Raw genomic sequence first — 72089 nt, forward strand, 5'->3', positions numbered from 1 at the left:
GGTCGGTCTTTCTTTCTTTCTTTCTTTTTTAAAAGTTACCTAGGTGATTTCATGTATAACCAAGTTTGAGAACCATGCCATTTTTCTCTTGAAGAAGAGGAGTAAAGATGATATTGAGTTAACAGTGGAGGAATTAATAAAAGTTTGCCACATGGGAAAGCAGAAAATGGGGCTCTGGGTTGAAAGAGGAGCATGAGCAAAGTCATGGGAAGTTAATACAAAGGGTATATAATGTGTCTAAACCAAAAGCTAGATTTGAAGGACCTTGAATTCTCTAAGAAGTTCATTATGCAATAGAGAGCTTTTAAATATATTTAAATATGAGAGTAAAAAGAATTTGATCTATCTTAGAATAAAGGCTCAGTGCACCCCAGGGGTGCAGTCAGTTGAGCCTCAGACCCTTGGTTTCCGTTCAGGTCATGATCTTGGGATCGTGAGACTGACTGAGCCCCATGTCAGGCTCTGTGCTCAGCAGGGCATCTGCTTAAGGATTCTCTCCCTCTGCCCTCCCCTTGCTCATGTTCTTTCTCCTAAAATAAATAAATAAATCTTTTTTAAAAATTAAAAAAAAAAAAGAACAAGGGCTCTCTGGGGGAAGAGATACCATAAAGATCCATTAAGTAGTTTAGGATTAATTAAAATAATCTTAAATTTTACATTGGTCAGTGGTTTATTTGGTGGCATTCTACTAGAAAGTAGATCATAGTGTTGGGTATTTATAATTTAATTAAAAGTTAACTCTCACTCTTCACAGCACTCACCATAGCACATACCCTCCCCAATGTCCATAACCCCCCTCCCCCTCTCCCAACCCCACCTTCCCCCAGCAACTTCCAGTTTGTTTTGTGAGATTAAGAGTCACTTATAGTTTGTCTCCCTCCCAATCCCATCTTGTTTCATTTATTCTTCTCCTATTCACAGACCTGTACCCCTGGGTATCAGACCTGTACCCCTGGGGATAAAAATACATTATATGTTTATTAAAAAAAATACATTATATGTTTACAGAAAAAAAGTAAGAAATAAAAATTCAAACTCAAAAAAAAAAGTTAACTCTCTATGGTACTTTTACACCACAGCTATTATCCCAAAGCACATTAACTTGAGATATTTAAAATAAATGTAACAATCATTTAGGTAGAGGCTCCTGGGTGGCTCAGTTGGTTAAGTGTCTCCCTTCGGCTTCAGTCATGATCTCAGGATCCTGGGATTGAGTTCTGCTTTGGGCTCCCTATTCAGTGGGGACCCTGCTTCTCCCTCTCCCTTTGCCCCTCCTCCCAACTTGATCTCTCTTTCTCTCTCTCTCTCTCTCTCAAGTAAGTAAGTAAAATCTTTTAAACAAAACAAAACAAAAACCAGTCATTTAGGTGTTGATAGAACTAAAGTAATTCTCTAATCTTTGATGTCAGGAAGATTTTGCCCCACAAAGAGTGGAAGACAGGAAAAGGTAGCATTAGGAGAGAAAACTCACATTTTTTTAAAAAAGATTTTATTTTTATTTATTTGACAGAGAGAAAGAGATCACAAGTAGGCAGAGAGGCAGGCAGAGACAGCAGGGGAAGCAGGCACTCCGCTGAGCAAAGAGCCTGTTGTGGGGCTTGATCCCAGGACCCTGGGATCATGACCTGAGCCAAAGGCAGAGGCTTAACCCACTGAGCCACCCAGGTGCCCCAAAACTCACATTTTTAAATTACACTTAAATCTTTTTCTTCAATCAAGAAAACTGTCCTTGAGTCATGGAAACAAATGACATTTCTAAAACCATGACTTATTGAGAAAATCTGGTCCTTTTTACTGAACTGTTGCATATTTTCAGTCACTCTACCATTTAGAGATGGGATATAAAAGGCACTGGAAGACCAAAATGAATTACAGTAAATGGCCTTCTCTTCTCTTTTCTTCCTTTTCTTGTAACCCATCTTAAGAAGCTTGGTTTCAGGGCACTTGGGTGCCTCACTAAGTGCCTGCTTTTGACTCAGGTCATGATTCCAGGGTCCTGGGATCGAGCCCTGAAGGCTCCCTGCTCAGCGGGAAGCTTGCTTCTCCCTTTCCCACTCCCCCTGTTTGTGTTCCCTCTCTCACTGTGTCTGTCTCTGTCAAATAAGTAAATAAAATCTCAAAGAAAAAAGAAAAAAGGAAAAAGCTAGGTTTCTTTTTTCTTTGGAACTGGAGTCAGCTGAATGGTCCCCCTGATGAATGACATGTGGAAAAGTGTTTAGCAGCCCTTCTCATGTGAGGTTCCAAGAGAGAATTAAGCCTTAATGTTAGCCTAAGTTAACCCACTGTATATAATGAATTAACTTATTTCCTGTGTAGTTAGGATCGTACTAATGTTTACCATCTTTGGGAAAATCGAGAAAGTAGGCACTCAAATAATTTTCTGCATGGCTGAATTCTCTCATAGAATCCAAGTGTTAAATCAAAGGGCTGGAAGAATCATGGGTTGTTCAAAGAAGGAGAAAGAGTATCAAATCCCCTTTTACTTTAAAGATAATCTACCCTAAATTCATATAAACATTGAGATTGGAATTTGGGGACATGTACATATCAAGACTAATTTCCTTCTCTTATTATCCTATGTTTCCTAACAACAGTCAGCCTGGACGAGAAAACCTGGAAATACGCTAATTAGTCATAGGCTTATAATTGGTAACAAAATATCAGGCTATGGGGAAAGACGTTCTAAAAACAGGAAATTTGTGAATCAGTCTAAATAACATTATCTGTTTTTAAACCTTTAAGTAGCCATTTGAATAATACTCTGTTCTTTGAAAGGAAGTCTTTAATTTCTGAAGTTAAACAATATGACTTGAAAGCACAAATTCTTCTCTCTTCTGAGACCCCACTAACATGACAGTAAAGAAATTTTATAAGGGGAATTCTGTTCATGGAAGTGTGACATACTAGATACCCCAAATGACCTTCATAATTAAATGCTGACACAATATTTTTTTAATTAATGCATTTACAGAACAGGTACAAAGTAAGAAATCCACAGAGGTCAAATGAAGGAGTAAGAGGAAAAACAAGCACAAAAGCTGGCTTTTTCTTAAGTTTCTATGGAGAGGTTAATCTTTTTTAATGGCTACCCATGTCGTAGAAGAGACAGAAAAATTTACAAGTCTATCTAAGAGAGACAGCCAGGATCTCTAAGAGCTATATCATAAGTGCAGTAGTGAACAAAAGTAAATCTGCCTTCCAAAATGGCATGATACAAAAATCAAACTGTCTTGGCCCTGGTGCTTGGTAAGGGAAAAAAGATATCCTCCCTAAGAATTCATAACTAAAACGACCACTCATGCTATCAGTGTGGTCTAATAAACCTCAGGCAGATAATTTAACATAAAGTTGTTGGCTATGCTCCATGCAGAAGTAACAAATCCTTTCTAAAGGAGTTCAACTTCAATCCTGGATTCAAAGAATTCCCACAGAAAAAGTTCAAATAACATGAGCTCATAGTCAAAAATCCCAAAATACACAAGAATACAAAAAGCAATCACTGAGAGACATCAAAAGCAACAGACAGCAGATCAGATCTTCAAATATTCCAGATAATACTTAGGCACAGAATATTAAAAAAAGAAAAAAAACTACATCAGACATGTTGAAAGAAATAAAATAAAAGCTTCAAAATGTGAGTGGGAAACCAAAAGATTTAGAAAGAGCCAGAGACTAAAGACTATACTTTCAGGAACCATTTCTATAGTTTGTTACTAGAAATAGCCAGAGACTAGGGAACGAACCAAAGAATCCTTCTAGATATCAAAAATATCTTCCACCTAAGATGTAGAAAATAAGCAGAAAAAGTAGTTCTTATCCTAACAATGAGAACAATCCAGGTAGCCTTTAAAAATCATAATGTTTGAGCCCCTCAGAGAACCGAGGTCACAAGGTAACCTACTGAACTAAAATCCAAAAAAGAAGGAAATGCCCCCTGAGGAGAAATAGATCCCACGATTGTTTTGTCTTTGGCAGAGCAGTAGAAATAGGAGTAGAAATGTGAGGTAGTCATCACAGAAATGGACAAGAAGAAAACATCTGAGATTTTCATAAAATGTTAAGAGACAAGTTTGAACTGATGAGAATGCATAGGAACCCAGAAACAAGAGAAGTCTGTGCCCATCCACAAATTCAGTCTCCACTGAATATTTGTGAAAATATTAGTAGCAAGAGAGAACAGCTGAAAGAGACTACTTCCATGTTAAGATGTGCAAGGCCTCCTAAGTGTGAGAGTAGAGAGAAGAATGAGAGCAAGCCTCCCTAGCTCCAGGACCCAGATCTCACATGAGGGAGAGGCATGTACTGGGAGAAGGCAAGAAGCCTGCTGTGCTCATCTGAGCAGAGACCCCAACTCTCAATTTGATCCAAGGTCACTGCTCTTTTTAAGTTGTAAGAAAACTGCTTTGATCTGAAGTTTTTAATCACTTTTACCAGACCTTCAAATACAAGGAAAAGAAAAGATAGTCTCTAATAGTTTCAAGGTTACTTTGTAGGAACATGTGCAGGATAATTCTATGAAACATAAAAATAGTTCATTGGTTCTTACAATTGAATCAAGTTACTTGGCTCCATAAAATTCTTTGGGCAAAACTGTGACTCTTTTTTCTAGGGTAAGCATTAACAGAGAAATGTGGTTAAACAAGAGCCATCTCACCCAGAGGTAGACCAGGAAGCTCTTCCTTATGCCACAATCATGGTCCTTCTCTACCTACCAACACCAAGAAAACACTGAAGCCAACTTTCAAAAGGCTTTTAGACATCTGGACCTAATCCAACTCCCTTAATTAAATAAATGAGAAAGAAATTTAGAATGCAAAATGCCTGTGTGAGATATAATTATATTAAGAGGATTTTATTCTTAGATGTGTGTGAGTGATTATCAGAGTAGGTTATAACTATAACTATATATGGAGGGAGACAGAGAAGTGGGTGTCTAAAGAGGGAGGGGAGGATAATTTAATTTTATAACCTAAGAAATTTGTTACAAATTATGTCCAAAAAGTAACCATGAAAAGTGGACTTTTCTGCTTCTGCTTTGGTAAAAACTAATAATCAATATATGCCTTCACTGACATTCACATTTCTTAAGTCACTTTAACTTCATTCAATAAATATTTATTGAGCTACTACTATATACCACACCATGTTCTGCCACTTAGGATACATAACAGAACAAAGAACCATGTCCTCATGGAGCTCAATACTGGTAAAGGAAGACAGACAATAAAGAGTGAACATGATAAATGAGTCAATTATTTAATATAATAGGAGATAAGTACTATGGCCAAAAGAAAGGGTAAGGGGGATAGGAGATCAAAAATGTAGAGGGTTAAAGTTACTATTTAAATAAGATGGTCAGCATGAACATCATTGATAAGGCCAGATATGAGGAAAGATAGGAACGAAGGAAGCCATGTGGCTGGCTTACCTGTATGAAGAACCTTCCTGCAGAGGAAACAGCTGGTATACCAGATGTTTTCAAGGAGAAGAAAGGAAGTCAAGATGGCTGTAATGGAGCAAGTAAGAAGTGATGTTGTAGGAAAGAATGTCATCTCTTCATTCTTATTCATTTTGACTTCTACATCCAAACAATTAAATCTCAATGAAAAAAATCACACAAATAGTCAAGACTTCATTTAGAGATAAATTATCCAATTTCAGCTTCTTTAATCTAGTCCTAGTTATTTTCCCCCATACCTAAATATTTCCCATAGTAGAACTCCCAAGGATCCTATTCTTGGAAGTGGTAGTAAGCCTGCCCTTGCACCCTTGAATCTCCATAAATGCCTTGACTCCCACTGAGAGGACAGAGGAGAGTGCCTATACTCACTTCCATGAAATTCTGCTCCTTCACATTTGGCTCAAAAGGAGAATGCCGCCTGCTACTCAAGGCCAGTCTTTGTACCTGGTAAGGGCACTTGACCCTTTGATGGTCCCTCTCTTAGCAAATCGCTCTGAATCTCCTCTGGCATCTCCTTCTTGAACAGGCATCTCCTCTCAATCTATGCTCTCACTGATCAGTTTCATTCATGCCAATGCCTTAAATTTCCACCCATATTTTGGTGATTTTCTAATCTCTATTTCTAGTTCTAAGTCATTCCTGAGGTCTAAGCAGAAATTTCCAACCTTGTCCTAGACATGGATGTTCTAACGATACATCAAATGTAATGGGGCAAAACTCAAGAATAACTCTACCACCAAATATATTCTTCCTCTGACTCCTATCTCAACTAATGACATCATTATCACAGTCACCTGTACATCACAGTTACCTCACTTTTCTTTATCTATCATTTATTCTCAGTTAAATTCTATAAATTCTTTGAGAGTCATTACAAGAAGGCCCCTCCCAACACCCTACACCAAATACCTACCTTCACAACTCTCACCAGCCATATTCATTCAAAGAAGAAAATAAAAATCATGACTATCTTCTATGCTGAGACTAGGTTAAGTAACATTTGCCATGTCCATCCTTTTTGATAAATGAATTTTGGATTTTATGTTGTTGTTTTGTTCTTGTTTTTCATTGATTTGTACCTAGTAAGGAAAGTGCTTAATTCCACTGAATCGCTCATGTGAACAAGAGACAACTAACTGGCTTCTATGTAAATTAAATTAATCTTAAAACCATACCATAAGAGAAAATTTTACAAGAAGCACTTGAACTGAGACTGGGGCGGGGGGGAGTGAGGAAAGGAAGGTAAGAATTTGAAAGGCAAATAAGAGAGTTGGGAGGTAATTTCAAAGATAGAGAGAACATCACTGGAGAACACAGAATTTTCAAAGCTTGGTATTTAAGGTGCCATGGGAAGGAGAGTGAAATGTAAGCTAAAAAAGTAAGAAAGAGCCAAATTCTATATCTACCAAAAAGCCACTGAGGAGTTTTCAGTGAGGGAATGACCCAAGAAACATAAATGTTAAGAAGAACCCACTGTATGTTGGTGGAAGGACTTAGCTTAAGTCACTTTTTTTATTCCCCACAGAATTCAGTACAATTCTTTCAGAGAACGTGTTAAAGACAGAAATGAATTATATTAGATTGAAGTAAATGATAGATACTCTGTGGAGAGCAACAAATAGCTGTGTTGTGTGCGAAGCACAATTCTGAGCTATCTAATTTGAAAGGGGACATGTCAGGCTGTTGTGAAGATGAGACCAGCCATGTGAGCCCTGTCTCCCCATTTGAAGGCTGGTGGTTGCTATGGTTACAATAGCATGGCTAGGCTTATTTATAGCTATATACTATCTTTAGTGAATTCCACAACAGATGAGAGAAAAATTCAACTGTGAAGCCATCTAAGTGTATTGAAAGCACTTAGGAAGAGCAATAGAATTAAATATACACCAGAGAATCTCAAAAACACTATGGAGAGCCCCATTTTAAACAACTGCTTTATGAACAGTGCTCTGAGTTAGTTGGAAAACAAAACCCAGGCTTCTGCATGCCCTCTGCTAGCTCTGCCTTTATAATTTAGAAGCCTAAGTTCCAAGACAGGTTTTGAAAATATGTAAATGCATTAATTAGTTAATTAATTAGTTATTTTTACCACCTATCATAGGCAAGACATGCATAGCCATTCGAAGTCCTACAATAACAACAGGAGGTAGTTACTATTTTTATCTTCATTTTGCACATTAGGAAACTGAGGTGCAACAAGGCTGGGTTCTTTTATGCCACGTAGTTGGTAAAGACCAGAGCTGGGCAAGAGCCCAGGCAGTCCCCTTCCAGGGATCTTAGCTACTATGACAAAATCAGTTGTTTTAATATGTCCAATATAAATGTCTGGGGACCAAAATTCACTGGGAGGCGAATAAGCCATGTTTATTTCAATTTAAAGTGAATTTAAAATTTAAGATGATTATTTGCTAACTGAAATCAACTAGGAATTTGTGTTGCAAAACCAGCCATACCCAAACTTGAAATCTCAAAACAAACTAGGAGCACCCTGCCCCCATTTCAAAAAGAATGAAAGCAAGATTCTTTTAAAAGGAAAAATTCCGTTTCATAACAATTTAAATACAGTTCGCAGAAAATTGATTGTGTACACACATGCAAATTTTTGGAACATATCCTTTACGTACCCCAAAGAAAAATGGTAGGTTTCCTTTAAAAAGGAACAGATCTTGACAGCTATTGAGTGTTTTCTTTCATTTACCTGGATAAGTCAATGAGGCAAGTATTATTCACCCCTGGTTAGCAGATGAAAAACCTGAGACTTACCCTGGATAAAAACTTTCTGAACCACACATGTCTCATAGGTAAAACTGGACCTGAAACCTAAGTCCTTCTAATGCCACAGAATGGAGATTTCCCCTATATCTTTCTGTATGATCTTGACTTAAAGGGAACCAAAATTTAACTAGCTTCTGACAGAGGCTCTCTCCAAGACCAAAGAAACTGTCTTTGAGCAACCATAACTTGTTGTAGGGGTGGAATTTGCCTGAACAAGTACTAATTCTATGCAATAACTGCTCACTTCTTGGACAAATATGTATTATAATACCAGGACTTGTGTGGGAATAAAACAGTGATGGGTAGAAATACACATATATCTTTTATAATGTCCTTCACCAAAAGAGGTTTTGAACAAAAATAATATGGTAAGGCTTTGGGAGTCATAGCGTTGTCAACAATCATATAATCTAAGAATTCTATACTATTTGTTCGTGCTTTTATCAAATAACCATTTACTAAGTACTTATACCGTGCCTCTCATTATGGTAGGTTTCGGGGTTATACTGGTAAATTAGACAAGCATTGATTATAATTTTGAATGCTAGTGAAAATGTGATTTTAGATTCACAAGACATTCAGGATATTCATTCATTCAACAAGCTTTATCAAGTACTATTATGAACCACACAACATAGCTAGTATCGGTGACTTTAGAGATCAATCATCTGACAATACCAAGATCATAAACAATTGCCCAGGATCATACAACAAAATTGGAGTTAAAACCAAGGACTGATAACCATATCCTTGACCCTCATAAATCTCCTAAGGACTCAAAATACTGCAAAGCCTCCTGCCATCTCTGACACTCCATGGGTGTAATATAATTGCTATATGCGGTCTTTTTTCCTAAACTGGGGGAGATGCTAGAAAAGGGTAAGATCACATCTGCCATAAAATTGTTGGATCCACCACCCCAACAACAAAGACTTATCTGACCCAAAAGGTCCAGAATGCCCAGGTGAGAAACCCTGTTCTAGCCTCTCTTTTTTCATAAAAAGGGCTATGAAATACATATCATAAAATAGTGTTGTCTCTGCCTGACATAAAATAGGAGATTTTACAAGGAACTAGGAAGTCATTTGACATCAATCAGGAAAAAATAGATTATTTTCAAATACTATTATCTCTATAATATCATCTTCAAATGGCAAGAGAATCTTGGAAGGTATATCACTAATACCAGCTTAGAAGAAAGGTTCATGTCCAACGGGACCATGACTATGGATTTAGATAGGCCACGACCTGCACATCCAACTCATTTCTTAGTCTGTATACTTACCTAGTAATTCTTGGTTCTCTCTTTGGTTTCATATATAAATTATTTTCAAGGAGAAAAAAACTTCACTTACTGAGAACCAAAAACCATGAGATAAGCAGGCTCTTTGGCTTTTAGGTAAAAAGTAGTCCCATTTAGCCTTAAACAAAACAGCCCACGTCAGTCAGTTCCTAGGACCGTAGAATATCACAGCTCAGATACATAACTACACTGTACACCAGCCCTCACCTGCTTCCTACTGCAGCTCCTGCCAACTTCTCACCTCACCACTACTGTCTCCTAGTTTAAATAGCTAAATAGCTAAACTAAAATGTCCTGGCTTTGGAGATTTAGAAGATTTTTTTTTTTTAAGTAGCCTCCATGCTCAGCATGGAGCCCAATGTAGGGCCGGAATTCACAACCCTGAGTTCAAGAGCTGAGCTGAGATCAAGAGTCAGATGCTTAATCAACTGAGCCACCCAGGTGCCTTGAGATTTAGATTTTTAATAATGATGTGAACTGAATTAATTCCCTAGAAGTATCCAAAATTAGACATGAACACAGTAAGTAGCTCTTTCTAGTAGTAACAAAGTATTCAATTAGAGCAAATGATTAATTATTAAATTGACTCTCTGCCTCAAAGATCCTTCTATTAAAAAATAACAAAAACAAAGGATTAAAAGCAAGCAAATTGGCATAGCTCAAAACATCTTTCAGGCAATTCCAGAAAGTAAAGAAGAAAAGGGGGAAAGAATATAGTAATAGCATAAGATAAAAATAAAATTTGAAGCCCTAAAGGGGAAACAATGGCATTTTTATGTTGATAAAATGTTCAAGCTATGTTAAACACTTACGTGTTAAGTAACATAGCGTGAAAAAAAATATTGATTGACTGTTTACTGCTTTCACTTTAGCCTTTACAACAACTCAATGAAGTAAGCATTGTTAAAGGGTGAGAGCACACTTCAATACCTGAAATTTAAAAAGCACAAATCTGATTTTATGGCTGACCTAAATAGGAACAGCTAGGCTGGTCAGGCACAACCTCTTCAAGTTACTGATAGAAGGAGAAGATTATATATCCATAGTAAAAATTTATATGCCAAATAATGCTGCCACAAAATGTTTTTAAAGAAAACTCTTTTGGAAATATACGGAGAAAAAGACAAAAAGACACTAGTGAAAGATTTCTACAGAACATGCAGACAAAAAAGGAAGCAAATATGTAGAGGAGCTGAATTTTATAATTAATAGCATTTATATAGATGCCTTGGCACATTTTATCTAAAGTCTGCACTTCCTTTATTTAGCATATGGTCCTTATTCTCCCTTAGCAGGCCCAGTCACTCCCCAGTTGAGTGCTGAGATTTGGTCCTAACTGTGAGTCTGGTGACCAGGAGAGGAATGGAGGGTATGTCTGTATAAAGACCTATACTGACTTGCCAGAAAGAAGCCCCCACCTCATCTTTAAGTAAGACAAATCACTAGCATTAACAGTAAGGAGTAAGTCATTTACGCAGACCCAGAAGATGCAGTGAGATCTGAGGTTCTAAATTTATAGAGTGCAGTGATCCAGATGTCCTCCTTCCAAATCTCAGAATCCCACACGTTTCCCATCAGGTCCCTGACTTTGGCACAACCAACTTACTACAGCAGACAATTCAAATTTCTCTGGAGTTCTGCTACTTTTGTAATTAAATCTCAGCTCTGATTCTCAAATTTTTCTGCCCCTCTGACTCTCAAACCTTACCCAAATTTTTCTGCTACAAGAGGTTTTCTTTACATTTGCCATGAAGGCCATCCCATTTTCTTATTTTGCCTTAATCAACCTTCAGTCTTTCATTATCCTCTCCAATGCATCAGTATTACCCAACAACAGGTATCTGATTCATAATTTTTAAAACAACTACTTCTCTTATAACTCTCAAATGCCTGTTACATTACACCAGCCAATACATTTCCTTCCAATGTTACCCTGTTCCACATCACCACTAGTGAAAATTTTAACCAGTACAGAATTCTAGCATGCCCAAGGCTGTCGGTACTCCATACACCACAGGTGATGAGGTCATCCAACTCCAAAATTACATTATAGAGTAGGCCTCTCTAAAACCATTTTTTGTACCATCACAGGTTTGGTTACCCAGAAACACACTCTTGAGTAAGGATTTTCTTGTGGAAGGTTTATTAGCTAGAGATCCCATGAATGCCACCTCTGCTGACTGGGCAGAGGGAGAAGCTGCCCTGTGATGCATGGTGCAGATGTAGCAGAAGCTCCTGCTAATCCTACAGGAAACTCTGGAGAGAGGGTGGCCCTTCAGAATTTGAAATTGAGGCCAGGGGCAGGTCTGGTAACTCCACAATGACCCTGTATTAAATGTCGGCTGCTGGGGGCATAACCTCAGGAAAGACATCTCCCTTTGACTGAAAGCAACTTCTGTGGAGGGACAGCTATGAGCCATCAACACACTACATTCCCAGTAGCTGAGAGAACATGCACTGGGGGAGATCTGGGTAGTTGGTACTCCACAAACAGGAAATGAACCTTCTTTTCCATGTAACATTGTGTTCTCTATATAATATTTTAGCTTATAAACAGAAAGAAACTTTAATATCCCTAGTAGTATGAGTCTCTTTTGATCATATTTTCTAGAATGTTCTGACTCCCTGAACTTTGAAACCAGCTAAGTACTTGTTTTAAATTGGTATAGAATTGCTTCAGATTACCCTTTAACATTTCCACCCCACTCATTTACTTCATATAAAACGATGTTTTTCCCAAAATATTTTAAACCTATCCTACAGACAAAGATGTCCAACTTATTTTTTTATAAATTTATTTATTTTTTTTCAGCATAACAGTATTCATTGTTTTTGCACAACACCCAGTGCTCCATGCATACGTGCCCTCCCTATTACCCACCACCTGGTTCCCCCAACCTCCAACCCCCGCCCCTTCAAAACCCTCAGGTTGTTTTTCAGAGTCCATAGTCTCTTATGGTTCACCTCCCCTTCCAATTTTTTTTTTATAAACATATAATGTATTTTTATCCCCAGGGGTACAGGTCTGTGAATCACCAGGTTTACATACTTCACAGCACTCACGATAGCACATACCCTCCCCAATGTCCATAACCCCCTCCCCCTCTCTCAACCCCACCTCCCCCCAGCAACCCCCAGTTTGTTTTGTGAGATTAAGAGTCATTTATGGTTTGTCTCCCTCCCAATCCCATCTAGTTTCGTTTATTCTTCTCCTATCCCCCTGACTCCCCATGTTGCATCTCCATGTCCTCATATCAGGGAGATCATATGATAGTTGTCTTTCTCTGATTGACTTATTTCACTAAGCATAATACCCTCTAGTTCCATCCACGTCGTCGCAAATGGGAAGATTTCATTTCTTTTGATGGCTGCATAGTATTCCATTGTGTATATAAACCACATCTTCTTTATCCATTCATCTGTTGATGGACATCTAGGTTCTTTCCATAGTTTGGCTATTGTAGACATTGCTGCTATAAACATTCGGGTACACGTGCCCCTTCGGATCACTGCGTTTGTATCTTTAGGGTAAATACCCAGTAGTGCAATTGCTGGGTCATAGGGTAGTTCTATTTTCAACTTTTTGAGGAACCTCCATGCTGTTTTCCAGAGTGGTTGCACCAGCTTGCATTCCCAACAACAGTGTAGGAGGGTTCCCCTTTCTCCGCATCCTCGCCAGCATCTCTCATTTCCTGACTTGTTCATTTTAGCCATTCTGACTGGTGTGAGGGAATATCTCATTGTGGTTTTGATTTGTATTTCCCTGATGCCGAGTGATGTGGAGCACTTTTTCATGTGTCTGTTGGCCATCTGGATGTCTTCTTTGCAGAAATGTCTGTTCATGTCCTCTGCCCATTTCTTGGTTGGATTGTTTGTTCTTTGGGTGTTGAGTTTGCTAAGTTCCTTATAGATTTTGGATACTAGCCCTTTATCTGACATGTCGTTTGCAAATATCTTCTCCCATTCCGTCAGTTGTCTTTTGGTTTTGTTAACTGTTTCCTTTGCTGTGCAAAAGCTTTTGATCTTGATGAAATCCCAATAGTTCATTTTTGCCCTTGCTTCCCTTGCCTTTGCCGATGTTCCTAGGAAGAAGTTGCTATGGCTGAGGTCGAAGAGGTTGCTGCCTGCGTTCTCCTCAAGGATTTTGATGGATTCCTTTCTCACATTGAGGTCCTTCATCCATTTTGAGTCTATTTTCGTGTGTTGTGTGAGGAAGTGATCCAATTTCATTTTTCTGCATGTGGCTGTCCAATTTTCCCAGCACCATTTATTGAAGAGGCTGTCTTTTTTCCATTGGACATTCTTTCCTGCTTTGTCGAAGATTAGTTGACCATAGAGTTGAGGGTCTATTTCTTGGCTCTCTATTCTTTTTTTTTTTTTAATTTTTATTTCTTTGACAGAGAGAAATCACAACTAGGCAGAGAGGCAGGCAGAGAGAGAGGAGGAAGCAGGCTCCCTGCCAAGCAGGGCTCTCTATTCTGTTCCTTTGATCTGTGTGTCTGTTTTTGTGCCAGTGCCATGCTGTCTTGATGATGACAGCTTTGTAATAGAGCTTGAAGTCTGGAATTGTGATGCCACCAACTTTGGCTTTCTTTTTCAATATTCCTTTGGCTATTCGAGGTCTTTTCTGGTTCCATATAAATTTTAGGATTATTTGTTCCATTTCTTTGAAAAAAATGGATGGGATTTTGATAGGGATTGCATTAAATGTGTAGATTGCTTTAGGTAACGTAGACATTTTCACAATATTTCTTCTTCCAATCCAGGAGCATGGAACATTTTTCCATTTCTTTGTGTCTTCCTCAATTTCTTTCATGAGTACTTTATAGTTTTCTGCATATAGATTCTTAGCCTCTTTGGTTAGGTTTATTCCTAGGTATCTTATAGTTTTGGGTGCAATTGTAAATGGGATTGACTCCTTAATTTCTCTTTCTTCTGTCTTGTTGTTGGTGTACAGAAATGCAACTGATTTCTGTGCATTGACTTTATATCCTGACACTTTACTGAATTCCTGTACAAGTTCTAGCAGTTTTGGAGTGGAGTCTTTTGGGTTTTCCACATATAGTATCATATCATCTGTGAAGAGTGATAGTTTGACTTCTTCTTTGCCGATTTGGATGCCTGTAATTTCTTTTTTTTGTTTGATTGCTGAGGCTAGGACTTCTAGTACTATGTTGAATAGCAGTGGTGATAATGGACATCCCTGCCATGTTCCTGACCTTAACGGAAAAGCTTTCAGTTTTTTTCCATTGAGAATGATATTTGCGGTGGGTTTTTTATAGGTGGCTTTGATAATATTGAGGTATGTGCCCGCTATCCCTAAGGATGTCCAACTTATTTGAAGTTTCCCTACAAAACTATTCTTGATTGACTTTTGCTGAGTATTCACTTATGGTTAAGAAATGAAGAATCATTAATAATATACTGGAAGTTTCAATAATAGTCTCAGTGCTTCTACAAAAAAATAAATTGTAATGTAACTGGTGATATGGCTAAGGGTTCTGATTTTCCAGTTACCTTCTAATGCAAAGAGATGAAGCTAGGGAACACATATCATTTACAACAGCCAAAAAAAAAAAAACCAAACAAACAAACAATAACAACCTTACTGTGTTAACTCATTTATGTTTATAATTTTTTTTTCCTAATTTTTTTTCTCATTTTATTTATTTTTTCAGCGTAACAGTATTCGTTCTTTTTGCACAACATCCAGTGCTCCATGCAAAACGTGCCCTCTCCATTACCCACCACCTGTTCCCCCAACCTCCCACCCCTGACCCTTCAAAACCCTCAGGTTGCCCCAACCTCCCACCCCTGACCCTTCCATGGAGGTTCCTCAAAATGTTGAAAATAGAACTACCCTATGACCCAGCAATTGCACTACTGGGTATTTACCCTAAAGATACAAACATAGTGATCCGAAGGGGCACGTGTACCCGAATGTTTATAGCAGCAATGTCTACAATAGCCAGACTATGGAAAGAACCTAGATGTCCATCAACAGATGAATGGATAAAGAAGATGTGGTATATATACACAATGGAATACTATGCAGCCATCAAAAGAAATGAAATCTTGCCATTTGCGACGACGTGGATGGAACTAGAGCGTATCATGCTTAGTGAAATAAGTCAATTGGAGAAAGACAACTATCATATGATCTCCCTGATATGAGGACATGGAGAAGCAACATGGTGGGGTAGGAGATAGGAGAAGAATAAATGAAACAAGATGGGATTGGGAGGGAGACAAACCATAAATGACTCTTAATCTCACAAAACAAACTGGGGGTTGCTGCGGGGAGGTGGGATTGGGGGAGGGGGAGCGGGCTATGGACATTGGGGAGGGGAAGCGAACCATAAGAGATTATGTTTATAATTTAGTAGGATTTATAAATGACTTACACCTTTTTTTTTCCCCAAAAATGAAGCCTACATGTTATAGTTCAGCAACATATCTTTGATGGTAGGGCATTTCTCACTCTTTAGTCACTCCTTGCAATGGTACTCACCTTTAAGGCAGCAGCTCAGACATGCATGACTAGTTCCTAGAACACTAAAGACCAATGACCTGACATCTGAAAAAAAGACAAGTTCAGCAAGAGGTCTGGTTCTTCCCTCCACTTTAACCCTTCAGTACAAAGAAATAAATAATAGCCTCACTATTTGTGGTCAATGCTGCAATGATGCTGAATGACATTTTGAAAATATTATAAATTCTTAGTCCACTTAATATAAATAAAATCAAAATGAATAAATGAATCATAAGAAAACATCAATTGCATTTATCACCCTACATATCCTAACCTGGATACACTATATTCATGGATACTGAACTGCATAATCAGCTAATTTCAGTAATCTTTGATGAGTCACAGAAGTGAAAAGGAAGCCAGAACATAGGAGATGGAACAGATTTAACCCCAGTATTCAGTTAAGAACACCACAATGTAAAACTGATCATTGTGATCACTAGGGACAAACACCAGATCTCTGGGGAAAAAGAAAGTCATCCTAAATAGTTAGTACAAGGAGTAGATTAGGAAAATATCGGGCATGGTCTATCTGGACATAGGCAGAATATCTGATAAAGCCTCTCATAGTAACCCTGAGAATAAGAGAAATATTAGTTGGTTTCCAGCTAAACGGGATGCATTCATTGTTAGTTGAATTATCACACTGCCAAGGAATACCTACAAAGCCTCTTGAAAAAAGAGGGCAGAAAGGGCTGTAGCACATGTGGACACAACACAGATTGTAAAAACAGCTGATATGAAGTCCTAGTGCCAACAGCATACTGGCTGGCTCTCTGGTCAAGTCCGTCTCTTTTCGGAAGGCCTGCAGCACTTTCCAATAGGGAGCCCTATCACATTTGTTCTGATAATCCCTGGCATTGGCTTTCAACACCACTTGTTAATTAAACTGTCCTTTCCCATTCTGCCTGTGCCCCTATGGAGTATCTGCAGAACTAATATTTCCTGATCGTAAAACTTGGTTTGTGATACAAACTTTCCCTTCCTCCACGGTCCCTTCATTTCTTATTAGCTCATGATGCCTCCTCTCTAAACCTTGAGGTTAGTCTACATTTTGCTCCTTGAACTCTCTGCCTTTGACTAGCCTTAGAATAGCCTTTAGACAAAAACAAAGCAAAACAAAACAAACAAAAAAAACCCCCACCAAAACAAAAAAACAAACAAAAAAAACCCTAATACTGTAAGGTTTTTAATAAATTTCAAAGTCTCCTATCTACCAATAAGGACAGTGGTAGTGGCATGCCACAAGGCATTGAAAAGAATGAAAAGAATGGAACCGGAGAGGGAGTTCTGCTATTAGACCTAAGGTTGATGATGGAGCTGAAAATAAACAACAGGTCAAAAGGCAGTGGCTGAGCAGCACATTAAAAAGATTATCCAGGGGCGCCTGGGTGGCTCAGTGGTTAAAGCCTCTGCCTTCGGCTCAGGTCATGATCCCGGGGTCCTGGGATCAAGCCCCACATCCGGCTCTCTGCTCAATGGGGAGCCTGCCTCCTCCTCTCTCTCTGCCTGCCTCTCTGCCTACCTGTGATCTGTCAAATAAACAAATAAAAAAAATCTTAAAAAAAATAAATAAATAAAAAATAAAAAGATTATCCACCATGACCAGGTGGGATTCATCCCTGGGTTACAAGGTTGGTTCAACATTCACAAATCAATCAATGTGATAGAACAAATCAATAAGAGAAGAGAGAAGAACCACATGATCCTCTCAATTGATGCAGAAAAAGCATTTGACAAAATTCAGCACCCGTACCTGATTAAAACGCTTCAAAGTATAGGGATAGAGGGAACATTCCTGAACTTCATAAAATCTATCTATGAAAGACCCACAGCAAATACCATCCTCAATGGGAAAAAGCTTGCAGCCTTCCCGTTGAGATCAGGAACATGACAAGGTTGCCCACTCTCACCACTCTTGTTCAACATAGTATTAGAGGTCCTAGCAATGGCAATCAGACAACAAAGAGAAATAAAATGGATCCAAATTGGCAAGGAAGAAGTCAAACTCTCTCTCTTCACAGATGACATGATTCTTTATATGGAAAACCCCAAAGACTCCACCCCCAAACTACTAGAACTCATACAGCAGTTCAGTAATGTGGCAGGATACAAAGTCAATGTACAGAAATCAGTGGCTTTCTTATACACTAACAATGAAAATACAGAAAGGGAAATTAGAGAATCGATTCCATTTACTATAGTACCAATAACCATAAGATACCTGGGAATAAACCTAACCAAAGAGGTAAAGGACCTGTACCGAGGAACTACAGAACACTCATGAAAGAAACTGAAGAAGACACAAAAAGATGGAAGACCGTTCCATGCTCTTGGATTGGAAGAATAAACATTGTTAAAATCTCTATACTGCATAGAGCAATCTATACTTTTAACGCCATTCCAATCAAAATTCCACCAGTATTTTTCAAAGAGCTGGAGCAAATAATCCTAAAATTTGTATGGAATCAGAAGAGACCCCAAATTGCTAAGGAAATGTTGAAAAACAAAAACAAAACTGGCGGCATCACATTACCCGATTTCAAGCTTTACTACAAAGCTGTGACCACCAAGACAGCGTGGTACTGGCATAAAAACAGACACATAGACCAGTGGAACAGAGTGGAGAGCCCAGATATGGACCCTCAACTCTATGGTCAAATAATCTTCGACAAAACAGGAAAAAATATACAATGGAAAAAAGACAGTCTCTTCAATAAATGGTGCTGGGAAAACTGGACAGCGATATGTAGAAGAATGAAACTCGACCATTCTCTTACACCGTACACAAAGATAAACTCAAAATGGATAAAAGACCTCAACGTGAGACAGGAATCCATCAGAATACTAGAGGAGAACATAGGCAGTAACCACTTCAATATCAGCCACAGCAACTTCTTTCAAGATATGTCTCCAAAGGCCAAGGAAACAAAAGCGAAAATGAACTTTTGGGACTTCATCAAGATCAAAAGCTTCTGCACAGCAAAGGAAACAGTCAACAAAACAAAAAGGCAACCCACGGAATGGGAGAAGATATTTGCAAATGACAGTACAGACAAAAGGTTGAGATCCAGGATCTATAAAGAACTCCTCAAACTCAACACACACAAAACAGATAATCAGATCAAAAATGGGCAGAAGATATGAACAGACACTTCTCCAATGAAGACATACAAATGGCTCTCAGACACATGAAAAAATGTTCATCATCACTAGCCATCAGGGAGATTCAAATTAAAACTACATTGAGATACCACCTGACACCAGTTAGAATGGCCAAAATTAGCAAGACAGGAAACAACGTGTGTTGGAGAGGATGTGGAGAAAGGGGAACCCTCTTCCACTGTTGGTGAGAATGCAAGTTAGTGCAGCCACTTTGGAGAACAGTGTGGAGATTCCTCAAGAAATTAAGAATAGAGCTTCCCTACGACCCTGCAATTGCACTGCTGGGTATTTACCCCAAAGATACAGATGTAGTGAAAAGAAGAGCCATCTGTACCCCAATGCTTATTGCAGCAATGGCCACGGTCGCCAAACTGTGGAAAGAACCAAGATGCCCTTCAACGGATGAATGGATAAGGAAGATGTGGTCCATATACACAATGGAGTATTATGCCTCCATCAGAAAGGATGAATACCCAACTTTTGTAGCAACATGGATGGGACTGGAAGAGATTATGCTGAGTGAAGTAAGTCAAGCAGAGAGTCAAGTATCATATGGTCTCACTTATTTGTGGAGCATAACAAAGAACACGGAGGACATGGGGAGATGGAGAGGAGAGGGAGTTGAGGGAAACTAGAAGGGGAGATGAACCATGAGAGACTATGGACTCTGAAAAGCAACCAGAGGGTTTTGAAGGGGCGGGGATTGGGAGGTTGAGGAACGAGGTGGTGGGTAATAGGGAGGGCACGTACTGCATGGAGCACTGGGTGTGGTGCAAAAACAATGAACACTGTTATGCTGAAAATAAACAAATAAAAAAAACTTATCTAAACAACAACAAAAAAAAAGGCAGTGGCTGGATTAGCTCATAAATGGAGGAGCTGGAAAGGAGCAGAGGTAGGAATGAAGGAGTCATTCCAGAACATTCCTCATATAAGGAAATGGAGGGCTCTGAGGGGGTGTGTTTTGTATAGTTTTGTAAGTGTTCTATATATGTATTTGATGATAGTCTAGGGTCAAAGTGGAAAGGATGCTGTTGTCAGTCTTTGGAGGTACTTAATAAAATCGTCATGTGGTGACGATTTTATTAAGTACCTCCAAAGACTGACAACAGCATCCTTTCCACTTTGACCCTAGACTATCATCAAATAGGGCGCCTGGGTGGCTCAGTGGGTTAAAGCCTCTGCCTTCAGCTCGGGTCATGATCCCAGAGTCCTGGGATCGAGCCCCACGTGGGGCTCTCTGCTCCGTGGGGAGCCTGCTTCCTTCTCTCTCTCTGCCTGCCTCTCTGCCTAGTTGTGATTTCTCTCTGTCAAATAAATAAAATATTAAAAAAAAATCGTCATGTGGTGATCCCATGGAATGCTGCCTGAGGAAAAATATGACGCATCTTCTGGAAGACAGCCTTGCTTTATGAATTCACCTATTATTTGGGATACCAAATTTTACATACTATCAACTTCATCTCACTGTAGATCCAGGATAATTTGGGGGAGGGCATCATTCAAAAGCAATAGAAAGAAATGCAGAAGCTCATAGAGGTATGATTTTTTAAGATGGATAATTATAAAGAAATTATACAAGACAGAATTCTATGGCCATGTGCTCTGAAACTCTATTTTCTCTAATAAACTGTGTATTTTAGGGGAGTGAACATTATTCCATTCCAATTCAGTAACTTAAATCATAGAATGATATGAATTTCTTTTCCAATGAGCCCTAGTTCTAGATGCTGTTGATTTCTGAAATAAGATCTTATATTGAAAATCTCTCAAGGTTTTATGATTGCCATTTGAAAGAAGGATGACACAGAATAAAGCTGAAATGGCTCCTACAATCACATCAGAATTCATATTTCAAGCATAATTAGCATGACATTTTATGAATTTGATTTGAAGAATGATGCAAAACAATTCTTTATTCTGCAAAAGAATTCCTTGTTTCACAGAGATTCAAAGTAAATTAGACATTTAGGTTATCATCAGTTATCTTTGCTCACACTTTATTATTAAAGTGAATCCTAATTACAGCCACCAAGAATTCCTTTCTTATTTCAAAAAATAATCTTTGTTTTCATGAGCTTAATAACTGAAAGACCATGGAAGTCAAATAAAATAAGTTACATTTATTAGCTAGTTTCATTGGTTTTGTTTTTTTTTTAAGATTTTATTTATTTATTTGACAGAGAGAGATCACAAGTAGATAGAGAGGCAGGCAGAGAGAGAGAGAGAGAGAGAGAGAGAGAGGGAAGCAGGCTCCCTGCTGAGCAGAGAGCCCGATGCGGGACTCGATCCCAGGACCCCGAGATCATGACCTGAGCCGAAGGCAGCGGCTTAACCCACTGAGCCACCCAGGCGCCCTCATTGGTCTTGTTTTATTTCATACTTACAAACACCTGGAATATTTTACCAAAATAAATCAGATTATTTTTAAGAGCATGAAATGAGGGGCCCCTGGGTGACTCAGTGGGTTAAGCCTCTGCTTTCGGCTCATTTCATGATCTCAGGGTCCTGGGATCAAGCCCCGCATTGGGCTCCCTGCTCAGTAGGGAGCCTGCTTCCCCCTCTCTCTCTGCCTCTCTGCCTACTTGTGATCTCTCTCTGTCAAATAAATAAATAAAATCTTTAAAAAAAAAAAGAGCATGAAATGACACAGAAGAACTAATGAGGATTTTATTTATATATTCATCCAGAAGTCAACAAATATTTTTTGAAATCTATGGAACACCCAGCCGTAAGCTAATATTACCAAAGTTAATTATTCTGTATTTTTAGTCATGTGTGTACAAAAGTGAATGATAATTTATTTTAGTATTTGCTGGTATATATGAATTCATAAAAATACTTGAACCTCTCATCTAACACTTCTCAACAGCAACCAAAGTTCAATCACTAATTTCTTAAGTTAGAAGTTATAGCTAAGCATAAACTTCCTAAACTAACAAAAGATAAGATTTATAACAAATTTATAAATGATATTTGAGCAGGATCTCATCAATGTCACTCATGAACTTTAGCTACAATTTGGTCTTAACAAAACACACACACACAGACCAACACAATGAACATCAGTTTATTAATCTGTTATCAGAAACCCTTTTTCATTTCAGAAGCACTTCTTCCCTACTCTCAGACTATGTGGTTTGAGTAGGGTGGCCTCTACCTTGTCTTTTCAGAGGTGAGCACACGACTGAGCCTGGTCAGTCATCCTTTCTGTTACATTGATTGGCTCAGAGATGATCAGATGGCCTAAGTCAGACTAATCAGAGCTCTCCATGCAACTTCTGGAACCACTGGGAAAGGAGTGCTTCTTCTAGGATTATAGAGGCGAAAAACCCTTAAGCTGATGTGGTTAAGGACAGCTGGTGTATATCTGAAGAGAAACTTGCAGCGAATGAATTCAAAAGAGAAATGTAGACTTGGAAGATGGAGAAAAAGAAAGCTTTTTAATGACATCAGCCTAACTTCACAACCTGTAGACTCCTTGAAAATCTGTTACATCAGTCAGTTGATTCCAGTTTATGTTTCAGACTTAAATTGAATTTCTGACTTTTGCAACTGAGAGAGTACAGCCAATATACATATATACCCCAAGATTTATTAGTTTCTATTTTTGAAATTTTTTTCTTATACTTTATGTATTGCATACACACATGCATACACACACACACACACACACACACACACACACAGAGTGCTATAGAAGCCTAGTATTTGCCTTGTAGATAATGACAAGAATCTCTGACAATATGGTTTTCAACTCCATGGCCAGCAGAATTTTGCAGAAACTCAGACATTTTTTATCAGATTAATGTGCAAAAACATGTTCTGACTACTTGCAAAAACTTTTTTAGCCATTGACATAAATGTGACAATACTTCAAATTGTGCATCAGCTCTCCATCTGTGTAGTATCATTTCTTCCCCAGCTCTGAGACTCAGAAAACTTACATTTATCACAGAGTTGGAGTCACATGAATCACCCAACTTCCAAAATGTTGGTCTGAAAATGAGGTAGACACCTGTAGGTCCTTACTCATGACTACAAAGGCATCTGGTTTTGGCTGGAGCTATATTCCTTATCAATGCCAATTTAAGACTAGCTTAATTGTGCAATTTCTAAATCTCTGGCAGATAGCATATTGTCAGTTTGCTCAGCTCATAATTGTTTTCAGCTGCAAAAAAATGCAAGGCTGACTCCATAGAGGTACGTGTCTTTTGTTCCTTTGATCAACAGCTTTGGTCTGTCCCATCAAGATGCCATCAGTGCATGGCATCTCAATGTTGGCCACATACAGCATATAATGTATACTACTGGGTTATTCGACATGCATGCTAGTTGTGAAATTTTCTTTCTTCACAAGAGGGTTGAATTGGAACCACCAAGCTACCAAGTGGGCCCATGCTGAGTTTGGAATTTCAAGAACCAAAACTAAGGCAGGAGAAAAGCCACAGTATGAATCTAAGTCAGCATAAAAGCCTAATAAACTTCCTGAGTTCAAATCCCAGTCTTTTAAGCAAGTTACCTTATTCCCCCCCCAAGTCTCAGTTTCTTCATCTATAAAATGGAAAAACAGAAAAGTAATATCTAATCAGAGGTTTGTAACAACTAAATTATATGATTCACTGAGGTGCCAATAAACATTAACTATTAACATTAATAGCTAATTAATAATAAATGTCAGTAGATATTAGTTAATAAATAAACATTAAGAATTAATGATCCGGGGCACCTGGGTGGCTCAGTGGGTTAAGCCTCTGCCTTCAGCTCAGGTCGTGATCCCAGGGTCCTGGGACGGAGCCCCACATCGGGCTCTCTGCTCAGCAGGGAGCCTGCTTCCCTTCTCTCTCTGCCTGCCTCTCTGCCTATTTGTGATCTCTCTCTCTGTCAAATAAATAAATAAAAATCTTCTAATAAAAAAATTGTTAAAAGAATTAATGATCCACAAACACTACCTATTAATATTATTGCTATTATCGTCAGAAAAGTCCTTTCATTTCCCTGAATTTCAGACTTCTTTACTGTAAAATGGGAGTTATAATCCTTGCCAACTTCCTGAAACTGTTTTTGAACTCAAATGAGAGCATTTACACAAAACCACTTTGTACAATGTAAAATATATCAAGATACACGGTGTTATTAATACTGCTATTGTCTTTATTATAGGGGTACATTAAGTATATTGGGGGAACAATAGGTGTATATATATATATATATTTTAAGATTTTATTCATTTCATTGAGAGAGAGGAAGAGACAGCAAGAGAGGGAATACAAGCAGGAGGAGTGGGAGAGGGAGAAGCAGGCTTCCTGCTGAGCAGGTAGGTAGCCCAATGCGGGGCTGGATCCCAGGACTCTGGGATCATGACCTGAGTTGAAGGCAGATGCTTATTGACTGAACCACCCAGGTGCCCCACAATAGGTATATTTATATGTATTTAGTATCCAGCATGCATCAGTCCTGGTCAGACATAAATTCTACTCTTTAAATACTTATAATCATGGAAAAGACATCAACAAAAATAATTATACTACATAACACTGTTTTTCTTACTATTTTAACTAACAAATCCCTCTCACAATAATATAGATCAAAGCGATCTGAAAGAATTTTCTGTGACTAGTGATGCAAATGTTCTACATCTAGACTGTCCACACATATTACAAACAAACAAGATGAAGTTAGTGTGAATAGAGAACTAAATTTTAAACTTTATTTCATTTTAATTAATTTAAATTTAAATAGCTACATGCAGCTAATGGTTACCATACTGAACAGTACAGAGATAGAATATCTTCAAAGATATCTGCTACTAGGTTTGCCATTTTTTTGCACTGTGTTATAATGTGATTTTACATTGAAAATATATTAAATTATAAATTCCATTTAAATGCAATCTTCTATAAATTGTACATTTACATATAAGATATACTTATATACAAAAACAAGTTTGGGCTTTTTTCTGTTAATAATGATATGCTATTTAATGTAAATTAATTATACAAGAAATAGCATAATTTTAAAAGCTTACTACATTGACATTTAGGAGCCAAGAATATAGTAAAATTTAACTATGAATACGGTGTAAAATAGATTAAACAGTATTTCATTATGGACGTTTTCAATTCTTTTATTTTATAGACAAAAAGTACAATTTGTATTTTCATATTTTACTTAATTTGTCTGCTGGTATATACTCTAATAGTAACCATGTGGTTAAAAATAGTCTTTATTCCTATACATGTGAAAATCATTCTGATATTCTCCATTTAACAATGGTTTTTAATAATTCTTAAATCTCCTGATGTACAACATGAGAATTTTGATCAGATAGATGCAGCTTACAGATTTGGTAAAATTCATATCAAAGCAAATGTTAGAATTATTAACATTTTATCCTCCTCATTAACTGGGCATATATCAGTTTCTATGTTCCCTATGTCCTAGTCTTAAATAATTGTCTAGCACTAAATAATTTATTCTTATCCTACAAAAAATAATTTACAGCTATATGATAGCGAAGTCTATCATGGCTGGTGAATAATGCTCAGTTCAGTGTCTACCTAAGGGACTAAATTATAGGCACATTCTTTTGATTTTCACAATGTGCTAACTACATATTCAAGAATTATATGTCCTCCTTTAAAGGGATTTTTTAAAAACAATTGCTTTAGGGGCCTCTGGGTGCCTCAGTTGATTAAGGATCTGCTTTCGGCTCCAGTCTTGATCTTAAGGTCCAAGGATTGAGCCCCACATCCGGCTCCCTGCTCTGTGAGAACTCTGCTTCTCCCTCGGCCCCTCCCCCTGATCATGCTTACTCTCTCTCAAATAAATATAACCTTTTAAAATAAATAAATAAATAATAAAATAATTGCTTTACCTGTTACTCTTTAATGTAAATTTAAACAGCACTATCATTGCTTTTGATAGCATAAACTCCTTGGGAAACTCTCTTGCTCTGAGAATTTCTCAAACCACTTGTTGGGAAAGGTTATCAAATAACACTGAGGTAGGAGAACAAATACTGCTAAAATGTCTACACTACCCAAAGCAATCTATACATTTAATGTAATCCCTATCAAAATATCAACAGCATTTCTCACAGAAATAGAACAAACAATCCTAAAATTTGTGTGGAACCACAAAAGACCCCAAATAGCCAAAGCAATATTGAAAAAGAGAAACAAAACCAAAGGTATCATAATTCCAGACTTCCAGTTATATTACAAAGCTATACTGATAGAAACAGTATGGTATTGGCACAAAAAATAGTCACACAGATCAACAGAACAGAACAGAAAACCCAGAAATAAACCCATAATTATATGGTCCATTAATCTTCAACAAGGGAGGCAATAATATGCAATGAGAAAAAGTCTCTTCAACAAATAGTAATGAGAAAACTGGACAGCTACTTGCAAATGAAACTGGACAACTTTCTTACATTATATGCAAAAATAAAATCAAAATGGATTAAGGACCTAAATGTAAGACCTGAAACCATTAAAAAAAAAAAAAACCTAGAAGAGAGCACAGACAACAATTTCTCTGACATTAGCTATAAAAACATCTTTCTAGATATGTCTTCCAAGGCAAGGGGGAAAAAAGCATAAACTATTGGGACTATATCTGATATAATATTCCTTTCTGATATAATATTCTGAGTAATATTCCATTATATATATGGACCACATCTTTTTTATCCATTCATCTATTAAAGGGCATCTTGGCTCTTTCCACAGTTTGGCAATTGTAGGCATTGCTTCTATGAACATTGGGGTACATATGGCCCTTCTTTTCACTGCATCTGTATCATTGGGGTAAATACCCAATAGTGCAATTGCAAGGCATCGGGTAGCTCTATTTTTAATTTCGGGGGGGAATCTCCACACTGTTTCCCAACGTGGCTGAACCAAATTGCATTCCCACCAACAGTGTAAGAGGGTTCCCCTTTTTCCACATCCTCTCCAATATTTGTTGTTTCCTGTCTTGTTAATCTTTGTCATTCCAACTGGTGTAAGGTAGTATCTCAATGTGGTTTTAATTTGAATTTCCCTGATGGCTAATGATGATGAACACTTTTTCATGTATCTGTTAGCCATTTGTATGTCTTCTTTGGAGAAGGTCTGTTCATGTCTTCTGCCCATTTTTTGACATGATTATCTGTTTTGTGTGTGTTGAGTTTGAGGAGTTTTTTATAGATTTTGGCTATCAGCCTTTTGTCTGTAGTGTAATTTGCAAATATCTTCTCCCATTCTGTGGCTTGCCTCTTTGTTTTGTTGACTGTCTCCTTTGCTGTGCAGAAGCTCTTTAACCCATTCATTCTTTAGTATGATGCTTTTTATCCTTCAAGGATTTGAGTTCCTCCCAAATTTCCCCTTTGATGGGTTTCCAATTTCAAAGCATTATGGTCTGAAAATATGCAAGGAATAATCCTAATCTTTTGGTACTAGTTGAGACTTGATTTGTTGACCCAGTATGTGATATATCCCAGAGAATGTTCCATGTGCACTGGAGTACAATGTGTATTCTGTTGCTTTGGGGTGGAATGCTCTGTATACATCTGTGAAGTCCATCTGATCCAGTGTGTCATTCAAAGCCCTTGTTTCCTTATTGATCTTCTGCATAGATGATCTGTCCATCACTGTGAGTGAGATGTTACAGTCCCCTACTATTATTGTATTATTATTGCTGTGTTTCTTTAATTTTGTTATTGGCTTATATAATTGGCTGCTCCCATATTAGGAGCATAAATATTTATAATTGTTAGATCTTCTTGTTGGATAGACTCTTTAAATATAATGTAATGTCCCTCTTCATCCCTTACTATAGTCTTTGGTTTAAAATCTAATTTGTCTGACATAAAGATTGCTACCCCAGCTTTCTTTTGATGTCTATTAGCATGATAAATGGTTTTCCACTCCCTCACTTTCAATCTGGAGGTGCATTTGGGTCTAAAATGAGTCTCTTACAGACAGCATATCAATGGGTCTTGCTTTTTTATCCAATCTGATATATGTGGTTTTTGATTGGAGCATTTAACCCATTTAAATTCAGAGTAAAAATTGAAAGATATGAATTTAGTGCCATTGTATTACCTGTAAAATCGCTGTGCCTACAGATTGTCTGTTTGTTTTTCTTTTAATATTTTATTTATTTATTTGACAGAGATCACAAGTAGGCAGAGAGACAGGCATAGAGAGAGGAGGAAGCAGGCTCCCTGCTGAGCAGAGAGCCTGACGCAGGGCTTGATCCCAGAACCCTGGGATCATGATCTGAGCCGAAGGCAGAGGTTCCAACCCACTGATCCACCCAGGTGCCACTAGATTGTCTCTGTTTATATCTGGTTCTTTTCTTTGGGGTGCTCTCTTCATGTACAGGGTTCTCTTTAATATTTCTTGCAGGCTGGTTTAAAGATGATAAATTCTTTTAGTTTCTTTTTTTTAAGATTTTATTTATTTATTTGACAGAGAGAGAGATCACAAGTAGGCAGAGAGGTAGGCAGAGAGAGGAGGAAGCAGGCTCCCTGCGGAGCAAAGAACCCGATGCAGGGCTCAATCCCAGGACCCTGAGATCATGACCTGAGCTGAAGGCAGTGGCTTAATCCACTGAGTCACCCAGGCGCCCCAATTCTTTTAGTTTCTGTTTGTCCTGGAAGCTCTTTATCTCTCCTTCCATTCTGAATGACAGCCTTGCTGGATAAAGTAGTCTTGGCTGCATGTTTTTTTCATTTAGTGCCCTGAATATAGCATGCCAGCCCTTTCCGCCCTCCAGGTCTCTGTGAATAGGTCTGCTGCCAGTATAATGGTTCTATCCTTGTAGGTTAAGGACCTCTCATCTTGGGCTGATTTCAGGATTTTCTCTTTATCTCTGAAATTTGAAAACCTCACTACTATATTTTATGGTGTTCATCTATTTCTATTGATTCTGAGAGAGGTTCTCTGTGCCTCCCAGACATAAATGTCTGTTTCCTTCCCCAAATTAGAGACGTTCCCAGCTATGATTTGCTCAAATATACCTTCTATTACTCTCTCTCTTCTTCCTCTGGGACCCCAATAATTTTAATATTGTTTCACTTTATGGTATCACTGATTTCTCAAAGCCTCCCATCATGGTCCATTAGTTGTTTTTCTCTCTTTTCTTCAGCTTCCTTCCTTTCCATCACTTTGTCTTCTATGTCAATGATTCTCTCCTGCCTCATTTACCCTATCTGTTAGAGCATCCATTTTAGACAGCATCTCAGTTAAAGCATTTTAAATTTTGGCCTGATTAGATTTTATTTCTGCACTAAGAAATTCTCTAGTGTCTCTCATGCTTTCTTCAAGCCCAGCTAGTAACTTCATAATCATTATTCTGAATTCTAGGTCTGACATTTTATTTATATCCATATTGATTAGATCTATGGCAAGGAGTATTACTTCTGATTCTTTCTTTTGCTGTGAATTTCTCCTTCTAGTCATTTTTTCCAGAGAAAAATAGATAAGTGAACAAAATAAAAAATATAAACCATAGTTCCAGCAAAATACACACTAGACAAATCCAAAGAGTCAGAAACCCAAAAAGAAAAGAAAAAAAGGGGAGGGGGCAGAGAGAATATAATCTCACAGGTGAAAAAAACAGGGTGACCCACGTGGTCCTGGGTATATTTTGGTCTGTTTATTAGAAGATGCTAAATCCCAAAACTGTATAGACAGAAAAACATATATATGCAAAAATAAAATTGAACATAGTAAAAGGAAGCCAAAAATGAAGAATATATCTATAAAATGTAAATGTACAAATGAAAATGTTAAAAAGACTTAAAAATAGTTGATATACTAGTTTAGTTAAAAAGGAAAAAAAAATAAGAAAAAGAAAACCAAAAACTAAAAGACTAAAGACTCAGAGAAAAAAAACCTCAAATTCTATATACTATTTTCCCCTAGAGCAGGAATTTTTTAGTTCTGAGTGATCCATTAACTTGGTACTCTCCTGAGGGTGGGGGGTGGGGAAGGGGTTTGCAGGAGGACACTGGTGCTACACTGATTCTCAGGTGTCTTTGCCTGGGTAGAGTTGCACTACCCTTGCCAGGGAGCTCAGTGCAAGCTATTTCAGGTTGCTTTATGTGGCATTTGTTCCCTGAAGCCTTCTTGAGCCACTTTAGAAGATGAAAAAAATTAGTAAATATGGCAACACCACAATCTCCAGCCCCAGAGCTGAACTATCATTGTCCCCGCTCTTCAGTGTACCCTCAGGGAAAAGCAGTCAATTCCTTTTGTGTACACCAAACTCTGCAGAGTCCTGCAGTGCACATCCATACCAATCCTCTGGGGAATCACTGCAGTCCTACAACTGGCTGGGCTCCTGCTCAGGGAGCAGTTGCCCAATCATTCGTATTCCTCTGCTCCTCCTCCTGGGGAAAGGATCAGGGTCTCCCAGCAGTTGTTGCTTGCTGGGCCCCTGCTTGGAAAGAGGTTGCCCAAACCTGTCCAGGTTCATCGTTTACGGTAACACATAGCTGAAAGCCAACTTTGGGGCTCACTAATTGTAGCCAGATTCCCAATTCCAATGCTCTGTACAACTCTGTTGTACTCAGGTACCCGTTTTTTTCTATGACCCTGGGAAGCCTGTGGCCACACTGTTCCCACCTAGGATTCTGTCCTTCTTCACCACTTGAGCACCTTTCAGGCAGGGACTCCCCTCACAGCAGACTTCTAAAACTTCCGATTTCACACTCCACTGCTATATCACTTTCTAGTGGCTGGCTTACAGAACCCCCCACCCCCACCCCACATTGTTTATCTTCTGACATATCCTCTCAGAGTCACATCTCCACACCTTCTACCTTACAAAATGTGGTCAATTTTCTATCTGTTGAATTGCTGCAATTCTTTTTTTAGATCTCAGTTTGAATTCATAGGTGTTCAGAATGATTTGACCTAGTCTTTTTTTAGATCTCAGTTTGAATTCATAGGTGTTCAGAATGATTTGACCTAGTTGAATTTTAAGGGAGCAGATGAAATTGTGGGTCCCCTACTGCTGCCATCTTCCCTCCAATCTCCCCACCTTATTCTTAATAATGTAGTTCCACTTGTAAGTACAGGCTGGAGAAATCTCAACAAAGGGTAGAAGAAACACGCTGTATACTTATGAACCTTGCATTCATTTTTAATGAGATATGAGGTATGGGTCATTTCATATTTTTGCATATGAATGTATGCTTACTCCAACACTATTTTTAAAAAGACTATCTTTCTATTAAATTATATTGACACCTTTGTTGAAATTTGATCATATTTTATAGACCTATTTCTAGACCCACTGTTCAATTCTATCAATCAATATAACTATCCTCTCACGAATACTACACCCTGTCTCAATTACTATATTTTTATATTAAGTTTTGAGTAGTCCCCCAATTTTGTTCATTACAAAACTCTAGGTCCTTTGTATTTTCATAACATTTTAGAAAAAGTTTGTCAATTTTAACATAAAAAGCCTGCTGGGATGATATGATACTTTACGTGGAAAACCCAAAAGACTCCACTCCAAATCTGCTAGAACTTGTACAAGAATTCAGTAAAGTGTCAGGATATAAAAATCAATGCACAGAAGTCAGTTTAATTTCTATACACCAACAACACAGAAGAAAGAGAAATTAAGAGTCAATCCCTTACGCTGAAAAGAAATAAAAAAATAAAAAAGGCATCATGAAAAAAAACCACCCTATATGTATATGTAAATATAGACACATATGTTTATCTACAAACTTGTTTTTAATGACAAAAACCCTATATAGCCACCCAAGATAGATCCCTTTGCACTGAAATAGAGAGAAGTCATCCAAAATAGTTTGATTCCATTCTTGCAGAAAATGAAGACATAATAGTATGTGCATATATGCACCTGAATAATGAATGATAAGGTCTAGAAGAACATACAAATGAAGAAATAAAGTAATGAAAGAGTGAAAAAAAAGAGTCAATCCCCTTTACAATTTCACCCAAAACCATAAGATACCTAGGAATAAACCTAACCAAAGAGGCAAAGAATCTATACTCAGAAAACTATAGGTATTCATGAAAGAAATTAAGAAAGACACAAAGAAAGGGAAAAATGTTCCATGCTCATGGATTGGAAGAACAAATATTGTGAAAATGTCTATGCTACCTAAAGCAATCTACATGTTTAATGCAATCCCTATCAAAATCCCATCCATTTTTTCCAAAGAAATGGAATGAATAATCCTAAAAATTATATAGAACCAGAAAAGACCTCGAATAGCCAGAGGGGGCAGGAAAAAAATAAATGAAACAAGATGGGACTGGGAGGGAGACAAACCATAAGAGACTCTTAATCTCACAAAACAAATTGAGCGTTGCCAGGGGGAGTGGGGTAGGGAGAAGGTGGTTGGGTTATGGACATTGGGGAAGGTATGTACTATGGTGAGTGGCTGTGAAGTGTGTAAACCTGGTGATTCACAGACCTGTACCCCTGGGGCTAATAATACATTATATGTAAATTTAAAAAATTTTTAAAATCTTAAAAAAATAATTTAAAAAAGCCTGCTAGGATATTGGTGAATATTGTATTAATTTGTAGATGAATTTGAGGAGAATTAACATTTTTAAAGAGCTGAAAGGTCCAGTCCATGAAAATAATATCTCCCCCCATTTGTTTAGGGCTTTAATTTCTCTCATCATTGTTTTTACTTTTCAAGATTCAAGCGTTACACATATTTAGTTATATTTACTCCTAATTATTTTATGCTTTGTGATGCTATTGCAAATGACCCTTGTTTGCTTTAATATTCAACTTTTCACTATTACCTTATTATAGAAATTCAACTAATTTTTGTACACATTGATTATAACCCCCTTTCAACCTTGCTAAATGCATGTAGTTAGTGGTTCTAATAACATTTTTGAGGGATTATCTATACTGACAACCCAGGTTGTCAAATAAAGACATTTTAATTTTTTTCTTTCTAATCTACATGACCTTTATTTTTTTGTCATGCTTTATTAAATTGATAGGAACCTAGAGTACAGTATTGACTAGGACTCATAAGAATGAACATTTCTTTGTTTCCATTCTTGGGGAATGCGTGGAGTCTTTCATCATTAAATATATTTGCTGTATTTATGCCGGTACCATACTCTTTTGATTACTATAGCTTTGCAATATAATTTGAAATCAAGAAGTGTGATGCCTCCAGGTTCTTTTGCTCTTTCCCAACATTGATTTAACTATTAGGCATCCTTTTTGGTGCTTTATACATTTTAGGATTTTTTTCTATTTTGTGAAAAATGCCATTGGAATTTTTTTTTTAAAGAATTTTATTTATTTAACACAGAGAGCTATCACAAGTAGGCAGAGAGGGAGGCAGAGAGAGAGAAGGGAGGCAGGCTCCCTGCTGAGGAGAGAGCCTGATGTGTGACTCAATCCCAGGACCCTGAGATCATGACCTGAGCCGAAGGCAGAGGCTTAACCCACTGGGCCACACAGGTGCTACGCCATTGGAATTTTGATAAGGATTACAGTGATTCTATAGATCTCTTTGGGCAGAAGGGACATTTTAACAATATCAGTGAGCATGGAATCACTCTCTAGTTATTTGTCTTCTTTTAAATTTACTTTATTGATGTTTTATCATTTTCAGTGTGTAGAAAATGATGGTTACTAGGAGCTGGGTGTGGGGAAGAGGAGGGATACTGATCAAAGGATACAAACTTTCAGCTACAAAATGAATACATTTGGTAGATCTATTGTACAACATCGTGATTATGGTTGATGACAATGTATTTTATACTTGAAATTTGCCAAAAAAGTAGATCTCAAGCATTTTCATCAGACAAAAATAAATAATAAAGAGTAATTATATGAGGTGATGGATATGTTAACTAGGCTGATTGTGGTAAGCATGTCATAATGTATATGGATATCAAAACATCATGTTATACATCTCAAATATATACAACTTTTATTTGTCAATCATACCTCAATAAGGCTGGGGGAAACATAATTTTTAAAAAACCAAGCTATATTTCCTGTAGATCTTCCACTGATTTCTTTTATCAAAATAAAGACTTTTCCTTCAAGTTCCAGTTTGGTGAGACTTTTCATCAAGAATGGATGTTGAATATGTTGCCTACAAGAAACTCATTTTAGACCCGAAGACACCTCCAGATTTAAAGTGAGGGGGTGGAAAACAATTTACCATGCTAATGGGCATCAGAAGAAAGCTGGGGAGGCAATCCTGATATCAGATCAATTAGATTTTAAGCCAAAGACTATAATAAGAGATGAGGAAGGACACTATATCCTACTCAAAGGGTCTGTCCAACAAGAAGATCTAACAATTTTAAATACCTATGCCCCTAATGTGGGGGCAGCAAACTATATAAGCCAATTAATAACAAAATCAAAGAAACACATCAATAATAATACAATAATAGTAGGGGCCTTTAACACTCCCCTCACTGAAATGGACAGATTATCCAAGCAAAAGATCAACAAGGAAATAAAGGCCTTAAATGACACACTGGACCAGATGGACATCACAGATATATTCAGAACATTTCATCCCAAAACAACAGAATACACATTCTTCTCTAGTGCACATAGAACATTCTCCAGAATAGATCACATCCTGGGTCATAAATCAGGTCTCAACCACTATCAAAAGATTGGGAACATTCCCTGCATATTTTCAGACCACAATGCTCTGAAGCTAGAACCCAATCACAAGAGGAAATTTGGAAAGACTCCAAATACATGGAGACTAAACAGCATCCTTCTAAAGAATGAATGGGTCAACCAGGAAATTAAAGAAGAATTGAAAAAATTCATGGAAACAAATGATAATGAAAATACAATGGTTCAAAATCTGTGGGACACAGCAAAGGCAGTCCTGAGAGGAAAATATATAGCACTACAAGCCTTTCTCAAGAAACAAGAAATGTCTCAAGTACACAACCTAACCCTACACGTAAAGGAGCTGGAGAAAGAACAAGAAAGAAACCCTAAACCCAGCAGGAGAAGAGAAATCATAAAGATCAGAGCAGAAATCAATGAAATAGAAACCAAAAAAACAATAGAACAAATCAATGAAACTAGGAGCTGGTTCTTTGAAAGAATCAATAAGATTGATAAACCCCTGGCCAGACTTATCAAAAAGAAAAGAGAAAGGACCCAATAAATAAAATCATGAATGAAAGAGGAGAGATCACAACTAACACCAAAGAAATACAGACAATTATAAGAACATACTATGAGCAACTCTACGCCAACAAATTAGACAATTTGGAAGAAATGGATGCATTCCTAGAGACATATAAACTACCACAACTGAACCAGGAAGAAATAGAAAACCTGAACAGGCCCATAACTAGTAAGGAGATTGAAACAGTCATCAAAAATCTCCAAACAAACAAAAGCCCAGGGCCAGACGGCTTCCCAGGGGAATTCTACCAAACATTTAAAGAGAACTAATTCCTATTCTCCTGAAACTGTTTCAAAAAATAGAAATGGAAGGAAAACTTCCAAACTCATTTTATGAGGCCAGCATCACCTTGATCCCAAAAGACAAGGATCCCACCAAAAAAGAGAACTAAAAAAAAAAAAAAAAAAAAAAAAAGAAAAAGAACTACAGACCAATATCCTTGATAAACACAGATGCAAACATTCTCACCAAAATACTAGCCAATAGGATTCAACAGTACATTAAAAGGATTATTCACCACGACCAAGTGGGATTTATTCCAGGGCTGCAGGGTTGGTTCAACATCCGCAAATCAATCAATGTGATACAACACATTAATAAAAGAAAGAACAAGAACCATATGATACTCTCCATAGATGCTGAAAAAGCATTTGACAAAGTACAGCATCCCTTCCTGCTCAAAACTCTTCAAAGTGTAGGGATAGAGGGCACATACCTCAATATTATCAAAGCCATCTATGAAAAACCTACCGCAAATATCATTCTCAATGGAGAAAAACTGAAAGCTTTTCCGTTAAGGTCAGGAACACGGCAGGGATGTCCATTATCACCACTGCTATTCAACATAGTACTAGAAGTCCTAGCCTCAGCAATCAGACAACAAAAGGAAATTAAAGGCATCCAAATTGGCAAAGAAGAAGTCAAACTATCACTCTTCGCAGACAATATGATACTATATGTGGAAAACCCAAAAGACTCCACTCCAAAACTGCTAGAACTTGTACAGGAATTCAGTAAAGTGTCAGGATATAAAATTAATGCACAAAAATCAATTGCATTTCTCTTCACCAACAACAAGACAGAAAAAAGATTTTACAATTGCACAGAAAACTGTAAGATACCTAGGAATAAACCTAACCAAAGATGCTAAGAATCTACATGCAGAAAACTATAAAGTACTCATGAAAGAAATTGAGGAAGACACAAAGAAATGGAAAAATGTTCCATGCTCATGGATTGGAAGAAGAAATATTGTGAAAATGTCTATGCTACCTAAAGCAATCTACACATTTAATGCAATCCCTATCAAAATCCCATCCATTTTTCAAAGAAATGGAACAAATAATCCTAAAATTTATATGGAACCAGAAAAGACCTCGAATAGCCAGAGGAATGTTGAAAAAGAAAGCCAAAGTTGGTGGCATCAAAATTCCAGACTTCAAGCTCTATTACAAAGCTGTCATCATCAAGACAGCATAGTACTGGCACAAAAACAGACACACAGATCAATGGAACAGAATAGAGAGCCCAGAAATAGACCCTCAACTCTATGGTCAACTAATCTTTGACAAAGCAGGAAAGAATGTCCAATGGAAAAAAGACAGCCTCTTCAATAAATGGTGCTGGGAAAATTGGACAGCCACATGCAGAAAAATGAAATTGGACCACTTCCTCACATCACACACGAAAATAGACTCAAAATGGATGAAGGACCTCAATGTGAGAAAGGAATCCATCAAAATCCTTGAGGAGAACGCAGGCAGCAACCTCTTCGACCTCAGCCATAGCAACTTCTTCCTAGGAACATCACCAAAGGCAAGGGAAGCAAGGGCAAAAATGAACTATTGGGATTTCATCAAGATCAAAAGCTTTTGTACAGCAAAGGAAACAGTTAACAAAACCAAAAGACAACTGACGGAATGGGAGAAGATATTTGCAAACGACATATCAGATAAAGGGCTAGTGTCCAAAATCTATAAGGAACTTAGCAAACTCAACACCCAAAGAACAAATAATCCAATCAAGAAATGGGCAGAAGACATGAACAGACATTTCTGCAAAGAAGACATCCAGATGGCCAACAGACACATGAAAAAGTGCTCCACGTCACTCGGCATCAGGGAAACATAAATCAAAACCACAATGAGATATCCCCTCACACCAGTCAGAATGGCTAAAATGAACAAGTCAGGAAATGAGAGATGCTGGCGAGGATGCAGAGAAAGGGGAACCCTCCTACACTGTTGGTGGGAATGCAAGCTGGTGCAACCACTCTGGAAAACAGCATGGAGGTTCCTCAAAATGTTGAAAATAGAACTACCCTATGACCCAGCAATTGCACTACTGGGTATTTACCCTAAAGATACAAACGTAGTGATCCGAAGGGGCACGTGCACCCAAATGTTTACAGCAGCAACGTCTACAATAGCCAAACTATGGAAAGAACCTAGATGTCCATCAACAGATGAATGGATAAAGAAGATGTGGTATATATACACAATGGAATACTATGCAGCCATCAAAAGAAATGAAATCTTGCCATTTGCGACGACGTGGATGGAACTAGAGGGTATCATTCTTAGTGAAATAAGTCAATCGGAGAAAGACAACTATCATATGATCTCCCTGATATGAGGATGTGGAGATGCAACATGGGGGGTTAGGGGGATAGGAAAAGAAGAAATGAAACAAGATGGGATTGGGAGGGAGACAAACCATAAGTGACTCTTAATCTCACAAAACAAACTGAGGGTTGCTGGGGGGAGGGGAGGTTGGGAGAGGGGGAGTGGGGTTATGGACATTGGGGAGGGTATGTGCTATGGTGAGTGCTGTGAAGTGTGTAAACCTGACGATTCACAGACCTGTACCCCTAGGGATAAAAATACATTATATGTTTATTAAAAAACAAAAAAATAAAAAATTTAAAAAAAAGAATTGATGTTGAATCTTGTCAAATAATTTTTCTGCATCTATTATGATGATCATAATTTTTTTTTAATCTTCTGATCTGATAATATTGAACTGATTCTAAATGTTAGACCAACTTTGCATACCCGGTATAAATACCATGTGGTTATCACTACTCCTCTGAGGCCACAATTATTATGTTTTAGTCCCTATTTTTATCACTTCACTTTATCAGCAAGTATTTTTGGTATTTTTTTCTATTTTATGTGTTGGTTCAGGTCATTAGAAGGGAGTAGTGAGTAAAACCAGAAAAATCTCTGCCATTATGGAACTTACATGGTGCCAGGGCATGGGGGAAAAGTAAGAAATAAACAAATGATCTTAAATGGTATAAGAGAGTTTCAGGTACTATGCTTAAATAATGATATTGTCATTATTTTATAGAACTTCAAGTTCAGAAACAGGACAAGCTCCAAGCAAGTTTTAATCAGTGGCTCAATGATGTTCTCAAAAACCCATATACCTTTCCTCATTCCACTGTGTTTTCTCCAATGTCATCTTTACCTAAGATTGAGCCTCCCTTATGATCATGATTAGGCTGCCAGTGAGCTTATTTTTGTGGATTTGCCTATTCAGGCTAAAGAAGTTAAGAAGCTAAAAATCACCTGCAAGACTCCCTTACAGCTACATTTCTATACACAAATTCAGTTCTGACAATTAGAAACACTTGTTTGAGGTTTGGAAGGCAGGAGTTAAGCAGACTACTTTCTATACCTCATTTGGCTGATTCAGCTGGCAAATACAGTTGAGTTTTCTCTGCAGCACTGTGCATTCTCCCTTTCCTGGTTGATGAGTAGTTACAGGGGTAGTTGAAGGGGCAACACTAATGTTATGCTTTGTTTTGCTAATCAATAAATTAAAGTAATGATGCCCATGTTCTGGCTCACATGCTTACAAAGACAGTTGCATCAATGGCTGTGGGAATTTCTGAATTCTGCCATAGCTCCAGTAGTGATCTCAGAGGCCCAGTGGGTCAATTCTGTATTTTTCTCATTTTTAAAAATTTTTCTACTTTAATTCCAGTAGTTACCATAAAATGTTATATTAGTTTCAGGTGTACAATACAGTGATTTGACAATTATATACATCACTCATATTTGTATAGATCAATTGTAACATTGGGATCAATAATCTCTTCTCAGAAGAGTCTTCTATGGATTATATTGAATAATACTTGAGAAAGCACTTCCCAGAGATCAAGGTACACAGAAGTCACTTAATGGTTGACTCTGAATCTGATGTGAACTTCACTCAGTGTAGTATCTCAATGTCATGAACTACAAATGCCAAAGATTCTTGAATTCCAGCAGCATAAAGCACAATCATAACATTAAATTTTAAACTTCATTTAAATTAAGTAAAACTTAAGGCACAAAAAAAGAATGGAGACTAGAAAGAAGTTTTTTTGAAGAAAGTTAAACCATATTGATAATCAATAGTAATCATTTCCCATGAGAGAAATTTACTTTTGACTGAAAATGAACAAATTGTAGTTAATGGTGGGATCTACTGCTATATTAATATAACTTCTGTGAAATGCCATTAACTTTCTCTGCTTCAGTTCCTCTATCTTTAAAATGGTGGTTATAGTTATAGTTGATGACTTTTATGACTGTCAAATTAAAAGTTATGTTCACAGTGGGAGAGATGGATTTGTGGATTTTAATAACATCTCCTCTGTGCAGCATTGCCAGCAACAGAAAGTCCCTAGGACCTGAGCAATGGTAGGAATGTGTACTCATATAATCAAGGTTATATTTATGAGTTTATAAAATAACATTAATAATGTCCCTTGTCTACCATACTATCCCAAAGTCTTTTCCTTCCACAGTTGGTGAGAGGAAAATCATTCTTATAACTTTGTGAACCACCTTGAAAAGTGATTTCAATGGGAGCAGAGAGGCCTGCAAAGATAATAATGGACATCTAAGGAGTGCTTTAAAAAAAATCAAGTCTGAGGTTTTGCAGTTCTGAATATCAAGAGAAGTCCCAAGTACAACCAAATCATCTGCTCAAGGAGACCTTGCCCATGTGAAGCAGAGTGTGCCTAGGGTCCTCAACAAAATCATCTCTTTTAATGTCTGGTTTCAAGGCAAGAAACACAGCTGATGAACCTGACCTTCTGTCCAGTAAGCACACTGGATAATTTTTTCTTCCTAATTATGCTTTTGTTTGGGGCTTCCCTCATGTGCTATTCAACATAATTGACCCTATGTCCAGAAAAGCAGAAATTTACTTGAATTCAGGGTTCACTGTCATTTATAAAGCTTTCTACTAGAGGCTGGAGACTCAGAACTGCGAATACATGGTTGCAATTCTCAGACAACTTTTATAGTAAGGTTCACTAAAGCATCCCTATCAGAAATGCCAGGATACTAGAGAAGGTGACTAGGAGTCATAATTCCATGAATTCTCTACGGGTCTCCTGGAAAGACAGTGGAGGGAGCATTGTAAATGATGGTTTGTGCCCAGGACATGGAATGGAGACTCTGAGCAAGAAGCTGGAGTGGACACTACTCGTAGAGCTACCCAGAATCCATCCCCCCCGATCTCTTCTATTCTTTCTGTGTGACCCTTCCTTAGTTCTGGGGTGCTTTTGCTCCAACAGCCCACTCCTGCAATGCTAACTTAGACAACTTAGCCCGGGGCTGCTAGAACCACTTACCCAAGCATGCAGAAAGCCAAAAGTGCCTGGGAGTTAACCTCCCCAAAGGGAATGACTGAAGAGTACAGATGTATGAAGGCTCAGCTCTCTTCCTTGGGGGAGAGACAGCACGGAAGCGTAATCAATATCTTTACGTATACATATAGTAACAAAATGAACATACCTTTTGTGGGACCTCTCGAATTATACAAATGCCTTTGTCTTATTTCTAGCACCACCTCCCCTGATGCCTTACTAGCTTCTCCTGGGAGTACTTCTTTAATCACAAATCTCTTTCAAGTCTTACTGACAGAGATCAAAATAGGGTAAATCCCATCTCTTAGGAACTGCTATGGACAAAATAGCAGCAAACATAAAAGAGAATGTAAGGATGTACTGTGTTCATAGCAGCATTATTCACAATAGCTAAAACATGAAGTAACCCAACTGTCCACCAGTGGGTGAAAGGATAAGTGAAATATGGTATATACAAACAATGGAATATTATTCAGCTTTAAGAAGGAAGGAAATTCCATTACATGCTATAGCATGGATGAACCTTGAGGACATTATGCTAAGTGAAATAAGCCAGTCACAAGAAAACAAATAGTGTATGATTCCATTTACATGAGGTACTCAAAGGAGTCAAATATATAGAGACAGAAAGTAGAATGTTGGTTGCCAGGGGTTAGGGTGAGGTGTGGAGGAATAGGAAATTGTTGTTTAACTGATATAGAGTTGCAGTTTTACAAAATGAAAGGACCTCTGAAGTGGATAGTGGTGATCATTGCATAACAACATGAATGTATTTTATACCACTGAAATACATGTTCAAATATAGTTAAAAGTCTATTTTACCACAATAAAACAGTGGAGATGAAAATAAGAATGTAAGGGGGTGCCTGGGTGGCTCAGTGGGTTAAAGCCTCTTCCTTAGGCTCAGGTCATGATCCCAGGGTTCTGGGATTGAGCCCCATATCGAGCTCTCTGCTCAGTGGGGTGCCTGCTTCCTCCCACTCTCTCTCTGCCTGCCTCTCTGCCTAGTTGTGATCTCTCTGTCAAATGAATAAATAAACTCTTAAAAAAAAACAAAGAAAGTGGGGCACCTGGGTGGCTCAGCGGGTTAAAGCCCCTGCCTTCAGCTCAGGTCATGATCCCAGGGCTCTGGGATCAAGCCCCACATCGGGCTCTCTGCCAGCAGGGAGCCTGCTTCCTCCTCTCTCTCTGCCTGCCTCTCTGCCTACTTGTGATCTCTGTCTGTCAAATAAATAAATAAAATCTTAAAAAAAAAAACAAAGAAAGAAAGAAAATAAGAATGTAAGATCTGGAAGTCATTTGTGGAACACCAGACACTACACTTGGAGAGAACTCTAAGAGGTATGATACTATATGGTGCCTATGGAATACTTCTCAATGTTGGCTCAAGGAAATGGGCTGTACATTCCAGACATCCAAAGAAGTCCATCAAAACTTAGAGAGTCAAATGGCCCTCCCTAGAATCAACAGGCTTCCTAAGAGTGGCTAGGTTAATATTAGAGCAAGCAGGATATCAAGATTGCCAGGTTGGTGAATGGAGATCAGACACCAGCAGCTATAAGACTTTAATAATAGCAAGTGAGAATTTATGAGCTACCTGGAGATAGGTTCCCAGGGATTCGTCTGGGTTGGGGCTCTGAGTCTGACAGTTTGTAACATCTAGGGAACATGACATGCATACAAGTCACCCCATCAGAAAAGGCAAAGCATGATGAATGCCATAAGGAATATACAAGTTGAATACTATGAAAATGCAGAGTAGAAGGAAATTTCTTTCAGAGGAGATCTGCAGCAGCTGAGACCATGTGAACAAAGGCATGGAAATGGTATGTTGCAGGTCATAATCATCTAGAGATTTAGGAGAAGCTGAGATACAAGTTATAAATGCCATGGTATACTGATTAAAGCATTTATTGACTCCAGCTAACCCTGGGACTTACTCAAGTGTTACTCATATTTAAATGTCACACATAGACACTCAAGCATTGCAAATGTTCCCAAGATATACAAAGTCATTTGTTACCCATGCTCATAGGTCATACACCAGTTCAAAATTTCTATTCACTGTCTGCTTAGCCAGAGTGCTGAAGAGAAGATTTCAGCACAACAGTCAGATTTATTTTCTTATGTAAACTTCCTTCCTCAAGGATTTTCTGTTTAAGGCCTTTTGATCCAAAGGGAAGGCCCAGTCCAACATAGGTTTTTCACTTTTACCCTCTCAAAGTACATGCTAATCTAAATACACACCTCCAGAAACTCACAAGGTGATGAAAGCTTCCCCCAAAAGAAGTTTTTGCTGGTCTTCACAGCATTAATAACAATAACTATGGTCACTTTCTATCACATACGAACTCAGAACATTAACAAACTCAGAAGCTTTTCATTGATCACAATCCATACAGAGACCTGTTAAATAATTTGAAAATAAAAACTGCTGGGGGGGTAAAACTTTACATTCACAATCTTCCCAACTAAACCTAATTCTTCCTAGAAAGATGTAACTTCCCAAAACAGAATCAGGAAGAAACAGAACATATGAACAGACCAATTGCCAGCAATGAAGTTGAATCAGTAATCAAAAACCCCCAACAAACAAAAGTCCAGGACCAGATGGCTTCACAGGTGAATTCTACCAAACATTTAAAGAAGAGTTAATATTTTTCTCAAATAAACAAATAAAGAAAGAAGGAAGGAAGGCAAGCTTCCAAATTCATTCATGAGGCCAGCATTACCCCGATACCAAAACCAGAAAAAAATACTACAAAAAAGAGAACTCCAGGCCAATATCTCTGAGGAACATAGATGCCAAAACCCTCAATAAAAGAGCAAACCAAATCCAACAACACATTAAAAGGGTCATATCAAGTAGGATTTATTCCTGGGATGTAAGAGTGGTTTAATATTTGCAAATCAAGCGTGACACATCATAACAATAAGAGAAATGGTAAGAACCATATGATTATTTCAATAGATGGAGAAAAAGCACTTGACAAAGTACAACACCCATTCGTGATTTAAAAAAAAAAAAAAAACCACCTCCTCCAAATTTCTTGTCTCATTGAGTGGCACCACAGTCCAACCAAGTGCCCCAGCAACATCCTGTATGTCATCCTTGCCTCCTCCCTATCTCTGTGATCAATTAATCACCATAACCTGTTATACCAGCCTTATTTATATTGTTCCATTCTCTCCCCTTCTCTCCATCTCCATTTCCATTGCCTTAGTTTAAGTGTGACCACAGCTTACAGTTGGTTCTCCATATTACAGTCAGATCTTTCTGAAGTATAGATGATAAGAACAAACTCCAAATTCTTTACATGACAAACTTGGCTTTGTCAGAGTCACAACATGAAACTCATGACAAACTCAAATTGGAAAATTGGAATATAACAAAGAAAAATTATTTTAAAAGGATCGGGCAGAATTTAGAGTCTAGTAACAGTGGGGTTACAAACTGCCTCTGTTTGGCCAGGACTTCAGGTCTCCTGGGATTCAGGACTTCCAGTGTTAAAACCCACAAAACCCACAAAAACCCAGTTCACACTCAGTCACAACCAGGAACCATTACCATCCTAGGGTGCTTGAAAGGGCATGAAAAGGGAATGGTTGCCAGAATCCAGAGAGGAAAGCTGTTTGGAGACCACGAGAGCTGTGGTATTTGGAAGTGGAGCAAAACCCAACCAACAGATACCCACAGGAAGAAAGCCAGAAAAATAAAAACCCAGCTCACACTCATCATGCTGCCCCATCTCCTACTGGTGCCTCCCATGGACCTAACAAGGAGATATGGGCAAAGGAGATTACTTGACGTTGTCACATGGGTCAGTCTAGGAGGCAGAAAAGGGAAAATCAGAGAGATGGCAGCAGCAGCAGGACTCAGTCTGAAATCTTGGGCTTTGAAGATAAAGGAAGGGGGCCATAGTACAAGGAATACAGGTGGTCTCTAAAAAGCTGAAAGAGCTGGGATGCCCAGGTGGCTAAGTCAGTTGAGCATCCAGCTTTTGATTTTGTCTCAGGTTATGATGTCAGGGTCATGAGACCAAGCCATGATCTGGACTCCACGCTCAGTGGGGAGTCTGCTTCTTTCCCTCCCTCTGCCTCCACTCCTCCTCTCTCATTCTCTCTCTCCCTCTCTATTTCTATGTATCTCTCTCTCTCTCTCCCTCCCTACAAAATAAATAAATAAATAATCTTTTTTTTTTTTAGAAAGCTGGAAAAGTCAAGAAAATGAATTATCTTCTGGAGCCTTGAGAAGAACACAACCCTGCCCACACTTTGTTTTTACTCCCGTGTAGCCCAAGCTTCTGATCTCCAGAACTGTAAGAAAATAAATTTGTGTTGTTTTAAGTCATGATAATTATGGTGATTTGTTACAGCAGAGATGGAAACTACATAGACGGAAACTTAGAGGCATTTAGGCCAACATGTCAGCCAATATATAAGCTGAACCAGGACTGTGGGAAGTTACTTCACTCTGCTGTTAGTGTGGAGTTTGTGAAGGTCTTTGACCTGAGAAGTCACATACTCAGAGCCATGCTTCAGGAAGAATTATTCAGTCCCCTCCTACTCTAGTACAGGTGAGACTGCAAAGAGGAATGAAAGATAATCAGTTAGAAGGCTACTGTGAATGTCTGGTTGTGAGGGTTTAAAATGAGGTGGAGCCAGTAGACATGGATAGGAAGACAAAGAGGCAGAAATGTTGTCATCATATAAAGAAAGGGACTGTTGGGAGTGAGAGCACACCTGGAGCCAGCGTGCTTGAAAAAGGTAAGGGATCCAAGAGAACCCGGCCAGAGGGCTAATAGTATCCATGACAAAATATTACAGAAAATTTCAAACTTTTGTTTGACCATTTGAACGAAAAAAATACTTAAATATTTCCATGGGGTTTCATATCCACACTAACAAACTCTATCTTAAAAAGACCAGCAATGAGGGGCTCCTGGGTGGCTCAGTCAGCTGAGCATATGACTCTTGATTTTGGCGCAGGTCAAGATTTCAGGGTCCTGAGATCAGCCTGTGTAGGCTTCACGCTAGTGGGGAGTCTGCTTGAGAATCTCTCCCTCTGCCCCTCCCCCTGCTCTCATACGCCCACTCTCTTTCTCTAAAACAAATAAAATCTTTAAAAAAAATTAAAAAGCCCAGCAATGATGTCACTTGTAACCAAGACAAATGAATATATTTTGTCCTCATCTCACTCTCATTCTTAGCCGAGCCACATTCTCCTTATTCAACACAGTACTCTGCTCTCTCAGCCAACAGCCCATTCTCCTAGGTTTCTCACACTCAGTCTCCTTAGTGGGCTCCTCTTACTTCTTCCTCAATCTAAATATCAGAACTGATCCCCAGGCCTTTCTCTGGTCCACATTCTCCTCCTTCACTTTATCTTTTTGTTTTTTTAAGATTTTATTTATTTATTTGAGAGAGAGAGAGAGAGAGAGAATGAGAGAGAGAGGTCAGTGGGAGAAGCAGACTCCCTGCTGAGCAGGGAGCTGGATATGGGACAGGATCACGGGACTCCAGGATCGTGACCTGAGCCGAAGGCAGTCACTTAACCAACTGAGCCACGCAGGTGTCCCTCCTTCATGTTATCTACTCCCACAACTTTAAACACACTAACACTGCAGTCTCCTCATTTTACATCTCCATCCCAGAACTCTCTTCCAAGCTTAAGCCTCATATATCCAACTGCTTAATTGGTATCTTTACTCGAATATTTTTAAATCCATCTCAATTTTAAAGAACCAAAATTAGAACACTTAATTCCTCACAAAAAGCTCTGTTCCTCTGCCAATCTCCTCATCCTATACTTTGTCCCCAGATGGTCAAGCCAAGCCAACTTAATTTTTTTCTAAATTCCTATATCCAGTCCCAAAGTATTCCTTGTGGGCTATGCCTCCAAACTATAACCTAGGTCGATCCACTTTCCCCCTTCTCTACTGCTAGCATCATGTCCAACTTCAATCTTTCATCTGTATGACTACAATTGCCTCCTGACTAGTATTCCTGCTTTTACCTCTGTTCCCTAAGATTCAGTCTCAAAATAGCAAGAACGATCATTTAAAATTGGATTCTGCTATTCTCCCATTAAAAATACTTTACTGGCTTTGATATTTTAAATCCTATCATTCCCTGATTAAAATACTTCAGATGCTTCCTGTGTCGTTTAAAATTAAATACAACAATATGATCTGGTCTTTGTATCTTTCCTAATTTATCTCACGTTTCCACTGCTCATTTTGCTTGATTACACAGTACTGGACATTTCCTAAACATCTCTGACCTGGAAATGGACATCTTTAATCTTGTCTCTTCTCCTAGCTTGCTTCTTTTCATTCTTTTAGGTCTCAGTCTAAATCACGTCCTTGAAGAAATCTTCCCTTTTCAATCTGTTCATTGTTCCTTGTCCTTTTTATTACTTAAGGAAATATTTCTTTTCCAGCACTTATCACGATTGGTACCTATTTTGTGTTTCTAGTGTTCCCTCAACTAGAAAGTGAGCTCCTTGTGGACAAGCATCATATGTCTTTTTTACCAGCCTGTCTCCAGGGCCTGTTTCATATTAGGTGCTAAATAAAGATTTCACAAGTGAGTAAATAAGTGAAACACAGGGCTACTATATCTTGTTTCTTTGGCTCTTAACAACTTGACCATCTGAGGTCATTTAAAATATCATCACTTTGTGGCGCATGCCTTTGGCTCAGGTCATGATCCCAGGGTCCGGGGATCAAGTCTGGCACTGGGCTCCTTGCTCAGTGGGGAGCCTGCTTCACCATCTCCCTCTGCCTGCTGCTCCCCCTACTTGTGTGTGCATGTTCTTTCTCTCTCTCTAATAAATAAATAAAATCTTTTTTAAAATAAATAAATAAAGTATCATCATTTTGGTATGATCAAATCTTAGTATGGCCAAAAACAAAACTGCATTTGGGAGGGAAAAAAACAGATACTTTTTTCCCTCCATGTTGAACTGATCAGTTTAAACAAGGTTAATACATGACAGAGAATGGCTCAGAATGGGAAAGACTATAAGAGACCTTTCCAGAGTCATAATGTCTCTATTGCAGATGGCAATGTAGATAGTTTTACTGTGGTATTTTTCAAACTGTTTTATAGCCAGTCCTTTTCCACAACTGCCCTTTTTAATGTCTGGTAGATTCAGGGAGACTAAACTGCTGGCAACCATTTCTTGAAACTAGGCAGTGGCACTTGATTTTTTTTTAATTATCTTTCTCCTTATTAGAAGAGCTTTATTTTAGAATCTTAAAAGAAGATCCAAGTTGGATGGTGCTTTCTGGCCTGGTTTCTTCATTATTCAGTTAAGCTAACTGGATGTGTTAAATGTGTGAATATTTTGAGAGGATGCAAGCTGACGCCCTTGTTTCTAGGAAATCTTTTCTTTATAGTGCATACAGTTTATCACCTTTTGTCAAAGCTAATTGAGATTAATGATCTAACATTATAGATGTTATTGTTTAATAAAACATAGTTTCTATTAAATACTATTTAATTTTAATTCTGACAAAGTAATAGATACTCATTTTAGAAAATTTGGAAAAGATTTAAAAAAAAAAAAAAGAAAAATTGAACCATCTATAAAGTTCCAACGAGAAATAACCCTTTATTGTTTGTTATTTATCCTTCCAAGGTTTTTATCTACACATACACATATTTATCCATTCACTCATTCATTCAACACTTACTGAACACCTATTATGTATCAAACAGAAGTCTAGATGCTGCTGACCAAGACAGATGAGGCCCATACATTCACAAAGCTTACATTCTAACAAAAACACTAACAAATAAGGTGGTTTCCATTAGTGATGACAGCTATGCAGAACACAAAACAAGTGATGTGACAGAGCAAAGGTCATGAAGGATGAGACAGTGAGGGCTGGCTACTTTAAAGAAGGTTAACAGGGAAGACCTGAGAAGAGAATATTTGACCTGAGACCTAAAGAACTAGGAAATACCAGTCACAGAAAGGTATGGTGGAAGGACATTCCAGACACAGAAGGAACAGCACACGCAAAGGAAGAGTCTCACTGTTTCTAGTAACTGCCATGGGTGTGGCTAAGACTAGAGAATAAAAAGACACAGGCAGGGATCTCTCATATTCATTATGCATTTTTAAAGATTTTATTTATTTACTTGAAAGAGAGAGAGAGAGCATGCTCACAGGAGAGAGGGAAGCAGACTCCCCACTGAACAGAAAGCCTGACTGGGCCTCGGTTCCGGGACCCTCAGATAACGACCTGACCCAAAGGCACATGTTTAATCAACTGAGTCACCCAGGCACTTCTTCATTATGCATTTGATCAGCTTCATGCATACCTTTTTCTTCATGATATTTTTGACCTAGAAAATTTAAACTTTTGTATTGCCAGATCCATCAGTTTTTTCTTTGTTGTTTTTTCCATTAGAAAGTACTTTACCCGAAAATGAACTTTTGGGACTTCATCAAGATCAAAAGCTTCTGCACAGCAAAGGAAACAGTCAACAAAACAAAAAGGCAACCCACAGAATGGGAGAAGATATTTGCAAATGACAGTACAGACAAAAGATTGATATCCAGGATCTATAAAGAACTCCTCAAACTCAACACACACAAAACAGATAATCAGATCAAAAAATGGGCAGAAGATATGAACAGACACTTCTCCAATGAAGACATACAAATGGCTATCAGACACATGAAAAAATGTTCATCATCACTAGCCATCAGGGAGATTCAAATTAAAACCACATTGAGATACCACCTGACACCAGTTAGAATGGCCAAAATTAGCAAGACAGGAAACAACGTGTGTTGGAGAGGATGTGGAGAAAGGGGAACCCTCTTCCACTGTTGGTGAGAATGCAAGTTAGTGCAGCCACTTTGGAGAACAGTGTGGAGATTCCTCAAGAAATTAAGAATAGAGCTTCCCTATGACCCTGCAATTGCACTACTGGGTATTTACCCCAAAGATAGAGATGTAGTGAAAAGAAGGGCCATCTGTACCCCAATGTTTATTGCAGCAATGGCTACGGTCGCCAAACTGTGGAAAGAACCAAGATGCCCTTCAACGGATGAATGGATAAGGAAGATGTGGTACATATACACAATGGAGTATTATGCCTCCATCAGAAAGGATGAATACCCAACTTTTGTAGCAACATGGACGGGACTGGAAGAGATTATGCTGAGCGAAATAAGTCAAGCAGAGAGAGTCAAGTATCATATGGTCTCGCTTATTTGTGGAGCATAACAAATAACATGGAGGACATGGGGAGATGGAGAGGAGAGGGAGTTGAGGGAAACTGGAAGGGGAGATGAACCATGAGAGACTATGGACTCTGAAAAACAACCAGAGGGTTTTGAAGGGGAGGGGGGGGGGAGGTTGAGAAACCAGGTGGTGGGTAATAGGGAGGGCATGTACTGCATGGAGCACTGGGTGTGATGCCAAAACAATGAACACTGTTATGCTGTAAATAAACAAATAAAAAAAAAAAAAAGAAAGTCCTTTACCTAACCTTCTGTTAGAAATATAACCACCTATATCTTTTTCAAGCACTTCTGTTCTTCCACAGTTTATTATGAGAAATGATGGAGATTTAAGTGCTCCCTAAGTCATGCCTGAGTATAACTTTTTGAATAATCTTTGTTTCCTACTAATTTTGATGGCACCATTATCATATGCTTATTTCTTATATTGAAGACTAATGAAGAGAAGAGTGATGTGAGTGGAATGACCTGTTAGGACATTTATTCTGGCAATAGCTTAGAGAAAGAATTAAATGGTCAAGAGCTTCAAAGGTGGAAAACCAGTTGGAAAGCTCCAGTCATCATCCAGACACAAGATGCCAAAGGCCTTGGATTAGGGCCATGACACTAAGAAAGGAAGAGAAGTCATGGGTAAGGAAAACAAGCAAATTCATCAAAATGACTGGATGGAGGGCACCTGGGTGCCTCAGTCAACTGAGCAGCTTGAGTCATGATCTCAGGGTCCCGAGATCAAGCCCCACATCAGGCTCCACACTTAGCTTCTCCCTCTCCCTCTGCCCTTCCCATGCCCCTCCCCCCCCTCAAATAAATAAATAAAATCCTTTTTTAAAATGACTGGATGGGGGCACCTGGGTGGCTCAGTCAGTTAAGTGGCTTCCTTCGGCTCCAGTCAGAACCTCAGGGTCCTGATATGGAGTCCTGTATCGGGATCCCTGTTCAGCAGGGAGTCTGCTTCTTCCTCTCCCTCTGCTACTTCCTCTGCTTGTGCTCTCTCACTCTCTCTGTCAAATAAATAAATAAAATCTTTAAAAAAAAAAGAGAGAGAGAGGATGAGTGGCTGAAAACAAGGAGAGAGAAGCAAAGATGATTCTGAGTGTAACTCAAAGTGTAATACCTCCCTATCTTGACTCATGCTGCTTCTTCACACTTAAACAATCACTCATACTTACCATTCAAAACTCAAAGTAAATATTGGAACAATGCAAAATCCACCAGGTTTTTCTCATAGCACACAAGAAGTAAAAATTGAGGAGCCAAATATATGAAATGAGTCCCACACTGATATTAAGGTTACTGAACCCATCTAACCTATATCCCTATCCCAAAACCTTGCTTATTTGGAATTCACCCTAAATGGGCTGAATTACACTTGTTTCACCTCCAACTTTCCAAATCTTGACTTCTCCTTTTTCCTTCAGGGCAGCTAAAGGGGCTTCCCTCTCTCCCTCTTCCTGGATTAGCCTCACCAACAAGAGGAATTCAGTTGACCCTTTGCCTGTGATCAGTGCTAAGATGGTCAGTAATTCTTGGCTATAAATCACTCTTCGACCAACTTAATCCACATCCTCCTTATTCTCCAAGGTAGCCTCCATAGTATCTAATGAATGTCTCTCTGTAGAAATTCTTCCAACTCAATCACTTAGCTGGAACAATTCTCCCAGGCATTCTTCCTAGTGGTTTCAGAGGTGAGGGAAGCCATCCATCCTCTCTTATGCCACTCCACTTTTCTAGACAGTCAAAATTACAGAAGATTTGAACATTATATGAAAATGATATGCTGCTACCTACTTCTGTCTATGGCACTATAATGCATAGAGTTATGAAAGTGTTTATCATGTTTACCTTTTTTAAGATTTTATTTATTTATTTGATAGAGAGAGACATAGCAAGAGAGGGAACACAAGCAGAGGGAGTGGGAGAGAGAGAAGCAGGCTTCCTGCTGAGCAGGGAGCCCAAATCAGGACTCAATCCAGGACCCTGAGATTATGACCTGAGTCAAAGGCAGACGCTTAATAACTGAGATACACAGATGTCCCTATCATGTTTACTTTAAGAATATTAAGACAGAAAGGAGATTGGTGGTTGCTATCAAAGTGACTACTCAGTGGATATGAGATTTTCATTTTATGAAACATTCTCGAAGTAGATAGTGGCGATGGTCACACAACAGCATGCATATACTTAATGCCACTGAATTGTATGCTTCAAAATGGTTTAACTGGTAAATGTTGCGTTATGTGTGTGTTACCACAACTGTTTAATTTATGCTTGCTTATTATGTTGTTGAGGATGTCTAAACCAGATTTCAAAATGCCCTCTCTATAAATATCGATGGGAGGAATGTCTGACTATATTATTAATATCCTCAATTGCACAGTGGATCATGTTTCCCTTTAAGACTAGCTGACAGGAAGCTTTGAGCCCACTCTAGCCCTTCCCTGACAGTGCATAGGATTTCACAGCTTGTCTTTTTTGCACTAATTCCAGACTCCATTGTACTTTACTATCTTTATTTTTCCTTTGCTTCATTTTTCATTCTTATTTTCAATTTATTTTATCTTGCTACCACATATGAATCTTTGTAAGATACCTGAAATCATTTTAAGAATTTGGCAGAATATAAATAACCTAAACATCAAAGTCTGACCAGATAAAGTGCTTATTTTGTCTTTCATAATGTGGTCTCTCTTCTTGGTATAAACTCCAAAATGGTCCTTGACTGAGATCTCTAAGAAATCCTATTAGACTTAAGACACATTTTTATTAGATAATTAGCTTCCTCATAGTGAACTTCTTTTTCGTGACTTTATTCACACCTGATATTTTCTTTGGTTAACTGAACCCCAACCGTCAAGCAGCATATTACAAATGCAGTGATAATGATGAAATGTCCTTAACTCTGAGTAACAGCCACTGTTGAAAAAACAAATCACACTTATTCTCTGTCATGTTTTTAACTGCTTTCCATGATTACAAGGAGAAAGAAGCTTAGCAATGCCTTTTTGTCCAAAATACAAAAACAAAAAACAAACAAACAAAAACTGGTACATGTTAGGAAAAAAAATAGACTACTATGATGTACATTTTTCTTATTTTTATAGCAAATTGGAAAGCACATAAATAATTCCTCAAAGCAGCAATGCAAGCTTTTTTTTTCTTCTTTCTTTCAAGAGAGGGAGTCCCATAAAACAGGCTGGTTATAACAGCAGACAATATTTTTCAATAAAAATTTCTGCAGTTGGTATGAAACAAAGACTGAATGAATGGACATTTAAAATATGTCTTGGAGACACACCTGAGTGGCTGAGCTGTTAAGCATCTACCTTCAGCTCAGCTCATAATCCCAGGGTCCTGGGATGGAGCCCCACATCGGGCTCCCTGCTCGGCAGGAAGCCTGCTTCTCCCTCTCCCACTCCTTCTGCTTGTGTTCCCTCTCTCGCTGTGTCTGTCAAATAAATAAATAAAATATTTTTTAAAATAAAAACATATGTCTTGGAGATTAGACAGATCATGGCAAGGTTTTCCTGCTGACTAACAATATGGTGGCATTAACAGAGTTTATCTGTTCCTGCAGCAAATGCAGGGTCCATCTGAAAGCCTCCAGTGTCGGTTACTGGGGCCCACTGTGGACCCCAGGGATTTGGGGAGAAAAAAGCAGAAAAAGAGTAAAGAAAGGGCATAGACTTTAAACCCTACCTTTAAGATGCTGAATTGATCTGTTCTGAATTCTCTCTTGAACAGAAAGGTAATGACTTAAAGAAGAATGTCAGATGCATTACCAGGTATTACCTTATGCTGAAAAAACACCAAGATTTATAACTATTAGAAAGCCAGTTGCTGTTGCTTTGGAAGATGTTGGTTTTCTGGTACAAACATGTTCTCACTTGAAGCTCACAACAGTCATATTCAAGCTAACTAGGAGACACTTTGAGAAGCAAAGTAATTTCAAAACAGTTACACAGAGAGTAAATGGCAAGATCAGGACTCAAAACAGGATCTGTTAGGAGGTTCAGCACCAGGGAACCTCACCATTCCACCATCGAGCTTCACAGGCTCGCTCTGCAACACTGACAAAAACGCTCTCACACACTTGTGAGGAACACAAAGAAAATGCTGCTGCCCCAAAATAGAAAAGTTCAAAGATGCTGTGACTGTCATGAAATTGCCTGGATTGTGAGTGCAGGAAGCAAAATGCACCTGGATTTCCTAACTCTGGGTCCAGAACTCATGCACGACAGCACAAGCAGGAGTGTGGCCACAGGCAGGCACACACAAACCCACATGTGCATGCACTCGCGGCGAGTAGCAGCAGCTCAGCTTTACAACTGCAAACTACTGATAATGCCAGAGAAGAAATGCATCACGTTACACTGAAGAAGCTGTGAAAGCAGAAAAATCAATCAACCGTTTTAATAAAAAATGTGAGAAACTGAGAAGATGAGCTACGGTGCAATCACTTCAGGCTGATCTGGCTGTTTTGCTATTAATCATTTCTCTACTGTGCAGTCAGCAGAACTTTATTTAAGTCTATTCAGTGCTTTGTTGGGTCTGTTTCAGAGGCACTGTGACCAAGTGGGATGAGATTATAAAACCATCATTGTATCCCAAGGATTGGGAACTGTGCTCATAATTGCAGTCTTCAAGTAGAAAAGATTAACCCCTGAGAAAGACAGTCAGTCATTTTCCCCAAGACTGGAATATTGAAATTTCCTGACATGACAACTGACATTCTAATAATTACAAATCTCAGACTTAAGATAAAATCTTATACTGCACCTGGAATCAATCTTCAATCACAACCTTTCTGTTTTAAGAAACAGTTCAAATAAGATTAGATTAATACCTTATAACTAGGGTCTTAAGTTTTCTTATGGATCAAGTTATTTACCTTTGTCTTCTGATCCCAGACTAATTCGGGAATGTCAGTGACTGTCTCAGATACCCTCCTGGTGTCTGCTTCTGCTAGTTACTGAGGTGTCTAGAGAGAATAGGGAGCATTTTCTACCAAGCCTCTCAAACTGACACACATGAGCTGACTGGAAACCTAAAACATCCAAGATCTTGAAGAAAAGGCATAAACATTGCAAGACACTAGTCAAAAAAAGTAATAATGCCTTTAAGGATCCATTACCACTAATCCCTCAGTGGTACACTCTCTAGGTCCAAGCATACCCCCGGGGAATGGTCGCAGCTGTGGTGTCTCCAACGTTGAGGACCTTTCTTGAACCAAGCTTGACTGCCATTAGGTTCCCAACATCAGGAGCTTGTCTGAGGTGGAGGTTTCAAGTCTCAGCTTCAACCCAGACAGCATGAATAGGGTCCCTTCTGTAAATATCATATTCCCTCCTAAGACAGAGCCACCTGAAGAAAGGGTTTTCTTTGTATTAGATCAATTGTTTTCTATTGCTTAGTGAAGGAAAAACCCCAAACATAAAAACAAAAGGATACATTTGCTGAGAAGCAGAATATTTTGTCTTCTTACTTCGATTCCAATACATCTTTAAAGCACCTTTAACCCTTTATGACAACCTCCCCTTACATTCTGCCCCAAGGTTGAAATAATCATAACACTCTATAAGGCAATTTGTATCCTAAGAGTTTGCTATCCTGATATCCAGTGGCCCTGGCCACGGGCTCCACTGGCCTCTGCACATTTGCTTGCTGGGCTATCCTACCCTGAGTTCAGTTTTCCTGTGCCATTTTGTGGCACCGTGCTCTCTCTACCTCCCCCAAAGCCTCCTCTTTCTAGTTTGTTACCTACTTCCTCTGCAACTACTGCACCAAAAAGACCTCATAGCTCCCTAAGACCCTAAGTGTCCTCACCTTTAGCAAAATCACCGCAGGAAAAGACCTCATTAACCACACTCAAGTTCCTCTAAATGTGCCCATCTTGGTCCACTGGCAAAACCTGAGACTTCACTGGTCCTAGATCCCTCTGGTTTTTCACTGTCAAATCTACCAACAAGTCTAGTCTCCCGACGAGTAGAGCTGATAAACTAATTGTTAAATCTTTCTGACCTCACAAACACAGATAGCATGATATGAATGAATCACTGTCAGTATCTTCTACATCTTTTGGGCAGTATTCAGGTCCTTAAGCATGCAGATAAATGCTATTCATCTCAGTCCTATTGTTTGGGGTACAAAAGAGTATCTTTTGGATAAAAGGTGAGAAAGATTATTCTCTAGGAAACTATCTTTCTTTCTATAGCTTTCTCCTTTTTCCCCTTTCAAAGTATCTATTTGCCATGTGTAGTATACTCAGGTAAAATTGTGACTTCCTATTTAGAATAGGTGAATGGAGCAAAGAAAGAATATTTTCACATAAATTAAATCTTCTGATTCCTTTTATCAGCCCTTTCCAAAACATGAATTATATATACATAGACCAAATGATGAATTTCTACACAAAATAGTCATCAATTTAATATAGATCAGTAAAAGCATATTCATTCAGATTCCATTAACTTGACCTTTCTCATGAAGTAGGTTTAGCTGTATTCTGTGAAAAATCACTGTCCTAAGCAAATGAAGACAAAGTAAGAAGGGGGCAATATATGACATCAATCTTCAATCTCTTCTAACTACATCTTTTCAAGAGTTCTAGAATAATCAGTATACACATATTAAAGAGATCTTCATTCATCAAATCATTTTTATTTTGTTTGTACCAAATATCTACCCTCAAGGAATTTACAATCTGGTGCCTACATACTACAAATTTCCCTAGCAATCAATATTATGTTGCAATTTTTAAGTTACCTAATACCAGAGATGTTTGTCTGTAATAAAGCCACTATGCAATAGGTTGTAAAACATGAACAATAAATATCTCACAACTTTATGACTTAGTATAAGACCTAGAACATCCCTGAGATCTCTGTATTAACCTGCATACACCTTTCTTATCCCCTCATCTGTCTCTTCCCACACTCCCACCAGAACTAACCACTATCATGAAATTTGTATTTTTCATTCCTTTGCTTTTCTTACAGTATTACTCCATATGTATGTATTCTTAAACATTAAATTAAGTTTTGCTGGTTTATAAACATTCTTAAAATTAAGTTGTATTAAGTTGTATGGATTCTTTTGTGACCTGCTCTGTTTCATTCAATATTTTTTTTTTAAGATTCCTCCATGCTATAGCTGTGTAGCCGTGATTTGTTCATCATCACTGCCATGTAATATTCCATTTACTAATCTATTCTCATGGTGATGAACATCTGGCTGTTTCCAATAATTTTCTATTATAAATAACAGTGCTGACACTGCTGAGAACATCCTTGCATGTGTGTGGTGTTTATATGCATACGTTTCCCTAAAATATACCTAGGAAAGTGCCAAGGTGTATTCATGTCTGCAATATAATACTAAAGATCATTTCAAAAATGGCTGTATCAGTTAACACCTCCCAGCAAGGTATAATTTTCCATTGATCCATATACACTCCAACAGTTGATACTGAAAGATCTGTCTTTTAAATTTTGCCAATTTAGTGAATATGTAATGTCATATCTTCATGGTTTTAATTTACATTACCTTGATCATCAATAAAATTGAGCACATTAGTCTATGTTTTCAGGCCATTTTGGCTTTTGGAAATGTCTAAGCCTTTGTTAATTTTATATCAGCTTGTCTTTTTCTTATTGATTTGTAGGTATTATTTATTGATCAATAAAATCATATCGATTTGCAGGTACAAGTCCTGTGTCAGTTACATATGTCGCAAATTACATCTCCTGATTTGTGACTTATGTTTTCATTCTCTTTATGGTGCCTTTTGTTGAATAAAAGTTCTTCCTATTAATGTAATTGAATTTATTGGTCTGTTCTTTCATGGTTAATGCTTTTTATGTTTTAAAAAATCATACCCACCTCTGAAGCAAAAGAGATTAGAAATCATTCCTTTGATCTATTAATTATTTGACCTTAAAAATTATGTAATATAATTTATTGGAAAGTATTCTATAATTTTAACCAGTATTTGGGATTCAATAGGACCACGGGAATCACAATTACCTAAGTGTTTTTAAAATGCTAACTCACTAATGGGTGGGGAATGGATTAAATAGGGGATGGGGATTAAGGAGTACACCTGTTGTGATGAGCATTGGATGATGTATGAAGTATTGAATCACTATATTGTACAACTGAATCTAATATTAACTGTATGTAAACTAACTGAAATTTAAATTAAAACTTTAAAAAATAATACAAAATGCTAACTTACAGTCCTTAATTTTTTTTCAACAAACATTTATTACATAACGTGTATATGGACAGGTCTATTCTAACCCTGAGAATACAGAAGTAGACAAAACAAATAAAATATCTCTAATACTCTGTGGTTTACTTGTATGAGAGAGAAAGAAGATAAGCAATAAATGGGCAAAATTCATGTATGCTTCTCTGAAGTTGTCTTCCTCCTTTTGTTTCTCTATTCTGGGACTCCTAGCTTTTCTAACTGTTCTGCTACAGCAACGACATCTTTGCAGGTGTTACCAGAAAACTGAAGCTATGACATATGTTTCGCCTTGAGGAGTTAATCCTAAGGAGAGCTGCTAGCATAGAATGCTAGTAAGTTGTAAACGCTCACTTCTAACATACAGAGCAAGTTGCTTTAATTAAGTACTGATCTGAACTTGGCAGAAGCCTACCATTTTGACTGATTTGACTGTTTGAATACCTGATCATACCAATAAAAGAACCAAGGTCTTTGCTTTTATTTAAAAATACTAAGCTTTTTCTTACTTGAAAAAAAACTGGTTCCTTTAACAGTAAATTTAGAGCTTATATTTTGGATTTACAATAAAATATTAAATTATAATATCTTTGGATACCTACAGAAACTGCACTTTGGGGAAAGTTCTAAGTTGGAATCAAGTCAGGAAAAAGAGTCTTCATATCTAATATTGTTTAAGGCTTCTGTACAGAGTGTCTATTTGCAATTTAGCTCCCAAATCCCCCTTATGCTCTCAACTGCATCCCAGGGAATAGTCGCCTGGGAACTAGATTTCTCCAAATCCCTACAACAGAGTTCTGGGTTAGAGACTGCCAGTAAGAGGCATCATGCATGAGTCAAAGGTAGGAGAGAGGAAAGCCCGCTCATTTGTTCCCTAGCTACAGTGGACACGGGCCCCTGCAGATGTGGGACTTTCCAAGCACCTCTATACATTTCCTCTTGCATTTCCTAACTTGGTGCTATAGGTTTGTGAAGTTCCTGCAATTTGCTGATGCTGAATTTGGCAGAAAGCTGAAAAATGCTGGTGAAGCCGAGATCCAGCAATGGCCTTCCTTGATCTTCTATACCCCAGTTCTTCTAATGGTTATAAAAACACCTAACTACCTGTATTAAAACTGCCTCTTGCTCAAGATACCTAGAGTAGTTTTTGTTTTCTAAACTAAATCCTGAGTAATACAGCATTCCATTACACTTCCTTTTGCCTCTTTCTTGTTTTCTAAATCCCAAATCATGATTAATTTGATTAATAGCCTTCAAACACAGAAGGCACCACCCCCTCCAGATTCCTGAACTGGAGACCTGAGCCCCAGAAAATCTAACCTTTAAGTAAACTGATTGGGAGGAGCCCAATAGATACTTTGAGCCATAGAGAAAACAAACATTAACATGAGAAGTTATATTTCATTTCATTAGTATTGTGGCCATAAAATTCTGACAATATGTAGGAACTTCTATTTATTAATATGTATGTATAAGTACTGAAGTGGCCTTTTTGAGAATTATGTATTTTGAGCATCTGATCAGGTAATTAAATCTGCTGAACTTTAAAGTTCATATCACTACTAAAGGCCAATTTACTGAACATTCAAAATATGCCTTACAATTTAACACCTGTTTTAGTTTCCTAGGGTTGCCAAAGCAAAGGACCATAAACTGAGTGATTTAAACCAAAGAAATTTATTGTCTCACAGAAGTCTGAGATTAAAGTGTCATCAGAGCCATGCTCCCTCTGATGGGAGCATGTAGGCACTAGGGGAATATCTGCTCTTGGCCTCTCTCCTAATGTCTGCTGGTTTGCTGGCAATCTTTGTTGTTACTTGGCTTGTGGGCTCTCACCCTAATCTCTGCCTTTATCTACACGTGGTGCTTTTCCTGGTGTGTATCCTTCTCTGTGACCACATTTCTCCCTTGTTATGAGAACACCAGTCATATTGGATCGGGCCCACCTTAATTATCTCATTTTAGCTTGATTACCTCTGTAAAGACCTACCTCCAAATAAGGTCATGTTCTGAGTTACTAGCAATTAGAACCTTAACATATCTTTTTGGAGGGACACATTTCAACCCGTACCAATAGACTTAAGAACTGTCTCTTGCTAGTGTCCTCAAGGCAAACATCACCAATATATCACAAGCCACATTCTGAACCTAATAAAATCCTAACAATTGAACAGAACTAGAGCTTGGTCTTTTAAGTTTTCTATCCATATGTCACTCAAATTAAAAGATGGTCTGCCAACTCTAGATGAGCTTGATCTTTTTTGTTTCATACTGTACATTTAGATATTTTCTTTAATTATAAAAACAATTTTTGATTATAAAAATTCAGGCCATTTAGAAGTGAAAAAAACAAATATATTTTCCAGCCTCCTCTCCTCTCCATCTCAAATCCCATGTCACAGAAAGGTTCCAGTGAGCGTACATTCTTCCAGATCTTTTTAATACATGAATATATACAACATTGTTTTCTTTTGTGCTTACCTGAATTTTCTAACATGTCTGAATGAACACATATGGCTTACCTAAAAAGAAAAAAATGGAAGCTTTTAAAAAATGAAGTGGAAATTTTATTCTAAATTATCTTAAGTGTATCTCTAGAATTTTAGGCATAAACCAGGAGAGAAATCCCTTAGTGGGGAGAAAGGCAACTTATGTGCTTGCATATTGCAATAGAAATACCTCAAGTTCATTATCAGTTCAGTTATTATTTAATTGGGAAGGAACACACTAGTGTAGTTTTTGGCACACAATAGCTGCTCAATAAATATTAATTAATTAATTAGTAAGACAAAAAAGAATTCTCCAGGAAACCTCTTTTGGGACCAGAAAGTCTGGACTAGGAATTTGAGGGGGCACAGGTGGTGTTGTCATTGCTTCTTCCAAGGAACAGTTGGGAGTTTCAAAGAGAAAGGAGGCTATGTGAGGTTAAAGGCTGGTTATGCAGATGGTGTCAAAGAAGGAAATTTAGATTTCTGGACTGCAATCTAAAGCACCAAAATGATAAGCTCTGGGCTAGAAATGCAGCACATGTGAACAGTACAAGGAAGCATATGTTTGTATAAAAATGAACTACTAATCTGAGTAAAAGGTCCTGAAAATGGAGCAGAAGACCTAGACTCTGGTTGAAGCTTTGCTTCAATTAAACATAATTAAACCAAATCACTGAGCCACTTTCATCCAAGTCACTTTTTAAATGAGAACACAATGTCCACGAGGCCTTCTAATCTTAATATTCAATGTATCTACAAAAGAGAGAGAAAAATTATAAAGTGACATTAAGTATCCATCCACTAAGGAAAACTAGCATGGAAGGAATTACGATAATGTTCAAGGTACCTGTCCTCAAGACAATGTTAAAAAAAGACACACAGATAATCGTCAAAGTCTCAGATGACTCAGATGACATGCAGGGTGTGGGTAGAGAAAAAAAGAAATTTTGATATTCTTTCAAACAAAGACAAATGAACATTCTGGTTGCCTCAGACTTGGTAAACAGCTGCAAAGAAATGGAATATAGTGGTTTATGTGAAGTAAGGAGAGACAGAATTTCATTTAGTGTAAATAAGGCATACACTTGCTTGGAGAGTCTTAAATTCAAGGATAAAAACACCCAAAAGAATACAGGGGTGAGGAAAAGAGAAGAAATCAACTCTAATAGTTCATTTGTTCCTTCATTCATTCAATCTAGATGATATTCGAAACATTTAACAACTGGTCTGGTACAACCAGGCAAAATGTACCCTTTGGCCAATCAGAAGACTGTCAGCTGTAAAGAAATGGTATAAAGGCAGGAGGCATCTGGTGCACATATGCTGGTCGCCTACCATCCCCCCATTCAGCAACTGACTGTGTAAGAACAGTGGTGTGTGTGTGTTTGTGTGTGTGTGTAAAAACTTATGGGACACTTTAAATCACATAAACTCCCATCTTATGTGACATCCTCAGTCCAAATTATTGTTAATAAAATTGTAAGATTACATATTTTCTCTACCAAGAAAAAGTTCTGAAATTTGCATTCAATTTAAAAACTCATTTTACTGCAAATATTTGGCTTAATCCTATGTTTGACCAGTTTCAAATCTTTTATGCCATGTTTTGCTCATTCTTGGGCCACTGGAGTAAAGCATCCAATAGTTTTAAGTGTTTCTCTACACTTTGCATTAATGAGAATGTTTCTCTTGCTTTTACATAGGAAACCTAACTTAAATAGGTATTAAATTTGTGAAGTCTCAAAAGTTACCTCAGAGAAATTTGAAATCAATGTTCCATTGTTCTCCAACATTTATTATTCCTAAGAATTCTGAGCCAGCCAGATCTTTACTCCTTTGCAGGGAAACATTATATACATTGGGATTTTTCTCTTTGTCTGAGTGTATTTTACCAGTAACTATCTAGATGTGATTTTCTTTTTTTTTTAACTTTCTTATTCTCTTTTTTCATTTTTATAGATTTCCTTCAGGAAACATTTCTGCTTTTATGACTCTATTAATGCTTGTTTCTACCTCTCTGTCTGTCTTTATGGTATTCTTTTCTTTTTCAAAAGAGCTATAACTCTTATGAACAAATAGTTTTCTAAGATATATATATAGTATATCTATGTATTTATACAAACACATGATGTATATACACATAATTTTTAGCCTCAGCCTCAGAACCAGGCTATTTCCTTTCTTCCTTTCCCTGGATCTGCCACAATTTTTCCATTGGTTTCATGGTTTGTGACAGATGTTGCTGAGGGGTTTGCTGTTGTTCTCATCAACAAATGTGGAACAGTCTGATCAGACATCATGTTTGTCAACAGACAGATTTTGGGGGGGATCTCCTTGACTTTGTTCAGTATATGTCTGTGTGATGATCCAATCCCCTCTCAGATCTAAAATGAAGAGCTTGTTGATGTACCCAGTCATGGCTGGCAAGTGGTAGATTTGCGATGAAAACACAGCCCTTTTGACTTAATATTTTTCCCCAATGCTACAGCATGAGAAGAGCCAGATGTACTCAGGTATGATAGATGAGACAGTAATGGCAATATTTACAAAGGTATGCCTATGTAGGTGCACATGTAAATAATTAATGTAATTCATAATGACACTTTGTATAATGACTATAACAAAAGAGTATTCAAAAATAACACTAAAGTCAAAGATGATAGAGTAAAATATATTGTTATTGGGATGGTATAAGCAGAAAGTTCCTTTCAGCTTATCCAGAGTAATCCAAAAGGCACTATATATTGAAGGAAATTGAAGAACTTCTTTCATATTCATAACATATGCTTGATAATCCTCCCCCCACCCCGGCTCTCCTACTTGCCCTAAAATGCCTGTTGAGTTATGTAATTGCAAAATGAAATGCAGCATGAAGAGTGATTTTCCATTTTATGCTATCCACTGATTAAGTGATCCAGTTTACAGCAATGTCAACAGTCATTAAGAAAAGTCAGAGATTAGATACTGTATAAAAACAGACTAAGCAAATGAATAAGTAGCTTAAATAGCTTTTAGAACTTGCTGAGACTTAATAATGAGATTTTATAATGAAATTAAAAACTAAATCACCTGTAAATAATGATATTAGTAATGCACAAATCTATGGCACTGCCATGCATTTCCCATATGCCTTCCATGGTCCTTCAGTAGCAAGTCCTTTATATTACAGTCTTGACTCTGAGGGATCATTGGCATAAGATCACCCTGAACTCTTCAACGTGACAGAGAAAGTCTGGAGTGAGTTTATTCCCTCACTAAATATTTAATAAGCAACAAATTGTTAAAAAGTCGGTTAGCATGGGGCACCCGGGTGCCTCAGTTGGCTAAGTGTCTCTCTCTCTCTCTTTTTTTTTTAAGATCTTATTTATTTATTTATTTACTTACTTACTTACTTACTTACTTAATTTTTTGACACAGAGAGAGAGAAAGACAGAGACAAAGAGCACACACAGGGAGAAGCAGACTCCCCACTGTGCAGGGAGCCCAACGAGGGACTCCCTTAACTGACTGAGCCTCCCAGGTGCCTCATTAGTGTCTGACTCTTGATTTCAGCTCCAGTTGTGATCTCAGCGTCTTGGGATTGAGTATCGTGCTCTGCACGAAATCTGCTTGTCCTTCTCTCTTTGCTCCTCTCCCTACCTGTGGGCACTCTCCCTCTCTAAAATAAATAAGTAAATACAACTTAAAAAAAAAAACCCAGTTAGCATGACCTCATATTCCTTTTAGAAATTTAAATCCAAATCTCTGTAATTTAATTGTAGAAAGATAACTGTATTTTTATATGATTCAGTCACCTAAAAGCCTATCAATAATTCACTTCTCAATTCTATGATTAGTTTACACTTTTTCATTTTGAATAAAAACAAAATAATTCAAAGAAATCACCCCCCAAAGATTATGTAAGCAAAAATCACTTGGCTTCAGATCCACTGATTCTTTTTTTTTTTAAAGATTTTATTTATTTATTTGACAGAGAGAGATCACAAGTAGGCAGAGAGGCAGGCAGAGAGAGTGAGAGGGAAGCAGGCTCCCTTCAGAGCAGAGAGCCCGACGTGGGACTCGATCCCAGGACCCTGGGATCATGACCCGAGCCAAAGGCAGCAGCTTAAACCACTGAGCCACCCAGGCACCCCCAGATCCACTGATTCTTAAATTATCTTTTTAATTAAATTTGAGTTTAGTTGACACACTATGTTATATTAGTTTCAGATGTACAACAGAGTGATACAACAACTCTGTATGTTCTGTTGTGCTCCATGCAAGTGTAGCTACCAGCTGCCACCAGTCAACACTATTATATTCCCTATGCTGTACCTTTCATTCTTGTGACTTGTTCACTCCATAGCCTTATCTCCCATTGCCCTTCACCCATTTTGCCCATTCCCCAATCCCCTCCCCTCTGAGAACCATCAGTTTGTTCTCTGATTTTACAAGTTCTCTGTTTCTGCTTTTTGTTTATTTGTTCTGTTTTTTTAGATTCCACATATAAAGGAAATCATATTATCTGTCTTTCTCTGCCTGGCTTATTTCACTTAGCAAGCATAGTACCTTCTATATCCATCCACAATATTTCAAATGGTAAGCTCTAATTCTTTTTATGGCTGTATAGTATTCCTGTGTGTGTGTGTGTGTGTGTGTGTGTGTGCGTGCATGCACGCACACACACATCACCTATATCCATTTATCTATCAATTGACACTGAGGCTGCTCCTATATCTTGGCTATTGTAAATAATGCTGCAATAAACCTAGGAGTGTTTTTATCTTTTCGAATTCGTGTTTTCCTTTCCTTTGGGTAAATACTCAGTAGTGGAATTACTGGATCATATGGTAATTCTATTTTTAATTTTTTGAGGAACCTCTATACTGTTTTCCACAGTGGCTATATGAATTCACATTCCCATTAACAGTGCACATGGGTTCCTTTTTCTTCACATCCTAAACAACACTTGTTATTTCTTGTTTGTTTGTTTTTTTACTTTAGCTATTCTGACAGGTATAAGGTGATGTCTCATTGTGGTTTTGATTTCCATTTCTCTGATGACTAGTGATGTTAATCATCATTTCATGTGTCTGTTGGCCATCTTTATGTCTTCTTTGGAAAAATGTCTATTCATGTCCTCTGTCCATTTTTTAATCAGATTATTTGGGGGTTTGGGTTTTGAGTTGCATAAGTTCTTTATATGTTTTGAATATTAACCCCTTACTAGATATATCATTTACAAATATCTTCTTCCACTCAGTAGGTTGCCTCTTTGTTTTGTTGATGATCTCCTTTGTGATACAAAATTCCTCTGAATTCATGAAATGAAGGAAAGTTTCATAATCTACCAATATGAGGAAAGGATCTGGGACTGTGGGAAATCTCAGCAGTTGTCTTTTAATAACCACTTCTTTGTTGAGAACCCATAGCCATTTTCCTGTAGTTGATTCTCTCTCCTTGAACTCAGTATGACTGAGGGACTCCTTCCTGACATTACTACCCATCATTTTGGTGGTGACCTGTTCTTGTTAGTGAGAAGTCATGCCAAGCAAAAGCCTGATACCTGCTGATTTCCTATTTGTATAACCATATTACTCTTTGACCCCCTTCAGAGCCACTTCCAAATATTATTAATCTGTAATGAGAAAAAGAAGCTGCAAGTGGCATGGCCCTCGCTACTGATTCTTCCTTTATCCATGAAATTTATTCATCTTGCCAGAATTTTCACATTAAGTGCAGTGAGTCATTCTCACTGACAAATTCAGGTGGTTTTTTTCAGTGAGTAAAAAAAATTTTAAGTAACTTATTTTCCATTTTTCCTGCTCTCTTTAAATGGCATTTCTTCGTACTTTTAATATCTTCTGTCTTTTCCATTCCAATTATTTTTCTATCAACTTTACATTTTCATATCCTTTTTTACTATATCCCAAGAATTATGAATTTCTTACTATACTCCAAAATTGTGTTCTACATATCTTACATAATTTCCTAAAATCCCTTCTGCCTTCTGCACTCTTGATTTTAAATCTGAAGCTATGTTTTTAATTTAATTAAACTCTAATCCACATCTTTATTTCTGCATGCCTTTCAAAAAAGCCCTCTGGAGGTACCCAGGTGGCTCAGTTAGTTAAGCATCCCACTCTTGGTTTTGGCTCAGGTCATGATCTCAGAGTCCTAGGAATGAGCCCCACATTGGGCTCTGCACTCAGAGTAGAAACTGCTTGAGATTCTCTCTCCCCCTTACTTCCCCCCTCTCTCTCCCCCTCCTGTTTCAAATGAATTAGTTATTTTTTTTAAAAAACAAAAAAAAAGTTCTTTTGTTCATCTCAATCAACTTTCTCATTACATTATTTTCGACCTTTCAACAAAAAGTTGATGAAACACTACAAATTTAGTTAATTCCATAAGCAGATGCTACCAAATATTTTATAAATCCTATAGCAGATCTTATCCTAAAGCATATCTTCAGAATTTTATACTTCTGAATTTTCATCTTTGTTTTGCCATCCTATTTTTTGAGAAATCTCATACAGGTTTTCCTTTATCTGATCATGCTGGAATTAGAAAAGGTCTACTAAGGCCCGTTTTTTCTCACTGCACATCTGGTTGTTGTTGGAATCTTGTTCAGTCTTAAGCATGAATGCTGCTTTACATGGTGTTACATCACAGTTGAGTGAACCAATGGCACCTACAGCAAGGAAACTTCATGCATCATTTCTTTCTTGTGTTTGGTTACACAGCTGTGAGAGAGGCCAGCTTTCTCCTCTTGAGAGCTTTATGCTTAGTCTGGCCTCTGCACCGGTTACCTGGCTCTGATCTCATAGGCCTCACTACTGGATTTTCTGCTGGGTGCAAAAGCCTGGATGTGCTACCAGGCTTTGCTTGATTTAACTACTGCACAGATCCTGGGGCTACTTTAAGTGTTGTTACCCCAATACAGCAAAAGGGATTCTAAAGGTTTTGTGCCCCTTCTAGATCCAGGATCACCCTTTTTTTCCAATAAATGGCATACAAATGAATTTCTTCCAGCTACTACTATCTTGGAAAAAAGTGTGAATGAGTCAGCGTTTAGTTTTCCCTCACCTTTAATCCTGTCTTACCTCCCAAAACTAGAACAGTTCGTCTGTTCTGAATTTATTCAATCCCCTAATCTTTAGTGATGGTTTCTTATCCCACCCTACCAACAAATCACAGATTCTCAACACCCCTTTCCTGTAATACCCTCAATGCTAACACACACACACCACGCGTAAATGCATATACACATTTATACACATAGTTACATACAATTCCATTAAAGTCAAGAACATGATAAGCATATTTTATCACAATTAATTATCACTGTTCTGGAAAGTCAATGCAATTAGGGGAGAAAACAAGACCAGCAATGTAAGTATTTTCAAGAATGAGGTCATAATATTTTATGTAATAGGTCTACAAATGCAAAAAAATTAATTATACAACTATAGGAACTCGTTAGAATTCATTAAAATCACAATTCATTGCGGAGTAGAACACATTTTAAAAACTACATGAGTATTTTGACTTACATTTAATTATTTGAAATGATGTCTATGCACAGGTGCACATGTGTGTATGTGTCGGCACACACACATGTGGGTATATGATAAGGATGAGAATATTAAAATGTCAACAACAGTTACCTCTTTCAGTGATAACATTAAAAATGCTTGTTTTTTCCTTATCTATATTTTTCAAATTTTGTATAGTGAACATGCACTGTTTTTTGTTTGTTTGTTTTTAAAGATTTTATTTATTTATTTGACAGACAGAGATCACAAGTAGGCAGAAAGGCAGGCAGAGAGAGGAGGAAGAGGCTTCCTGCTGAGCAGAAAGCCCAATGCGGGGCTCAATCCCAGAACCCTGGGATCATGACCTGAGCCAAAGGCAGAGGCTTTAACCCACTGAACCACCCAGGCGCCCCACATGCACTGTTTTTTTAAAAAAAAAGTGTTAAAATGATGAAATGACATAATGAATGCTAAAATTCCATCTATATTAGTTGCTCTTTTCCTATGATTTACCTTAGTGAATATTTAGTAATGTTAAGAAAGCCTTTCTTGAATTATAATTCATGTCAAAATGATTATTTCTTATGATATTGGGCCTTTAACAAAGCACATCTGAAGAATAAATCCAGCCAAGCATAAGTACAACCTGGAAAATGAAAACAAGAGCAACAGCCTAAAATCCTTCACAAAGACTTTGTAGGTTGATATATAATAAGATTCAGGTTTTAATAATAGAAAACAATTTCAAAGCAAAATGTATATATTAATGTCAAGTTAGGACCAAGTGCAAATAAGACCAGCAGCTCTGTAACATTATTCTGTCTTCTAGATTCCGTTTCTCACTTGTCCCTCAATAGCCTGGGAAAATGCTACACATCCTGAGTGTTCAACAAATATTTATAAAGATAAATGGTAAAGTAACTTTTCAAGGGTTATCCAGCAATTTGCCATGGCTAACACTAGGACAGACACCTAGTGGAAAGTTCTCCAAATACAGATTCCAATTTTAAGTTAGCAAATATTTGTCAAAGTATACCAAGTGCTCTAAGTACTTACACATACTTGAGCTACTTTAATTTCCTAAGAGAGAAATATATTTTTCTCTGGTTAGATATGAGGACACTTAAGCTCTTTAAAGTGAAAGGTCTTGCTCACAGGAAAGAACAAGATGGGCAATGTGCCATCTAACAAATAAACAAATAGAGACAGGTAGGGGTACTTCTACTGATACCAGATGAGAGGTTTTATTTGACATTAGAATGAAAGTGGTGAGTATCTTTACTAAGCAAGGCCCAAGAACTATGCTGGATACCAAGGACACACTGGTTCTTAAAAAGTACAAGCCCAGTGTTTATCTTCATGGTGCTTACAGTCTAGATGGAAAAAAAAAAAAAAAAAAAACAAGCATTAGGTCAACAATCTCATTAGAACTTATTTTAAATAGTGAAAAGGACTTTAATAGGAAACCATAGGTGAATCAGGTGTTGTGCAGGTGAAGAAAGTAGCTAAGATGATTCCAGGTAGATGACATAGCTATCTGAAGGCTCTGAGACAACAAAAAGCCCTGATAATCCAAGAGAATGGACAAGAGCCAGCCAGGGTGATTGGATAGGGACCAAAAGCAGATAGTAGCAATCGATAAGGTTGGAAGATAGGCAGAGCCAGAAGGAACTTGTAAGGAGCGTTAAGGATTATTTTTTATCTTTATCCAAGGAGCAAAATGAGGCCAAGAGTGATCTTAAATAAAGGAATGGCACAACACAATTTCTCTTTTTAAAAGGCTGCATTAAAAATAAGAAATAAATAAAAAAAATTTTTTTAAAAGGCTGCATTGCCTATACAGTGGAGAAAAGACTCGAGAAAGGCAAAAGTGAATGCGGTGTAGTGGATAAGTCACGTGTGCTGCCTTGTACTTTCCTCCTCAGTTTACAAGTCCCCAAAATGCCTTTAAGTTATTTCCCCTGTGACATTCTTAGTCATGTAGTGTGAGTGAGATCTATCTCCCTTCAGTTCTAAGGGTGAGTCTCCAGTCAGCAAAATCTATACCTCTGACTATGATGACTACTTCAGGGAAGGACACATGACCCAAACTGGTTAAATTTAAAAAAAAAAAAAAAAAGACTACTGGGAAAGTTTTGTCACTATTCTATACAAGCTTCTGGGAGAAATGTTTTTTTCTTCCTAAATATCATAAACAAGGAAGCATGAGGATACAGAACCTCCTAGCAGCCCCCTTGTTGAACAGGATGATCCAGTTTTAGGAAGGAAATAACATCATAGAAAGTAAAAAAGAAAACTGAAAGAATACAAAATTCTGGCAACATTGGTAACATTCTCACTCAAGTCTTGCCTGAAGTTGACCCTAACTCTGGCCTTTTCAATCCAATATACCAATAAAATTATTTTATTGTTAAAGCTATGATCTATTATTTATACCCCCCAAAAAAATTCCTTATGGAGATATCTCTTAGAAAGCTGTACTCCAGGGTAGAGATATCATCAGCATGAGCTAGGGCTCTAGTGGTAAATGTTGATAAATGTGATGAATTTGAAATTTATTTAAGAGATATACTCAAAAGAATTGTAAGAAGTTTGAGAGAAAAAGAGGTATGAAGGATGACTGCTAGGTTTCTGGGTAATAAATAGTGGTAAACAATTCAGGACCATGGAAGAAAGAGCAAAATTCGGGATGGGTTCAAGGTCAAAGGAGGCCAGCATATGCACACCTTAAGTCTGAAGATCCTGTGAGCAATCTAAGTAGAAATATTATAGGCAGTTGGGCATACAAAGCACATAAGAAAGGAATAATAAAATAGTACTACATAACAAGCTTTGTCTGCCTCCATTTCTCACTTTCCTTCAAACAGATGCAAAAGAGCAAGAGAGTAAGTCTATACAATATCTTATAATCAGCCTATTCTCGGTCTCTGAAATGATAGCCAGAAGAGTGACAAGAAAAAATAAGGCAAGATATTCTCTAGGGAGCAAAGGAAAGTCTTTCCTAGTCCATAGAAAATGACAGAAATGCTAAGGAAAGTAGGTATTGGGTATGAGCCATACATCTTCAGTAAATGGAGTGTAACATGGAAAACAAAAAACAAAACAAAACTCAAACACATTAGTAAACTGACAATTCAGAAGAGAAAAGAGTTTCAGCTAGTAGCAATATTAAAAAGTCTATCTCTCCCACTAAAATACTACGGTGTATGTGAGGTCTGAACATACTCAAGCAGGGGTAAAATTGAACTGTAGTGAGTCTTGCTTGCCGAAGAAAAGGTCTTTGTGGATCCTAGGGAAGTAGATGCCATATACAATGGGGGAGGGGGATAAACACCCAAACTGACGGCTATAGATGAAGTGATGTCTATGTGTTCCTTTTTTTGTATCCAAAGCCATGACATTTTGTTGTGGAAAGTGGGAAGGAATGTATGAGCTTCAAGGTGATACAATCTTCAAAGCAGCATTTCTGGACCCTGCAATTTCTTTCTAATA

Source organism: Meles meles, chromosome 11 (genome assembly GCF_922984935.1).
Source record: "Meles meles chromosome 11, mMelMel3.1 paternal haplotype, whole genome shotgun sequence".
NCBI lineage: Eukaryota > Metazoa > Chordata > Mammalia > Carnivora > Mustelidae > Meles > Meles meles.